The 61,785-nt window shown below is 41.9% G+C and overlaps 1 protein-coding gene and 1 long non-coding RNA gene across 8 annotated transcripts; one reads left to right on the top strand and one right to left on the bottom strand.

The window, feature by feature from the left end:
• Positions 1-455: 455 nt before the first annotated feature.
• LOC129199838 (uncharacterized) lies at positions 456-27,611 on the bottom strand. Of its 2 annotated transcripts, none has more exons than XR_008574748.1 (7): positions 27,021-27,611; positions 25,619-25,745; positions 23,512-23,651; positions 16,058-16,337; positions 13,955-14,109; positions 1,525-1,591; positions 456-781 (listed from the first exon to the last, which is right to left on the bottom strand). It is a non-coding gene; the product is annotated as an uncharacterized LOC129199838 (long non-coding RNA). The 2 variants fall into 2 exon arrangements; XR_008574747.1 differs by lacking the exon at positions 27,021-27,611 and adding an exon at positions 26,267-26,874.
• A 402-nt stretch (positions 27,612-28,013) lies between these two features.
• Positions 28,014-43,521, top strand: ZFAND5 (zinc finger AN1-type containing 5). 6 transcript variants are annotated; one of them, XM_054809107.1, is made up of 6 exons: positions 28,014-28,263; positions 31,869-32,026; positions 32,471-32,582; positions 32,991-33,088; positions 41,480-41,605; positions 41,863-43,521. In XM_054809107.1, the coding sequence occupies exons 2-6, from the start codon at positions 31,876-31,878 to the stop codon at positions 42,009-42,011; spliced, it is 636 nt and encodes a 211-aa protein (XP_054665082.1). In that variant the 5' UTR covers positions 28,014-28,263; positions 31,869-31,875; the 3' UTR covers positions 42,012-43,521. The 6 variants fall into 6 exon arrangements, with proteins under 6 accessions (XP_054665082.1, XP_054665079.1, XP_054665080.1 ...); XM_054809104.1 differs by having other exon boundaries at positions 28,026-28,263; positions 32,456-32,582; XM_054809105.1 differs by lacking the exon at positions 28,014-28,263 and adding an exon at positions 28,289-29,821 and having other exon boundaries at positions 32,456-32,582.
• The last annotated feature ends 18,264 nt before the right edge of the window (positions 43,522-61,785 follow it).

Consider the following 61,785-nt stretch of genomic DNA (forward strand, 5'->3'; position numbering starts at 1 on the left):
AGTTGCTCAGTATGCCAGAAGCCTGGTTTAAAAGACCAGATAGACTCTAGACAGCGTACTTGTATTCACTGCCTTCCTACCTGCACTCCTTTCCTCCCACTACAAAGGACACAATGCCAGAGAAATTAGGAGCGCTTGTGTGGCTTATCATTTGCCCTGAGGTGATTCAGCATTTGATTTAACTGAGACCTTCAGTTGCCTCCATCCTCTTTCTTCATGGAAAATGTTGCCCTACCTGGCACACAGGAAGGTGAGAAAAAGAAAATCTTAACTACTCTAGTAGTTATCTCCTAAATTACATGATGGCCTCAGGGTGAGGCTCAGAATGGTGGTTTATCATCTTCTGACAGTGTCAGATCACAGCACACCCACTGGTGCCAGGCAGCAGTCTGTGCATGAGTAATACACCTCGTTTTGCTGTTACTGGCAGTAAGGCTGGAAATCAGTGGCAAGCACTCAAAGCTTATTTTAATGGGTTAACAACACATAGTACGGGGTCACAGAATCAGAAAAGTGGAAGACAGGAAAGCCATTTTAGCTCTGCAAGTCTTGTGCTAGCTTGTTCCCTAAAACATTTTCTAGATTGTGGCTTTCTACTCTCCACTTTCTTTGAAGTGTTATATCCAATCTATTATCACCACCAAAGCTCTGTCAATACAGCAGTCATCACTAGTACTGAGCAGTGCCAGGAATTAAGTTTTATGAAGGATATTCACTTTTATCCCTTTGTACAGCCAACAACCCAAAATTTCAAAACTCTTCAGGAGGGAAATCCCAGGATCTGGAGAGAGAAAAGGGAAGTGTTGGAATGGTAAAAACATCTTAAAATCATCCTGTATTAATGTCAATTTTTCAACTGTTATATTGCATTATATTTATTATAAGGTATATTGTACACATACTTAATACTTCAAATGAAAAGTCATTCATTAAACACTGTAGATTTTCTGCTTAAATATTGATTGGGAAATCTTCATAGGGTTTAAACATTTCCCTGTTCACTTTTTTTAAGAGAAGTTCCAGCCAGCAAAATAGGCTTGATTTCCTCAGAATTTTGATATTCACATACTTTTACTGTGCATTTTCCAACAGAAAGGTTGTCAGAAATGTAGTCTTGCACATTTTATTATTGCTTTGTTCAGCCATAGTAAGTGCCAGTCTAGATATATGGTAAATATGTTCCTATTTGTGCGTTTTCATTTGTATATCAAAGTAGGTACAGTGTACACACCTGAGTGAACTCCAACATGTTCTGAATGTAAGTATAAATATTTTCCAACTCAGCACATGCATAAACCTGTTGCACACACCTCCTTAAAATAAATTTTATTCAAGAGAGAGAGAAACACATCATGTTCTACTTTAAAAGCAGGGAAGATGTGTGGGAGGGAGTTTTCTAATCAATTCCGAATGGAAGAAAGAGGGATGCTCTGCTGTCATTTAAAAGACATTTGTGCAAAACTGCCTGTAATTTTATAGTTCCACAGAGACTTATCACAGTTCTAAGTATTAAGCAACACTTACATCTTCATAACAATTCCCCAAGGGACTGTGACAACTGCTAGGGTTCACAGAAGAACTGCACTGTCAGCTGTAAGAAAAGTTCAGGATTAGCACGAAGTCAAATGCGCCGATGTGGTAGGTTAGGCTCCACCTTTAATTGTTTATACTTATTATTTTTAAAAGAGTCCAAGCAAATCATATGATCCTGAGAGAACAGAGAGAGGCTATAATAGCCATGAGAAGGAAAATTGCCCAGGGTTCTGTTTTCTCATGTTGTCAGTTCAAGGAAGGACAGTAAAGGGCCCTGAACTTTGAAAATGTGTTCAGATTTCAATAAATGAACAAGTATTTTTAGAATCAATGCTAACGTTGAATATTAACCAGATACTGCAAGTTTCTAATTGCTGTATTTCTCTCCACTCCTTCAGTGGAGCCACTCATTACTGCAAGATCCTAATTGTTATACCTGCTTCCTCCTACCCAGGGAGATACATGGGGAAGATGTCTTTATATTTTGCAAAATTAAATAACAAGGCATCAGCATACAACATAGATTACAGAAAGCTTTGTGTCAAGACACTGCAGAACAAAGCTTTAAAGCTTGGGCTGCTAAGCTGTACCAATATCATACGCATGCACAGTCCATACACATGTAAAATACATAATTGCATATTGCGTTACTGTTATTCACTTGTATTTTGGTAATGATGACAATGTGCTTGGCATGCTTTCACCATACAGAGAGAAAAGACAGTTTGAACACACACATGCACACACACATCGTCTTCTTTCATGCAGTTTGGGAGAGGATTGAAATTGTGGTCTTAAGTAATGTATAGCAAATAAGTAAGCAGCAGCAACTGTAAGACAAACAGCAATTCTACCTCAAAATAGTGAAACTCAGCAATTGTGGCTTCTCTTTATTAAATTTTGGGTTTCATTACAAAGAAAGTTGGAAAATGAAATGAAGACAAGAAAATTGTAAACAGAAGAAGGGACTTTGCTCCCAGTTGTTACTCTTCATCTCAGCATTGGCTCTACCAGTGTTCAGAGTGGCAGCCTGGTTTTATTTCCATGCACTCAAATTATCGATTTCCTCACATTGCTGCTGAGGAAAAAGAATTGTGACATTTGTGCAGCAATCACAGCAGTGAGGTAAATGTTCTGCATTTTCCAGCCATTTGCTGACAGGCTTTCTGAATTAGCTTTAAGGGAATTTTCAGTCTCCTGACCCAGCAGCATCTCTGAGTACTGCGATGGTGGTCAGCAGGACTGGCAGCTCAGCCTCCATACCCTGACATCGCTGTAACTCTGGTCTGTGGCATTCTATGACAATACACATATCTTGCCACTGTATAGTTAGGCCAGAACTTGGAACATAACTGTTATTTAGCATAATTAGTCTGGGATTGGTAGCTAATTCTACGTAGTTTTTTCCCAGATATTGTAGTAATGAAATAATGTTATTAGACTTCACCACCAGCTGATAGCTGGATCCTTGGTGCAAAAAGGCAGGAGTACTCCCAAACTGTTGAATGCCTGTATAATTTTATTTGCTAAAGAGAAGCTAAATTCTAGTGTCGTGGACAGAATTATTCTAGCTTTGGGATCACATCAAACAAGTCAACACATCTTTAAAAAGCAGTCTACAGCAGTTGCAATGAATAAATACAGCTCACTTGTGCAAGCCCATTTATTTCAGTGATATCAACACAAGCCAGCCCAATACAGGAAAAGACTTAGAGCTTGTCTGCTTTCTTCGGGTTATGTTAAGATGATGTACTTCATTTTAAGCATGCCATCTGAGCAGGCATGCAGGGGCAGCACCCTGATAGATTTCATTTTACAGTGAGTTGGTGCTTTCAGACAAGCAAGGTTTCCTTTGATGGCTTCACTTGCTTATAGCAGTGCTGATCTCCATTCAGGGTGGCATTTTTCTAGCAGTTGGATGTGGGCCGTGAAGCAACTACGAACTGCTGTGGCCCACCTCGGGATCACACCTGGGAAGTTCTCCTGCCATCTCGTGCTCTGACTCTTTTGAACAGCCAGCGCCAGCAAACAGCCACAGCCACCACGGAGGCATCTCGCGATTCAATCTGACAGTCAGGCAGACGCGCTACACACACGGCGGGTGTACATTTGACATGATGCTGATCGCTGCAAGCTGGCCACAAGCCAAGCGCTGTGCTAGTCAACAGCTGTGACAGTGGCTTTAGTGGCTGCAATCACAGGTTCCTCTGTCTCATCTGCAGCTGCCCAGGAAAGAGCACAAGCATGAGGCCAAGGAAAGAGAAGAAGCCTGGGTAGCTGCTTCAGCGAGGACAACACAGAATAGCTTCCTTTAGCGCATTGTTGTTCTGGGAACAATAAAGAGGCATTGTCAGGGAGAAGCAGGTGGTGCTGCAGACCCAGAGCAACCCGTGGCTGCAGAAGACAAAGATCTGTGCACTTCAGCAACAAGAACATACACACAGGAGACCTCCTGCAGCCACCTAGAGCACCTGGAATTTTGTGATGCTCCATTAATGCCTGCAGGTGCTAACAAATACAGTGCTGACAGCCTGACAAGCAAACCTGTTGTGATGAAGGTGGGCACATCCCTTGAATTACAGATATTGCCACTGCCTTGCCCACAGCCGTCCTCAAGATTGCTACTGACTGTTTGGATGCACAGATATTACTGTGTGTTCTTCTATCTTCTTCTGAGTCTTCCCGGTTTCTTCCAGCTATCACAGCCAACAAAGACTTGCTTATAGTGGGAATCGTCTACCAGTTACCAAAGCAGCTGCAGGGTAACCACAGAACATGCCTTTGGGAAACAGTGATTCCCGGCGTGCAATATCAACCTCAGCATCCCATTCTGATGTGTTGGTGGCAATATTGTCTGGAGCAGTATAGGAAGCATTGCAGAAAGACACCAGTTTTCCGGGCAGTCTGGGTGCACTAGAAGATGCCACCTCCTAGGGCAGAATTGATGAGAGTACAGTATCGGGGATGTTTCACATAGACACATAGACATTTATTTGGCAAAAGAGGCTTTGACTAACATATTGGGTCACTTGTCCTAGCCTCTGGGGTATGACAGACACCACTCACCAAGGCCCATGCTCTCCTGGGCCCATGCTTTTGCTGCACCTGCAGTGTGCCTTACAGAGGGTACAGTGGTATGAGATACACTTACCGACAAGGTGATAAGTGTATCTTTGCTAGAGAATCTATTTAAGCATTTTAGCCTATTGGCTCAAAGGAACGGTGGCTACTCTCTGTGGAATACCTCCTGAAATGTTTTGTAAAATGGTATTTTCTTAAAAGAATGGAAGAAGAGCTCTCTCTGGCCAGGAGCATTTGGTTTAACGGGCAAAAAGAGAAAATCAAATCAAATTTGAACAAACAATATATGTCTTCCTTAAACTGCAACTGCTTACATGTTGTGAGGACAGTGGGTGCTTGAACTGTAGGATCAGAGAGGTCTGGAAACTTTAATCTTTGGATTCAAGGTACCTTGTTGCCTCTTGGAGCTCCCTCGAGAACCCCAAGGCTGAAGGAGTTCATGAAGTACCAGCCTCACCTCAAAATCAAAGCAACTCAGCTTCCACGGGCCACTGTTTTCCCTACAGAAGGAATCACTAGCTGAAGGGTTATGACACTTCAAGGTATGTTCCTTGCAGGAGGCAGAGTCATTCATGCCGGCCAAAGGGAAATTGTCACCAAAATTCACTGTCCTGCAGCACCAGCCTTTGTACTGATGCTTTGCAGAGCAGCAGGAAATATCTCACCTAAGTTTGCTGAATATTTCCCAGTGTCCAGATCCATGAAGACTACCTGTATACACCTCTGATTTGCTATTTTCTTTGAAGCACTGCACCATATAGCTTCACTCTGATTCACTTTGGTTTTCCACTCTCTCATTGCCTCCATTCTCTCTCTTTTCAAGGTAGAAAGGAAGGTTCATTTAGTGGAACAATGTCAATGTACAAGATAAATACTTCTAATTAACAAAATGCAAATGCAAACCTGATTCATATTTAGCAACAGGAATATTTCTTAGCTGCTTCAGTACTCTTTGCCTATAATCTGTCAGCAGAGCCTGGATGTTACAGTGGGGAGCAGGGTTTGTATATGTTACGACTGTATCATGGGGCCCTGGACCTTTTGCAGGAGCCTAGGTAAACACCCACCTGCATGGCAATGCCATGTGAGGATGAAATACAGCGTCAGGATGAAATCCCCTGCATCCTGCTTTCCGCACAAGGGAAACCCAAGCACAGAGGCCAGAATGAAATCACAGCACTGCCCAAGAGCTCCACTGATCTAGGTGATCAGTGGGTCAGGACCTGGGAGGCAGACCCCAAAGGACATTTGCTCCACAGGTTAAACATAACCTCTGTTATACAGCCTCCTGTGTAGTGTCCTCAGCTCAGAATGGTGCCCCTTCCACCCAGACTGTCCACTCCGTAGTCTCTGCATCTAGATGGGACATCTGATACACTTACCACTGAGCTTGTATGCTCTGGAGCAGTATCAGCTGCCTAAAGTGATCACACATAATATATTATTAATATAGATGAAAGAAACCTGTTGCTTTGCTTGACAATGCCTCTTCTTTTTCCCAGCTATTACTGGAGTTTGAGTCACAGGTTCTTATGGGTATCTGTTCCTCACGCACAGGGTTTTCAGAGCCTGCTGCTGCTGGGACTTCAGGTTAATGTAAAGGCAGTTGGACACCAAAGACAAGGAAGTAGAAGAGCAACAAGAAAGAATGCTTTGTTAGTTCATTTATCTACAAAATCTGCTTCTGCCATGCCTTTCCAGTTCCCTGATTATAGCAATTTTCCTTCTTCAGCTATTCTTAGCTTTTGCCTCCTTGCCCTGCTGCCTTTTTGATTGTCCTCCACACGTAATCCCTCCAAATCCAAGCCTCTCTCCTTCATTTCATTGTGCTCGCATAGGTTACCAAACATTTGTTTGCAGATGTTGTGCAGTGTTTAGCAGCAGTCTTCCAGGGAATCTCTGATGCACTTTGAATGTAAATTTTCTGCTGCTCATCATGCAGATATTATGATAGCAAAGCCAAACACAAAAAGCAGCAATATAGCAACTGGTACTTATGTTAAACTAGGAAAATATGCTGCCTATATGCAAATCTTTTTCTGTCAATGCAGCTTGATTTACTACTAAGTAAATTCAACATGCACAAAAGTCCCCAGGTACCATCAATATTGATCCACAAAGTAAATCTTTCCTTGTTGTGCTGTCCATGCTGCTAGGACCTGGTCGTGCAACACTGAAATCTACTGAAAGTAATTATTAAGAGTTAATGGAGAACAAATTCTATCACAAAAAATTTCTTGTGAAATATAAAAGGAGGTCAAATGTAAATGCAGACCTACAAACCCACTTGAAATTAATCATGACTTTGCACATAAATCAGTCATCACGCTATTTGCACATACTGTCATAGTAACTATCCAGCCTACAGCAACACCACCCGCAGATTTTTGACCAATTTACACCAAATACACATTGCCCATGTCACTGTTAATGTCCCTGGCCTACAGACATCCTTGGAAATTCCACTCCTCTCTTCCAGTCTAAAATTAGCTACAGATGTTTCCCAATTTGTTTTTGCTCAGTGAATGCCATATATTGTGAGGGAAAAATATACTGTATTGGACAATGTATCATAAAGCATCTATATTGTTTCACTGATGAAGAGCCTTCCCAGATTAGGATGATAAGCTTTAATGGTTTAGCAGAGGAAGTGATAGATATGTAGAACAAAAGAGTGAGTAGTTGAGCCACTCTCCAAGACCCAATTGCAGGTAACTCCAAGTCCTGCTGTATATTGTATGTAGGCCTCTGAGGTAGGCATTTATGCTAAGCATTTTATCTACATGGAGAAATTTATGGGTCAAAAAATGTTGGTATAATTATCTCGCTAGAACTATATCAGCATAAATCCTTGCATGAACCCTCTCCTTCCTGACTAAGACTGCTCACATGGGAATTTATTCCAGCATAACTATAGCACTATAATTAGATCAATATAATTCTACTGGTAAAAATTCCCATCTAGAAAGTGCTGTCAAAATTACTAGACGAAACAATACCAATTCACCCTCATTTGTTCAGCCACATTTCTTCACTGCTATTTTTCTATATAGAGAAAGGAAAATAAATTTATTTCCTATATAATGCAGAAGGGAGAAATTTTTATGGTGTCTGGTACTATATATTTTTCTATGTCAACAGTAATTGCTATAAAACTTCATATCAAGCATATGGTAGTATAATGTAACTCAGAACCCAGAGAATCAAAAGGCAATGCAGACCCCCAAAAAGACTCAATAGAGTTCAGTGAGCTACAATTAAGGGGGAAAATGGCAAATTTCCCATTTGCACTAATTAAAAGTAATCACAGCTGACAAGTAACTGTTTCCCCCAGGGCCTTACTGAATCTGTTTGAAAGCTCTAACTCTAGATTAAATCAAAGTACAAACAGTTCCACAAGGCATCAGAGATAGCATGGTCACTACTGGAATATTAAAGTATAACATCAGCCATCTGACACAAATCAACTGATTTCTTATCTGGGCAGTTCTTGTCGTGATGAAAACCCCTGTTCATCCCAGTTCAATACCATTCTTCTCTTCTGCCTGCACTCAGTAATTTGCTCCTTTCTCCACAGCCAGTAACAAACTGTGGAGGTGGAACAATGAACTCTTTCATGGCAAGAAAGAGAAGAAAATAAAACCCCTTTCACTGGACATCTTTTGCTCTTGGTCTCTCTATTTTCCTGAGACAATGGCTGCCTACACATTTTCAAAAAAGACAAGGCTAAAGAAGAGATTATTAAAGTCATAATGGTCAAAGAGGACACCCTTTTCACAGCACATCTCTTACCTATACAGTTTCAACATTCAAAGAGCTAGATTGTTATCAGGTATAAGCAGGCGCACGTATATAAGTGCTGGAGGATCTCTGCAGGCACTCGCGGTGTGACACCATCTCTCCTTGTAGGCTGTGAGGTTTCCCTGCTGCAAGTCGCTGCAGCGGGACGGGCGCGTGTTCCCCCCGTGGGGCCTGTGGACAGGCTGATGCGGGCACAGGACCCTGCCGCGCTGGAGCACGGCTTTGGGGAGTGAAGCCAGTGCTCCTCACCTCCGTGCACACGTGGGAAAGCTGCCGTAGCCCTGTTGCACGGCGTATGTGTTTGGTGGAGTGATGCACCGATGAGATGGTCTGCAGTGGCACAGTGCAGGCAGGGGGCTGGGCAGAGCCCCTCCTCGTGCCGCAGCACGGTCCATTTACTTGGCTTGCCAAGTGCTGTTGCCATCATCATAAAACATCCCCAGCCAACATCAGCCTGTGTTGGTAAAACTATAAAGCAGAGACCAAGCCAAGCACTAAGGTTCCCCCAAAGTGCTGGTTATCTCCCTTTAAGACATTACCCCAATAATTAGTAGAATCAATGGAGTTCATAGTGTGTAAAGGATTTTGCCCATGTGGAGCAACTTGTGACACTGGAGTTTTCTTCTTCCTTTCAGTGGTGCACCACAAGGTCGAATAATTATTTCCAAAAGGATTCCTGGATTTTTTTTTAATGGGATCCTAACAGAAGCATATGGTTTTAATTACAGCTGATGGAGCTGAAATCTGTATTCCATCCTCCCGACCCCAAAGATCTTTTTCCATGAGATTTTGATTTTAAAAATATGTTCTTATTGTTCCTCTGAGTCTTTTCAAATGCCTGCCCTTCTTTAAGAACAGTGTCTTAGGCTGTCTCATGGGCTTTGTTTAAATATTAATTTATTTTCCCTTCCAACATATTCTTTTCATTGGAAAAATACTTTGTCATTTACTGCACGGTCTGGGTCCTCTGAGAAGTTCAGCAGCTCCTGAAAAGTGTGAGTGCTTAGCTCCTCATAGGGGAGGCTCAAGACAGCATCCCTCAGAGAGTACTGAGAGGGGACTGGGAAAAGGCTGAATGCAATTCCCATCTAACTGAAAAGCAGATGAATAGCTGCTGTGAGAACAAAGGCTGCGTTCGCTAGCAGAACGAACTGAAACTAATCCAGCATTATGGGCCTGGAACTTTGATTCTTCTTGGAGCATCTTCACATTTATATTCAGCCTCCTGGACTGGAAAAGGAGAGGAAAAGGGAGAGCATTGTATGCCATCCAGGAAGAGAGGCTGGTAGCTCAGGCTGCTTTACATATCTCTGGTTTTGCTGTTTAGGAACCTGAAGTCTCTTGGGCCTCTACCACTACCAGTCACTCCTTTAGTTCAAATAGATGAGAAAAGTTTTAGGATTCCTTACCTCTGCTAAGGATACATATGAAAGGTGGTCAGGAGAGCTCAAGAAGATGACTTCTTCAGCTTAAGGGGTGACTTCCTTTTTAAAAATCCCAGGAAATTACATCCCCACATTTCCAGCTTCATCCACACCACAAGAAAAGCCCAATGCAAGAGAAAAGTTAACAATGCAAAGTCAAACACTGAAGCATTCATAAATGTTAGCATAACAGTAGGCAAAAATTTGAGTAGCAAAAAAGTGTATGCAACAATATAATTAAAGCTGGTAGCATAATGCAAAACCTCAAGGGGCCTGAATTGAGGCTGCCCCAGTAACTCTGTCTGAATACTAGATTCACAATGTCCCTGTTTCTTTCTCAGAGGTTTCTGGACTGTGATATATCCACTGTCAGCTTTGCTTGTGGCTGCATGGAGAGCATCATTTTTCTAAAAACCTGACTTCAAAGAAAACCTTGAAAAACACAGATTTTTAAAATATTCTAAATAATTTTTGTAGGGAAAAAAGAAACTAGCAACTTACATTAATTTGCAAAGTTTCAAGTTCCATGAAGTCTGCCTGTTCCTAAAGTCAAGCAAAATGCTATGCTTACAGTGACCATGAAAAGGTACGCTGATTAGCACTCACTTTTGAATTTCATAAAATAACCACAAAACCTTCCAGCCAGAAAACATATGTCTCAACTCGTAGTTCTTCTGCTGAAAACCTAGTCTGGTTGCTGATACTTGGGAGCTGCAGCGTTTCCAGTACAAGAACTTCTCTTGTAAGCTCTTATCTTATTTAGCAAAATTCTGCTGAGCTGATGAATGAAGCCACTATTGCTAACACCAGAAACTCCTCACAAATGTACCAGCATCTTCTGTCCTTTCTGCGGAGGCAAGCAGGCACGAGGCTCAGCAATTCAGCAAAGGGAGTCTGCTAAACTAAAGATGGGTGATGCTCTGTGACACGCATCTAACACAGATTTGCAGGCATATCTCCAGCTCCTTGGTTCCTACTACTCTCAAATTCAGGAAGTTTGCTTAACAATCCTTGTTTCCATCTGTGGGATTTCCTAGCCTGGTTTTAGGCCAAACTCTAAAATGCCGAGATCCTATTAATACATAATGACATAATATTTCCCATGAAGTTACTCAGCAAAAAGAAAGAACCAGCTGACTCACAAACCGGACATTGCCACCATTGATGTATCTTAAAAAAACAGGTCATCCTGAAATACTTTGAAAGCTTCCAAAACAAGTGCAAGACCAAGGGTCACAAGGTCAGCATGCCTGAGTGTTACTACAGTATTTTATCATTTGTCACTGTTTTGGAAAGGCTTGTTGTAACAGCTGGGTGATTTCAGGCATGCAATGTGACTTCTTCAGGATAACCTTCTAATCTCATGAACTTGATTTCTTGCAGTATAAACTAGCTTAAAATAAAACAGAAAAACAGACTTTCAATAGTTAGATCAAGCTGCAAGCTTCTCTAATGAGTGACAACTTTTTCCTCTAATGTGCTAGGTTTATACAGAAGACTGAATTTTGTGTTGTTTTAATGACAGCAAAATTAAAAAAAATAACTGCAGAACTTATATATTTTGCATTCAAATACAATCTCAAATCCAAATTTCCCAGTTAGAAAAAAATTAGCATCAGTCACTGGGAACTGAAAAGGCATAAAATTAGGAAGTGTTCATGTAACCTTAGAAAAAGCAGATGAAAATTTTTTTAGTGAAACACTGGAGTTCCTGAGCCAAGGGAAACTAATGAAGATAGTGCACAGATAATTTTCAGAAGAATCAAAATTGTTATTAGTAGATGCTAAAATTCTTCAATGCGTAATAAACACTAACATATAGCTCCTGTCCATTCCCCCAACCAATAAGAGTTCCTCTTATATCAGACATGAATCAATGTGTGGATTAATGGTGTCATGATCCCCAAAGTTAGAATAAGCTGTAAGGCTTCACCAAAGTTTTCAATTTCAGTAATATTAAAAAAATCATTAATATTAAAAAAAAAAAAAGTTGTTGTCTTTGGAGACGTAGGTGAAAATCAACACATTAAAATCTGCAGATTTAGATACTCCAAAATTTAATCTGACCTAGTAATTTGCATTGCATATCAGACATACAATGACTCACAGTAATTAGACATGTAGACAGAAACAGAGACTATTTGCAAATAGGCTGCACATCAAAGATTAATATAAACCTTTGCAGCTGGTTTGTTCTTATCAGTTGACTCTTTGGGGACTCAGTTAAATGCACATTTTAATAATATTGTAGTTTCTAGAAAGATGGTCCACCGGATTATTTCTGCCACCAGCCCCTGTGAGCTGCCAGATAACCCCTTCAATTGCCAGGGTGTGACCAGAGCCTCACACGGTCCTTTTGTCATCCTTGCATTACTGTGCAATAGGTTGGTTTCCCCTGCGCTCCACCTACACACTCTGACACCTCGTTGGTGTGATGTAATTTAACACTATTCTGACCACAAGAAGGCAGAGAGGCATTTTTACACTCCGCAGCTAAAAGCAGGAATAATTAGATATACTACAGTGATATCCAGGGCTAAAAGCAGGAAAAGGGAGCATGACAAACCTTCCCAAAAGGCATTTCAGATGTGAGAGTAATAAGGAGTTGTCTCTTCTCTCCAAAAATAACATCAGGTAAAAGGTAGGGAGGAGAAATCAAGCAATATGTCATAAAAAATCCACTGCCTACACTGTAAGAATTAATTTGAAATTTTGATTAGGGGGGAGAAACTGCGACCAGCCAGCAGTGCATTCATTTCTTTTAACAAAAGCCACGGTTCATGACTGTAACCTCGCCGAAGTCACTAACCCACCAGCTTGGCACAAGCACTTACAAGCATGACTAATTTTACAGCTGAAATGAGCAGAGTCCTTGCACAAAGGGGAAGATGGGAGCCAGAAGTGTGGAAAGCCTTCCACCACTCTCCTGCCCAAATCCAGACACAAGAAAAGGCAGCAGAGTGCAAACAACCCAAGTCTTTGTCTGCTTTTGTTCCTAGAGCACACACCAGCGCTGCTACAAAACAGCTGCAAGCTGGAAAGGGCCTCGGTGCATTCACATTCATCTGCTCGGCCAGGAGTCAGGCCAGAAGCGCTCACTAATTCCTGGCTATTTAATAGCAGCATCAAAGCAATCGGAGAAAACCGAAAATCGGTGGTGGGCTTGAGTGTGTGCTGGCTCCCTCTTTACAAAGGGAATGGTAAAGCAAATCAATTAAGCAGTGGATGTGCCAAGCTGAGTTTCTAAGTCATACAACATTTCTAAGTCATACAACATTTTCATTTGGTGCTGCTGTTTTTTAATTTTACAGTATTTGTGCTAATGGCTATACAGCGCTGCTCTAAAGTCCAAGTAGAAAGCCTTCATACTAGTATGAATGAAAGCAAATACCTTGAATGTGTGGTTAAATGGCAGGGTCGTGATTTCTGTATCACAGGAGGGGGACGCAGGCACATTCATTGTGATCCTCTACTATGGAGGATTGCATCACTTTGAGAAGATGAGAAAAGCAACAGATGGGGAAGTAATGCTCTGGCCACCATGTGCAAGTTGGGCAGGAATCCTGGGCAGGCCATGGCCAACATGCGAAGGCAGAAGACAGAGCCATGCTGGAACTCACCACTGCCTTTCCATGATCCTATTTTCAATACAGATTTGCAGGAGAGACATCTTAGAAAATCTCCCCATGTAGCATCAACAAAAAGCTTCTGGTACACTCCCAAACAGAGAGGTCCCAAGTCACTTGGACCATTCTCAGGATCTCCACAGAAATATAACTGGTATCATATTTGAACCTTTCCCAACTTACCCCATCCCTATTTCCAGTGCACTAGACTCATCAAATCTAGGCCCAGGCTAGAAACCTAAAAAAGGATTTATTTTCCACTCAGTGTCGCTCAGTCAATACAGCTCAGCATCACCAGCTCTAATTGTACTTCTCCGTCAGCTGTCATATTTTATAATTATTTCTCAGTCTCAGTTACATAATTTTAACTACTTTGGGGTCATCATTTTGAGACTGATGACAATCACATTTGTGTTTCTTTTGGTTCTTTGAATGACTCAGCCAATATCCTAAACGCCCCTCTTATCCCCCACCCAGCTTTGGTCTTACCAGTACTTGGCTTCAATTCCACTTTCTTCATTATAGCTCCAATGTTGATGAGTATGCCTAACCGGGCTATGCACTTTGTGCCTCAAGTGAAGTGGGCCCCCAAACTGAACCCTGGATCTCAGCGCATCGTCCTAGTTGGTACCTGATGAGGAGCCCTGAGGGAGAAACAGAAAGTGGCAGATATGACCTGTTAGCTGGCATTTAGGCAAGCAGAGACATGTAATTAGTAAATCTACTGGCAGACTCCCAGTCTGCCTGCACGCACCGCTCCGCCTCAGTAGCGCAGGGGTGCCCAGGCTCCCTGTCTGATCTCCCTTGCCCCTGGTGAGCCCACCCACACTTAACTCCCTTTGGTCGAAGATTGTGCTTTTCCACTGATATTAGGAAAGCACTTCTTTTAATCTCAAATGGTTTCTTTATTTTCAAAGGACATGGGAAGAAGGTTAAGATTGCAAAGTGAATCAAAACAAATTCCAAGATGCCAAGTCTACAAACAGGTTACAATGCAGACATCTCTGTCTTTGCCAGAGAAAGCTTCCCCTTACACAAAGTTTGCTATATTATACTGACAAATCACTCCTGTTCCAGCAAAGTACCTCTGGCACTAGTGCAATAAAACCTCTCCCCTATTCCTCTTACAAATGAAAGAAGCCACATAGATGAAAAGATAGTTTTGTCATTATAAGAGTGCCGGCACCAGGAGAGTCTGTAGCACAGAGTCAGTCTGAGACAACATCGCCAAGACACATCTGTAGCATAATCTTGCCCCACAGTTATCTAATCCCTAACTTGGCTAAGAGGCAGCCAGAACACAGGGTCTCAGTGCTAGCAGTTGTACCTGCAGGCCTTATTAACACGCTATCTACTTAAATATCCACCAGCTGGTTTTATCACTTTCTGTGAACTGGAGCAGTGAAAAATTCCCAAGTATAAAGCTATCAGTTTAAAAAAAGAAAGATGACACAAATATAATTTTAGATGATTAGTTATACTTTAGACCTAACTTTCTTTTTTGCTAGTGAAATCAGACTTCGTGGAGCTCTTCCATACTCTATATTTATCTTTGTTTCATATTTTATGAGCTGTAGTAATCATTTTCTTCAAAACACTGCTCATAGGTGTATTGCCTTTGTCTTGCAAAAGCTGGTTCCTTTCTAGCAATGGAAAGGAAAGAAATGTTTTCAATATCAAACTACACTCTTGGGTGTAATTATGCTCTACTATGCTTTTCAAACATTGAAGTGATAAATCCAGTGAAGTGGAAAGATGTCGGTGAGAGAACGCACCTCCTTGAACAAATAGCTTGACTAGTGGGAGAGAAGGGAAAGAGACCAGGCTAAACAAGATGATATTCAATTACTTGCTGAAAACTGACCACTTAAGAAAGGTACTTGACCACTGTATCTCTTCCCAGGAAAAAAATAAATTATTTTCTCTTATTTGTGCCTAGTTGGAATACACAGAAAAGGCAGCTTTCTTCAATGTTTACAAAAGAACCTTGCACAGCTTCTGTCTGATGGTAAAGAGGAGGTCTTGTGAAAAAGCACTGTGAACGTTCTGGAGATGTCATTACCGTGACCTTGTGGACACAGAATTGGATGGACAAGCAAGGATCTCAATTTCGCAGTTTCCACAGGACTGAGAATCCAAAGAGTTCCATGCAATCTGACAAATTTTCAGTGAACTCCTTGGTGGCTATCTAGCTTTTAAATCTGCTTTATTCATAAACTGTGAGACTTAAAAAATAAAATGTAATGCTAAAACCAGAGGGTAGTAATAGGAAGGTTATCAACAATGGAATCCCAACAGAAGGAACAATGCTAAAAATTCAAAAGTGCATAAAACAAGTAAATTAAGCCCCAGTACTGAAAACCTAACAGGATTAAAAGATACATAGGGTACATAGGATGCTTAGACATACTGAGAAAAGAAGCAAGAAGAGACAATTATAGCCCAGTCTCTGCCAATCAGCACAGTAAAAATAGCGATCCAAGACCCTGAAGAGACTCAATCATATCAGTAAATTTGCTTCTCAGGGTTATACAATGTCTAGAAAGAGATTTAACCAAGTTGCATGAACTAGCACGGACAGGCTGGGCTAACCTTTCACACTGAGTACTGAGGCAGTCTCCCAGGGATCAAACAAATGGCAGGGCACCAAGGCTCCTGCAGTTCTTCTTTGATTCTCCCACTTTCACAATATGTGTCCTTGTCCCAGTCTCTTCGGTCAACATGTTCGACTAAAGTTAGGAACATAAATCCATATTTAGGTATTGGCCTTCTTTCTGGAAGTGTTCGGTGTAATTCCCACTTTGATCCCAGTACAGCAGGGCCTCTTCAGCTGAGGACAGAAATGCATCTTCTCCCTAGCAGCTGAGGCCTTCTGAAAGAAGAAGTAAATGTAATGAGATAATCAGCAGGAAAATGGCTATGCATTTTATGTATCATTATTATAGACCAATGTTGTCATTGCTGGATTTTTTTTATTAGTTCAGATTAAAATGCAGGGAGCATGCAGCATTACTGAAAATGGCAGGACAGTCTGACAAGTGAACCTGGATAGACACTTCTCCCTGCTGCATCTGCATTCCCTTCTATATCATCACTGTCTTATATTCAAGCCCAGGCAAACACTACCTTTATTCTTTTATAAACAAATTCTCTTTATTGTTCTATTTGTAGTAAGACTATCAAAGGGAAAAGCAAAAGTTAGAAACTGATGCCATCAGATACCTAGAAGGGGTCAGGTATGCACAGACAAAGAATCTCCTAGTGCTGAAAAATGAAGAAGCAGGTAACACAAAGTTTTCTCTAGGCTTGTGGTGCCTTTGGAGTGCAATGAAGGAAATCCCTTCTCAGATTTGATAATTTTGCATATTCATTATGTTTCAAATTGCATTCTCAGCAGTGGTTGCATGCTTTTTCCAAAAGTATCTTACTTCTGGAAAGGAAACATGAATGACAAACTGACATCTTAATGAAAATTACCTGCATTTGTTTACACTTACAAGACTGTTAAAGTAGACAGAGTTTTAAGACTTGCCAAAACAAGCAGACAGATACTTATGAAAAGACTCTGAGGCAAGAGGCTTGTGAGTGAAAGATCTTCATGGATATTTTTAAATTCACAACTTAAGTAAACATCTTCTTGTGGCTCCACAGCAAGAACACCGGACTGGCATGCCAACGACTCATTTGCAAAAGCCCAAACTGGCCACTACGTGAAACCGGCAGCTGTGGAAATTAGACTAATACACATCTTGGTTTTCCTGAGTTGCTACAGACCTCTTAAGAGTCACTTAGGATTTTCAAAAGCTTTCAGGAATTTTTGGTTAGATGGATCTCTAGGTGTCATACTTTGGGTACCTTGCAGCACACATTAGGCTCATGTTCAAGGTGTGGCTTACAGAAATTTTGCCAAATCATCTTCTTTAAAGAATATCTCAGTCTAGGTATGCCCCAGATGGCTAGCTTTTCAGGAGAAGTAGCATTTTAACCTCTGTGTAAGTTACAGCAGAAATATTAGTGGATACAATTGAGACATTTTAACTTTCTGGAGTGGTTGCAAATTTAGTGTTACCTATAAATTTGGTGTTATCAGTTAATGAAATTTTACTAATGAGTAACTAAGTGGTTACAGAGAAGTACCTCTTAAGTCACCTTAAAACTGTAATAGGTGCTACCATGCCATTTCACATACATTCATACACTACAGCACATCAAAGTACTATTTCTGCATCTCTCACATGCCCCAGAACATTTTAAAAATCCATAATAATAAGCAGGATCTCAGAACAGTGTTAGTATTTTAGTTAAAAAGGGTGCATGTATGCTTTCAGTTTCACCAAGCAACTCTTATACCAGTGCTTTCTGAAGGTCATATCCTTTATACAATATAGACCAAATTTTCAGTTGGCCCTCACTGTCCCAGAAGAGCATTTTAACATAAAAACCCCTAGACTGGCAGAGAGAAATTACATATGTAATCATCACTTTTCATCCAGTTTTGCAGGCATGCATGTATTTGTGGACATCATTTTTAGACACCCAGGAATTGAATCAAAGCTCAAACAAACTGCTTTTAAGTTCCACATACTGAAGTAGTCTCACCTCAGTGCAAAGATGTAAATTAGAGTAAGGGTGTATCAGAAGAGAAAATCAGCCCCCACTTTGTTACTTCTCTTAAAGCATGTATTGTTTCTATTTAAATGTATACCCATCTAAAATGTCTGAATATTTTTCATGTTTATTTATTTATTTTATTTCAAGAGCACACAAATATTGCCTTTAAACTACTTATTTTGCTTTGAAGTTAAATTGTATTCACTAGTTTACTTTGTGTAACAATTACTATTTTCTTTGATCTACAAATTACATGGATTGTTACTTACTCATATCTAGCTCTGAGATCCAAATAAAATTGCAAATAATACATAATACGCAATGTAAGTAATGCTATAAAAAATAATAAGTAACTCTTAGAATCAGTGGCTATCAATAGGTTATCCCACAAAAGCTATATTTCACTCTCAGCGAAACGTTAGCATAATGCCTATCCCTCAGCTAAGCGCTGTTGAAAACTTAAGCAGGAAGCAAATTTTCAAAGACCAATAACAGAGTAATGCTTTGCATGATCTATAGTCTTCTGAAGTTAGCAGGATTCTGTCTTACTCCTGTTCCTGGGGAACATTTTTTGTCCTGATATGCAAGTTTCAACTATGCCTTTAAAACGCCAGCCTTTTATATGCTCTATATTAGTCATAAAATAAATTTGGTTTCTATACACCAAACACCCTTGGAAACCCGTTCATTACGGCTTTGCTAGTATTGCATGAGTCTCCATATGGCAGCAGATGTAAAACTTCTTCCTTTCTATTTCATTGATCCGGTCTTAGCTCCAGGGCATAAGATTTCACGGAGCTCTTTTGTGTGAAGGATCTAAGCAGCTTAAAAGGGCAAATTTCTTTTATGGTTCCACCAATTCACATTCACAATTTTCATTCTCTGAGGAAATTTACTATAGGCTGGTTTTGACCCAATACTATGGTACTCATGGGGTTCCCACATAACATCACATGAAAGTGTTGGGGTATAGGGAATGAAGATTAGCAGTTATTTTCTGAGCAAATTGATGAATTATCCCTGAGCTCTTCCCAGCACCAGAGAAAACAAAACTAGTATTGTCCAGAAAAATCCTATGAGGAGAGAGTTAAAGTTGTGCGCTTTGGTTTGGGGGGGTTTCATGCTTAAAGTAAATGAGGACATTCATAGACCATTACCAGTGGTGTCCTGCCAAATATTTAGATCTCTGTGGTAAGCAAATTATAAGCCACATATCCAAATTAGCGCAAAAGAATCCCACTCTGAAATGATAGAAATGTGACCTGCTCCAAATGGAGTCCTTCCCTTACTGCAAGAATCTTTTTTATGTCACACAGAAATCTGAATAATTGCTGTGCCCTCAAGAAATTATCTTTCATATCAGTTATGTCCCACTTTTTGTCAAAAAAGATTAGCTTACATTTACATCAAACATAAAGAACTGTATTAAGACAAGGCAAACTTTGTTCACAAGTAGAGCTGGGTAGCCTAGCAGGGGCTGTACAGCTACACAGACACAAAGAATTTGACCACCACCAACTGCATTACACTAATCAGGACGTTACTCTGCTCTGTTGAACAAATAGGTGCTGCAAATCCACCTGCTTTCATAATGCAGCTCCTCTGCCTGCCTCAGCACTCTTACCTCATCATCTGTTAACACTACAGCCACAATGTCTACCTGTAAATACTTTCCTGGTTTGTGAAAAATGAAAACATATTTGTTGATTCTCCAGGACTGAGACCTGGTCCCGTTTCAGGCTTTCTGTATCAGTATGCATGGTCATACCACACCACAAGGACAGTTTGATCTTTGCCCAGGAGATGCCCAAAATACAGAGAAATCTGACATGGAAAATGGAGGCAATGTTTAACTGTCAAGTTAAATAAAATAACAGATTGGGCAGAAGTTCCCTGCAGTCTGAGTGACCATATCTGACTCCTATTTAAATGTAGCAAAAAAACCCTAGAAAATTAAGATTATCAAGAGAAGTGGATGTACACCACCAGTACTGCAGTTTTCTCAGGAAAATCATTGTGAGGAAGATACATGGCTGAACAAAGCCAACAGCCTGTCCTCCTGCTGCATTTAAAAAAAAAAATCAAACAAACCCAAACCAAAACCAAAACAACCAAAAAAACCCATCAACCGACAGATGCTTTGGTATAATTTGCTAACACTTCAGAATGACATCTTCAACAGTGCTCAGCATTGCCGCAATTCTGTTCTCACCCCAGTTCACAGTAAGAGTACATAAAAGTCACTGGAATTTGCACTTTTGACTGTGAAGCAATGAGAATTAAAACCATGGAGAGACTTTCTACATTTCAAATGTAGTTTTCAAAAGTGTTTCTTAAGCACTTTTTACCAGTCATTGTTCAGCTGTTCCGAATCTCCACTGATGTAACCAAGACCAGAATTGGGTCCGAGAAAATGAAAAATTGAAAGTCTTTAAGATTTGTGTATTTATCTATGTCATTTTTCAACCCAGCTAAAATGAAGGTCTGTTACAAAAAAAAAAAAATTAAAAAAAATCACCAAAACCCAAACCTAAGACATCAGAAAATTTACTGAGAATCTGATTTATCTCCCATATACAATTTTGATACAACATAAGGGCTTTTCATTTTTATTTTATTGATGTACATATTTAAGTGTAACATGCTCCTTTTTCAAAGAACTCATAGACAGTCAAGACTGGAACAGAGAACATGAAAGAACATGATGCAAAATATGAAGCAACTAGGGAAAACTAAAAAGAGATCTCAAGGGCTTTACACACATCACTAGTAGAAAAAAAAATTAAGATCATGAAAAAAATTGAAGTTGTTTACAGGATTTGAAATGAATCTATTTATTATTTATATTCATTATCAAAAATGCCATAAAACTCATTTACCAGCAACAAAGATTTCAGTAAATGAACAATGCACATATCCATTTCAGGACACGTGGCTGATAATGTTGTTAGTGAAATTATGTAACCTTTATTGTTTGTCAGGCAACAGCTTATGATGAATAATTTGGAATGTAGTATATTTTATGAAAATGCTCATCTATCTCTACTCACACTACATTCTACAAATTGCATACTTTACATATGTAAAACATAACTATGTTCATAAAACCAAGACTTAGTCTACGCCACAGATTTTAGACAAACTGGGATACAAACAGCATATCCCCAACTCATACTGTATACTCATATTCCAGCACATACCCTGTCCCCTTGGACTGGCAGCAGAAGATTCAGGAAAAAGAGAAAGGTCTCCAATTTGATATGCTTAAAGCTAAACAATCAATGCTTAATACAATATGATCAATGTTTGCAATATATTTGAGTCTTGGTTAAAAAGCTTTAGTAATTTCTTCATGAAAGAATAAATGTATTTTTTCAAACACAACTAAATACATATGAGATCTGAGGTGGTTTTTGGTGCACAACACAGTGCTGACACTGTGAACGCTGTGAAATTCTTTTGTTACAACGAGCAGGTTTGGTGGATGTGATTGACATCATTTAGATCAGTGGTCTCCAAACTTTTTTGATCATGCACCCCTATTACAATACTTTTGAGCAGGCACACCCAGTATACAGATATTTATTTATAAGTTATACACATGTGTTACTGACATTCTAATATTTTCTTTCTGCACCCCAGTGGATTATCTCGTGCACCCCACTTTGGATATCACTGATTTAGATGATCTAAGTAACTTAAACAACTGCAGTGCTTTAAATGACACAAACACTTGGGCTTCTTCCTTGCCGTGTTGCACAAAACAGCTGGATGCAGAAATCTGTAGTCCCTATGATCAGATACAGCTTGCCAGTCACAAGTACAGGCTATCAAACTAAGGATTATATTCTGCATATCAGTTTTGGTTATAAAATAATCCAGCAATTACATAAACTAAACTAGTAGCCAAGCCAGCCACCAAGTAATCCATTGATGCAAAACTATCTAAAGCACCATCAGAAAACAAAATACGAAAGTATTACAATATCAAAATATTAAAAAGAGCTCTTAAAGGGGTGAAAATGAGACATACGAGGGCAGGATGTGAAGACTTGTACAAATTGTGGGCATACTATACAGAGTAGCCCACGAACCGACGCGTCTTTGGGAGCCCATTAAGTTCTGAAGGTTAAAATGAGTCTGGACAAGACCGAGGTGCCATTAGCACAACAAGGAAAGGAAGCAACAGCACTGGCTAGGATCAACACAGACAACCCAGCTGAGGCACTCATCCACCACACTCACAGAGGTTCACAACTCGGCATGCCTTAAATCAAGGCATCCTCTGGGCTGTACAGGTCACGTAGATTACTTTTATCAGTTTAAGAACGTGGACATTTCAGTCACGTAAATGCCTTGGTATACCTAATTATGTATTTTCTTCATTATAACTAGATTAACGTAACGTTGTCCATGTTCGAACAACTTGGGATTTCAGATTAATACAAAATATATAGAAGATTTTCCTGCCAGGCCCATTACCACTGTTCTACAGCTCAGCCTTGCATCTTACCAAGCAGCAAATAGAATTGAATGTGTTCAATTTGATAATTAAAGCCCAAAAATTACTTAGGACCTGACTGTCTAGGAGATGATGGCTTTTGCCATGTGGCATTCCACTGGTCAGAGTTTAATAAAGACAATTTAGATGTTCAAAGAGAGTGCATGCAACAAGGTATTTTCCATGCAAGCACCTTGTGGTGGGACAGCTTACACAACTGGAGTGCTGCGATGGATGGAGATGAGCCCTTCAGGAGAGACAGGCAGAGAAGAGGAGGAAAGGGGGCTGTCTTCCATGTGAATGAGCAGCTCAGATGTGTGGGGCTCAGGTCTGGGTACAGCTTGTGGGTCAGGGTAGGAGAAGAGGTCGCTAAGCATGACACTGTGATGGGATGTGCTACAGACCACTCACCAAGGTAAGGAAGCAGATGGAACTTTCTCTGAACAGCCTGAGGAAGTCTCTATGTCACAGACCCCCAACCTCATCAGGAAATTTAGCACATTGGGGTGCCAGCCATCAGGGAGATTGCCAGAGGGTGTCAGGGATAACTTCTTGTTACACAGGTATTAAACAGGACAAGCAGGGCCAATGGACAGTGGGTGATGCTGTAGTGACCATGAAATAGTGGAGTCAAGTTCCTGAGGGAGACGAGGAAGGTGAGTAGCAGAGCACAGACCCTGGGCTTCAGGAGAGCAGACTTTGGGTCATTCAGGGAATTGGTAGGTAGAATACCAGGGGAGTCAGATCTAAAGTAAAACGATCCCAGTAAAGTTGGTTGGCCTTTGAGGAGAGTACCCCCAAGCACAAGAACGGTCCACCTCTACATGCAGGAAACCAGTAGACAAATTAGGAAGCCAGCCTGGCAGAACAGGAAACCCATGATAGAGCTTCAACACAAAAAAGGCAGCATACAGAGAATGGAAGCAGAAATCACCTGCAAAGGCAGAATCCAGAAACACTGCCTGGGCATGTAGGGACTCTATCAGGGACGCCAAAGCTTAGCTGGAGTTGAGACTCACAAGGAACATCAAGAGCAACAAGAAGAACTTCCACTAATACATCAGAAGTAAAAGACTGGAAAGAGAAAATATGTTAAGTGCTGCTGAATGGAGTGGATGACTTAGTCACAGAAGACACAGAAAAGGTTGAGGTACTCAGTGCAATAATTTCAAGTGCAATAATTTCAAGTAGTATGTGTATAAATTTCATTTCAGTAAAGCTGTACAAAGTGCAATTAAAGCAGAACTTTTCCAAATTAAATTAGGAAAGTTCATTACACTTAGTATTTGTAAATATATCCTTGCAAACATCTTACATAAAGATTTGCCAGCAGACCTTCCTATTCTGTAATCATGCAAATAATGATTGCCTTTCAAACCCTCCACTGTAATAATAATAATTACTGTTATTATCTAGTTGTACCTAGACACAGGAGCTGTATCCAGGATCACAATACATTAAGCAGTATACAAATACAGAAAAAGAGAGCCACTGCTCAAATAGCCTGTACTCCAGTCTCCCTCTCTACATCTCTTCTACTGCCTACAGTGAAGATGAGACCATCAGAGTATGTATCATTACTTTAATGTTAGCATTACAGAATAAAGTAGGGGGGAGAAAGTACTGGCAGCCTTTTACTAGCCTTCTTAGATAAAAGCTTACAGTTATATACCAGGAGGTAAACTAATACATTTTAGAGAAAAAGAATCTGTGGGAAAGATGGGCACTCGTCCCTTTGTGTCAAACTGCTCACCATCTATCTCTAAAAGCAACACATCTCCACCAAAACATTTCAGGGATGCTACATTTCACCTCAAGGCTCTCCAGAGGGCAGCTGCCCTCCACCAGCAGGTAAGCTTGCTCTTACAGAGGACTGCCCAGAACCCTGCTCCATACCCTGTCACCTTCGGATTCCTAAACTAGGTATTTCCCACCTCTCCTACTTGCCAAGGTCCAGGTGCCTACACCCTTGAACAATTCACAAAATACAACCAGGGACAACAGCTGTCAGACAGTGGAAGGTGTATGTTTCTACCTATTGACTTACAATGAAGATGTTCACCTTAGAAGACTTGTTTAAACTCCGTTCTCTCTAACCAAAGTCACCTGCTTCCTCAGAAGCGCAGCTTACCTGTGATGCCACTGAGCGGACCAACATGAGGTCCAAAATCATCTCCTTCTGAAGCTGTGGTTTCTAAGGATGCGAGTACCCTTCTGCTCTCTAGGTAAAATGTTGAGTCTACCCTGCGAGTGGTCTCCCCTTATAGGTCCCTGATATTCCAACCATCCCAAGTTAGAAAATGTCTCCAAAGCAGCTTGTGTGAACCTCAGAGTATTCTTGAAGGTACTGAGCTCTTAAAGGATAACGTAATTTCCAGATAGGAGGTAGGATTAGATCTTTAGCATTGAATTAAGTAAAATGTGTGGCTACTTCTTTATTCCTTCAATTTTTTTCAATTATGCAAGCGTTTGCTCTGAAGGAGAAGGAGAGTATGATCAGCCAACTGGCAATGAAATTCATAATCAGCAATTTAAATTGAAAGTTCTCTTCTTGTTTTGGGGCAATGCTGCATTTTTGCTTTTGATCTCACAAGACACCTCCATCTTGTAGGTAAGTTTAGGTCAAATAAAAAGAAAAAAAAAAAGAAAAAAAGAAGAAAATTATATTTTAAGGGCCACCTACTTTCTCTAAGATACTGTGTAGTGGGAGTGTCTCCCAATGACTCCAAGGCAAACAAACTGTCCCAGTAGTCTAAGCCTTGAAGTTAGAAATCTTTGATAAATATGCATAGGGTCATAGAAGGAATTTTTCTGTACCTTGGGAAACTGGGAGGGCCTCACAGCTCTGCAGGACACCATAAAAAATGTGATACTCTTACATACTCATGCACTCTCCAGGTTTCTAGGCCTGAGACTTGAAGGAAAAATACTGTCTTTCTATGACAGCTTATATACAGAAGTTAATAACCATGAGAAGAGCATGTTGGTGAAGACCTTAGTATGGAATTCTGCCCATTTCCCATTCTTCTGGGGCCTCTTACCTTTGAGACAAACTTCGTCTGTTGATGCACCTCTTGAAAAATCACTCTGCTCTTCGAGATTTACCTTGGGAAAAGCTGGAAAAGTTAATGGCTTTCCATTGAAACTGTTCTGCCTTCATCCTCTGCCCTGCCATTGTAAAAGAGGTCAAAATTACTCTCCAGGGCTACTACTAGACCAACTTTTCCTTTTACAATGAGATGTACTGTCATCCTCAGTTTTGGTTCTGCCCATAAAATCTCTCCAAAGGGAAATAATATCTGAATTTCTTTTTCCAGTTTTCCCCTCAAAGTGATAAAGTTACCTAACTCTCAAGAGTCTTGAGAGCAGTGATCTCAGAAGACTTCTTTTCTACATCATGAATCAGGAAGCTGTGCTTAAATGTTTTCTTGTAATAGTTGTAACTATTTTGTACTACCAAGCAGGAACTATGAGCCCAAGCACTGCAGATAACAGGGGTGTTACTCCAAACACTGGTTACCAAGTAGGAACTACCAGCCCAAGCACTGCAGATAACAGGGGTGTTACTCCAAACTCGGGTTAGAGAGCAGCTGCGGTTCCATAGCACAACAGCAGCCTTCTGCAGCAAGCAGAGTGCCCTATACTTCTGCGGAGCATGCTATAGTGCAGCGCTCTGCAATTCCATTTACCTGAAGCCTTTGGGTCTCGGGAGACGTCGCTCTGACAAACAAGAAAAAGATGAGCTCCAGAAGACACATCAGGCAAAAAGAAAAGACTTTCTAACGATTTCTGTGGTGTATTTCCCATAGAGCCATACCTTCCAATTCTAGCGGCTTTCTTCAAATTAAGTGGTTTACAGGCCCGTAAATATATGCCCCAATATAGCCTTAGAATTGCCTTAGAATACCACTAGAACACAGCAGAAACTCTGTTTAAGCTGAATTACACAGAACACCTATCTAAAGCAACTTTGAATTTTACAGCTGAAGATGTTCCATCCTTAAGAAAAAGATACCAGGCTTGTACGAATCCATGCATTTTCCACTTCCCAGGAACACTGCCTTAAAAAATAATTATTGCTCTTAGTTTAAAATGACAAAGCAAGTAATCATCATTCTACACCTGCTGTTTTGAAGCCATCTGGTACCCTGTGTTGCTCTCAAAGTGAGCAGGAAGTCTCAAATAACAAGCTTTATTCTCGTCCCACGCTACCCAGGCTAGCATGACCTTCTAATTCCATCTCTCCACAGTTATGCAACCTTTCCTTCTCTCTTACCCACCTGTGGGTCAGTGCCACGTCCGCTGAACACAATAGCTTTCACCAACACCCAATGGACATGAAGTCCCTTTATTGTACCTATACCATCCTCGAAACACAGTTTGGGCACGAGGAAGTACAGAAATATTTAATCTTGATGTTCAACGACCCAAAAAGTTGCAAACCTGAAGGTCTGGTCCTCAGGTCCTTCTTGGTGACAGCCAACAGCTAGCAGCAAGCCCTCAAAACGCAAGGGTGTTCAGCCAGAAGATGCTGGGGCCCGTGAAAATCACGGCAAACCCCCAGCAGGCCAGGGCACGAGGGGGAACGGGTCTGTCGGATACGGGCCGCAGCTTTCATGGGGGCCTGAAACATACGTGTTTCCAGCTGACACCTTTGCGTACCGCAGAGATTATTTTGCTTTTAGCCGAGTGCCTTTTACAAACACGAAAAATCAGGAATTTTAAGTCAGCATAGCTCACGACAAGCAGGATCAGCTTCCGTGCACCGTCATCTAGCAGAGGGAAACCACCACCCCGCCTCCCAGGCTGCTCTGTCACCACAGCCCGCTCGTGGGTCTGACGGTCCCTGAAAAGTTGCCCAACGCTTATTTGCTGTACACTTCGCATCGCTTTACACTTAAGAAACTGCAGGCAGGCAGGAGCCAAGGGATCCAGCCAGGGCGCTCACAAAGAGCACGCCAGCGGCCGAAGTAAGCGCCCCGACTCTCCGAAACGCCGCGGTGCGCCGGCGCTGAGGCGCTCGGCACGGCTCCCGGCGCGGATGTGAAACCCGCACGGCAAGCAGCCGCTCCCCGCCGGGAAACCCTGCCCTGCCCTGCAGCCCCCGGCCGCTTCCCGGGCCGCCTCCCGCCGCCGCCATGGCCACGGCCACGGCCACGCCCCCCGGCGGGACGGGACGGGACGGCCGCTCTGCACACGGCCCCTTCCCTCCCGGGGCAGACGTATCTCTGTGACGTCACCCGGAGCGGCCTGCTCCCCCCGCGGGCGGCGGCGGCACCGCGGACAGGCGGCGTGCGCGCCCTTTCCCCGCAGCTCCTCTCCGCCCCTGGGCGGCAGCGCGCATGCCCCGGCGGCCTGCGGCGGCCGGGAGGAGGCGGAGGCGGAGCCGGCGGGCGGGCACGGCTCCCTCCTCCTCCTCCTCCTCCCCTCCTTCCCCCTCCCCGCCTCCCTCCCTCCTGCGTCTTCCCGCCGCCCGCCCACCGCGCACGGCGCGTCTCGCTTCGCGCCGCCGCCGAAACGGCCGCCGCTACTGCTGCGGGAACAAAGGAGGGAAGCGGCGGCGGCGGTGCCGCCAGCTCCGCGCCCCGCGCTCCCCCGCCCTCCGCTCTTCCGACAGCCGTTCGGAGTCACCCGCGGCGCCTTCTGCGACACCGGCCGCGGGGTTTCTGGCCCCCGCCGGGAACAGGTAGGTGGGGGGCCACGGGCTGGGCTGGCCTCCCTAGGGCCCTCACGGCGGCGGGAGGTGTCCGGACGTCCCCCGCGGGCGGCCCCTCCGCCTCTCCCGGCGGCCTCCTCCCGCCCGGCACGGTGGGGAGGCCCCGGGCCAGGCTGGTGCGGAGCAGCGCCGGCGGCCAGACAATAAGGTTTCCCTGGCCGCCGCCGGCGGGGCCCTGGGGGCCGGCAGCGGCGCGGGGCCTGGCCTGGCGGTGTCCGGGCTGGGAGTGACTCAGGGGTTTGCGAGCAGCGGCCCGGCCCCGCCGCTTGGCTGCGCACCCCCGCCCGCCGGCGCTGCTCCTCAGCCCGGCAGCCTCCGGGTCTTTTGTGTTCCGGTGTCCTCGGCGGAGGAGGCGGGGGGACAATTAAGACGTACCGCGCTGCGGGCGCTTGGCAGCGGCTCCCCTTTTGTCTGACTCACCCGGCCGGGTTTCACCCTCCTCGGGAAGCGCCCGGTGTCGGTCCGCCTTCTCCGTATCGACCCCTCCGCCCCGCTGCCCCCGAGCGCGGCCGTGCAGGGGCGAGCGCCCCGAGCAGCCTCGGTGAACCCCCCTTCTGTTTTGTTTCTGTGTGTCTCTTGTTTAATTGTGGTCCCTCTTCGAGAGGAGGATGTTGAAGTAAATAAGTATTTAGGTCAGCAAGCCCATCGCTGACGCAGTTCCCGGGTTTTATGGTTGATTTCGGTGCATATTGGAGCCTTTATTTCCGTCGTTACGCTAAAATGTGGAAACGCCCGGCGGGAGCGGCGGGGCCTGCGGCAGGGAGCCGGGCTGTGCCCGCTGCTGCCGGGATGGCCCGGCCGTCGCCTCGGGGGCGGCTTAGGTGCGCGGCCTGGGTCGCTGACGGGATTGACGTTCCCCTCAGAGTTTGGCTGGTAACCGCGAGGATGAGCGGCGTGAATTGCTGTTGGGAGTTAACACGTTGAATAAAAGGTCTCCTGTTTGTGTCGGGGGGTCCCAAGGCTAAGCTGGAGCATCCCTGACGTTAAGACCTCCCCTGATGGTGGTAGAACAAGACCTTTTTTTAATTGTCTTTTTTTTTTTTCTGCCCCCGAAGGGGAACAGCTGGGTTTAACCACCCACCCTCAAGGTCGCGGGGCGCACTTGAGAAGCGGTGGCCGCCCGCTAGGCCCCCGATCACACCCAGCCGTCCTCCGTGCGCGCCGCGAACTGGCGGCGAAAATGGCTGTTGGGAGATGACGGGTTGGTGATGCTGCATTTTCTGGATTGAGTTTCAGCATCCGCACTCCCCGCTCCCCCCTGGAAGGAACGGATAATCGGATTTCGCCGCCGCCTCCTCCCGCCGCAGGCGTGCCGGGGCCCGGTGGATCGCGCAGGAGCCGGCAGCCTGCGGTAGATATAAATAGGAGCTGATTTCAGAGGGCCGGTGGCGGCGGCGGAGCGCCCCGGCCCCCTGCGCCCGTCACGTCGCAGCCGTCTGACAGGCGGAAGCGCAAGCCCTTGCCCATGTGACGGGCGGGCCCGGCCGGCGGCGGGCAGCCGCTTCTCTGGGGAAGCGGGACCGAGCTGGTAAGGAAGGGTTTAGCTGCCTGCCGGTACGCCCGGGGGGAAGGCTGCGGTAGCAGGGCCAGCCGGCGTGAGGGCACGGCAGCCGGTTTACAACGGGCGGTAGGCGCTTCTAGGAGGGACGGAGGTGACACCCGGGGCGCTTTCCAGAGCCTGGAAAGGCACGGCTGCTTAAGCGTTGGATAACAACGACTTGACCTTTCAATCGGGGGCATGAATTTCAAGTAGTGGAAGAATGTGCTGACAAAGGAGCTGCGGAGATTGGTTTGTAGTACGCTAATACTGTCGTTAGCACCTAAAGCTAGATTTAGTAAGTGGAGAAACGTGTTCGCAGCACGCTGATTTGGAAGTGGAGCAAGTCAGTTGAGAGGTTGGTGGTGGCAGCGTGTTTGATAGCACTTTGAGCTTACCTGCTTAATAAAAGGACAGAAATACAATCTTTATTTGTATTATATAGACATAAGCCTACATTACAGGTGACAAGACTTTTTAGGTTTCTCTAGGTGCGTGGTGGTTTCTTCTGACTCACTTGACTGTGTATGGTTGTAAAACGTCATCAGGGCAAGCGTGAAGCTGTTTGGTAGTCCTGAAAGGAAGCTATTTATTCCTGGAAGGTATTATCAGGGCATAAACAATGCAACTATTTATACCTGGAAAATGAGGTCCCGTGACCACCAGCAGGCAAGTAGATGCATTTTGCTTGTTTACTTTCTCCTGCTCTTGGTTTACTTTGATCACAGAAATGTAGTTTTACTAGCCAAAGGTAGCTGTCAGTTGCAGTTGTCGTACTAGTGGAATGTAAGTTTGCTACTTGCAATGTGGGATTTCTTCATTAAAAGCGATATTTCTCTGTACACTGTACTGAATTTGCTTTCTGTATTTTTGACTTCTCACAGGCATCAGCAGCCAAGTATCTCTTACTGTGACTCTTCCTGAATAGGACAACAGCAATCTAGATATTACATTAAAATCTCTCCAGGTGCCATGCACAGTGCTTCTACTAAATTTAAATTTGGAGAGGACAAATGCAATATTCTTATGTGTCCTCAATTTGTAGCAGATTGCTTGATTACTGTGTTCTAGTTTTATTGCCCTTGGGAGTCAAGGATTTGGTTGCTGTTCAATTTTTCTACTAACCTTGCTTTGCCAGAGGTTAACCAGCAGTGAAGGTGAAGTATTTTTATTCCTAACTTCTGCAGTTCTTGGAAGAGAGTTAGCAGTGTCTGCCTTTGGGAGGCTCAGAAGTCTTCCCATAAATTTAGTGAGATAAAGCATTTAACTGGCTCCTTCTAAAAAAATAAAAATGTGTAGGCTGTGTAATAGAAGATATTCAGCAGGTCAAAGTTGTTAATTGTGTTTCTCTTTGAAGATTCTCGGTTGAAGGGCTCGTTGTACACATGTTGTTGCCAGTTAGTACTCAGTATCAGGTTTCATGCAAGATTTAAGCAGTGTTCACGGCTTTGTTTTGGAAACTCCTAAAGATAGGAATACAGAGTCTAAATGGCTGCTGCCAATACTTAAGGGATTTTTATTGTTCTGTTTGACAAATGTATTGTGAGAGCAGGAACTGCTAATAGTGGAATTAGCATCAGAATGATGCAAGATCAACGTTGCTGAAAAAGTGGGGCTCTTCTGCTGGAGCAGGGGAAAAAATAAGCTATGTTATTTGTCAGAACTATTTAGTAAATGTGAACTTGGTCTTGCTTATTCTGCATGTCTCTGTTAGTGCTCAGAGGTTGGTAATAAAGGGCTTTTTTGGCTGTCAAATTGAATTTGTTCATAAGCTGCCCATGCAACTCGGTGGCCAACAAGTACATCATTTCTCAGTATTAGTAAGATGACGCTTTTTCTTCTCTTAAAGGTTCATAATGATGTTACTTAGCAATACAATTGCAGTATTAAATGGTATATGAACATCCATATAGCCCTCTTTAAGAATGCTGATATCACTTTTGAGGGGCGGGGTGAGCAGACGTACTTTAATTCGATAACTCAGTAATTGATTTGGTGACGTGCCAGCTCCTAATGCAGTTCTTGGTTTTATTTACAGCATCGAGATGACTCAGGAGACAAACCAGACCCCAGGGCCCATGCTTTGTAGTACAGGATGTGGATTTTATGGAAATCCTAGGACAAATGGGATGTGTTCTGTTTGCTACAAAGAGCATCTTCAGCGACAGCAGAATAGTGGTAGAATCAGCCCAATGGGTAAGAGTGTGTGATGGGTTTGGGTTTTTTCTGTGTTTTGTTTGTGGTTTGTTTTTTTTTTTAAATAAAACATGTAAAAGATAAGGAGGAATCCCAGAACGTTTTTCAGGAGATCTTCTGAAAGCTGTGTACTATATCAGTGACTATCAAAGAGAATACTACTTTAAATTGTAGTAAAGATAAAAGTACATTTCTGTGTAATGTGTTCTGGTCTGCTTGGCATTCAGCCATAATTTGCTTTCCCACTTAGCCTCCTCTTTTAGCATGTTCTTATACAAATCTGTGTTTTGGTAGTTAACAGTATAGCTTGTCTTTTAGTAAGAAGTAATATGCAGTAGCAGTGAAGATTGTGTACAGCTGTGAACTGTCTGCATACAAGACTATTTGACTAACATGTATTCCACAATCTGTTCATAACTAACTTGTCAGATTCTTGTTATATAGGAACAGCCAGTGGTTCAAACAGTCCTACCTCAGACTCTGCATCTGTACAGAGAGCAGACACTAACTTAAACAACTGTGAAGGTGCTGCTGGCAGCACATCTGAAAAATCAAGGTAAGATGAAGGTATTACTTTAAAGTTTGAGTGAGCTGTGAGTGTGCAGCAAGTTGGACTGCAGCAATCCTGCACTATTGCAGTGAGTTTCTGTGGAGGAAAAAGGGTCAGTCTACCTGGCAGTGCTTTATGAATCTGTGTAAATAAGAACTGATTAAAATATTTGGCATTGGACTGCTACATTTAAAAGTATGTTTTTGATTTTTCTGGAGAAATATTTTCTACAGATTTGCCGGTTTTCTTCTAGGGAAACTAAAATAGAGTAAAACGTGTTTCGAAGATAGTAGAGGTCAGGAATGTGTATCAGTAGTAATTGAATGGGTAGCTTATTAATGGGTCTAGAGAGTTTAAGCTTTTATTATGCATGCACAACTAATGTAAATTACATGTTTCACTGTACTTAAACAGAAATGTGCCTGTTGCCGCTTTGCCTGTAACACAGCAAATGACAGAAATGAGCATTTCAAGAGACGAAAAAGTAACGCCGAAAAAAGAGGCTGAGCCAGGTATGTTCACAGAGTAAAACAGTACAAGTGGTGACTTAATGGAAGCTGTCGGTTTGTTTACTTTATGAGTAGGCATCCTCTGTTGTGGTGATGATCTTGAAGAACTGTTAAGATGATTGTTAAGGCCGCTTTTTGAGTACTCTCTCTTCAGAATCAAGAAGGACTAGTACCACAATAGAGTTAAGATGCTTATTCAATGTTGGTAAAAAAAAAATGAAAAAAATGACACCTGTGAGAGTGGTTTTGGCTCCCAAACCTTTATTTTTAAAAGTAAGGCACTCTAAAATTGCATTTGGACAAGGTGTCAGTTTTGAAGTAAAAATGTTGAGATTTCTTTATATTATCTAGCAGTACAATTCCAGCTGACTCATGGCAATTGAAATGGCCATGAGTGTGTTTGGAGAATGGAGCTCTTAAATTCCATTCTACAGAGGAGTGAGGCTTTTAGGGAGGGAATACTTGGTTTAAAAGTACTAAAAAAAGCTGTTTAGGGTTTCTGAACTAATTGAGTAATTGGTAGATATAACCAAAGCATTGTTCCACACGTGTAGGATACTTGCAACCTGAATTTTGCTGGGTGTGAATTGTGAATTAAAAATTTTATTCTTGTACTGGAAGGTTGTAGCTGTAGTAGATAAACTGTTTCTTGGAGGGAGGCAGAGAGGGACATCTTTCTCAACTACAACTAGTGAGTGACTGAATTCATATAAATTTGTTCCAATGGATATCTTAACACATTTGTTCCATACTTAAACATATCCACACTTTTTTAATTTAACAATTCTGGAACAGTCTTAAACCACTGAAAGCTGATGTTTAGTAGGAAGTCTGTTCACTCAAGCTGAAGATAAATTTCATTTTTTCAGTTTTGGAGTCAGTGAGATGAAAATTAGAGAAGATACTACTCAGCACTGTATAAAAGTGATTTTTATCTAGATATATCTTTGCCAGCAAAGACTACTCTAACAGCTGGTATTCAATTGCTGAGTATTTGTACAGAGGATTTTATTATTGCATAACTCATGCTAAGTCAAGATTCTGTGACATGAACTAAAGTACAGTTATACAATATGTTGGGTTTTTCATTATGTATAGACTGAGAAGAGATTTGTGCAAGTATTAATTTCCTGTAACTGATGCAATCTGAAGAGGCTTTCCGTATGTAACTGAGAAATAGTTTAGACTTTGCTACAATAGTAATTATAAACCCATCTTGCCTTGTTATGAATTCTTACCTGAAATGTGGCAGGCAGGAAAGAGGAATATATAAAATGGTGGCAGTGGTAGAGTAATACTCTTATTAGAAGTGCCAGTAGGAGTTTGTGACTTTGCCAAGTGTAAAGGACAATCTTCAGTTATTGCTGACATATTAGCTGTTTTTCAGGTACTGTGGGTGAACTGTATGATAGTGTCACACAGCACTCCAGTGATGAACATAGGGGAAAAAATCCAAAAGCAGCTCAAGATACTTATGTATTGTTGTAAATAATCTCACTGGTTGAAACCAGTAAAAGCTGTCAAAAGCTTGTGTAGAGAACACTGGAAAAACTACCACAGAAATTGTGTCTGGAAAAAACTTGTGGCAACAAAACTGCCTTCCTGAGTACATACCTGTAGATTTGTGAGACAGCCTCAGCTACTCTAGACCCTGAGTTCCCTTTTAAGTGTTATAGTTGTAGACAGCATAGGATAGTGTCCTTAACATACAATTCTTAGGGTTTGTTGGACATCTGAAATAAACAGTGTTGGCTGTATTCAGTAGTATGTTGATCTCTGTTGCAGGCAAGAGAAGCTGGCCTAGACTTTTTATAAAAATCCTTGTTGTGTCTGGACTGGTTGCATTTTTTTCCTCTTTCTTTTTCCAGCAGTATCCAATATGTGTTGGTCTCCCCTCTCAGTGAGGAACTGAAACAAAGGTACATAAATCAGATTGTGCCTCATAACAACAAAGCTCATACTTTCTATGAGGTGTAATTATCTAAGATAATGCCACAGTCATGGAGTTGCTAATAAAAACCCAGTCCAGTTGTAAGCACAGTTTGACCCTAGCAACTGCATTTCATAACCATAGTAACAAATTACAAATAAACAATGTAGCTGTTAAGCAAAGCATCTTGCTCTCCTTTTTTAATGTCTTCAACAGTATGAAGTCGCATTTTCTTCTGCCAGATTTTCATTAGTAAATGAAGTTTTGGATATTCCCCTTACAAGCCAGGAAGTTAAAAATAGAATTGCATCAGGTCAACTGATTGGTTTATTTTTTAGCAGTCTGTAGCATAAAGTTATACTTGTTTGCTGTTGAAATTGAAGCAACTGACTGGAGAAAGTGGTGATGTTGAGAACAATGAAACAATGAAGCTTAACAGTCTTATTTTTCTTGATTTTTTTGTTTGCTTTTTTTTCCTTTGCAAAGTTTGAGGTTGCAATGTAGATTCTCATCCAAAACAAATCCAGTGCTAAGAAAATTGTATCTTAACGTTTGAAGGAAGAAAGACATGATGGATGTAACTAACCTAGTTGGTTGTAATTCATATGTCTAATGTGCTATGTTTTCTTGTGACTTGTAATTCTGTAGTTCAACTTACTTGTTCATTGCAATTTTATAATTGAAAAGTGGCATGTGTTCAGTGCAGTTGTATGGTCTGAAATGCTCGTAAGTCAGAGAAATCTAAAGGCTAGAAATCTAAATCTAATCTAAATCTAAAGAAATCTAAATGTCCAAACTGATGAGGGGGGGACTATTTACAAAACACTTTTTAGAGGATTTTGATAAGCTTTTACACTTCTTAAGGACTGAATTCTATGCAGTCTTGACCAAAACCAGACTATACCCAAAGCATTGTAGAAATATTCGTAATTGCTTTTTTTCCTGTGCAGAGTTGCAGGAATTAAATGCAAAAGCCAGCAAACTCTTTTCCTTTCCTTGTGTTACACTATGAGAGCAATATATCTAGCAAGTTGGTGAGGCATAGTGGAGCCTTTCCTGAAGGGTTTTTTTAGCAGGTATTCAAAGGGAAATAAAAGATCTATACAAGAAAGAATTGAGTTACATAGTAACCACCAAAAATAAACTGTTTTGAAAAACAAGTATGTTTAAACAATAATATTGTTTCAAGTGACAACATGTTTTTAGCATTTTCTTGAGGTTTTGTAGGTCATTACCTTGCTGAATGATGAGCCTCCAGTCAGGTCTGTCATTGTTTCCAGATGTAATTAGTCTCAGCATGAATATCAGAGGCAGGGGGGGTGGGGGGGATGTTACTGGTTGGTTTTGTTTGGTGTTTTTTTTTTAAACCCAGTAATAGCTCTGTTTTAGGGAGTAGTGTGAAGTGTGATTAGCTATCATTTTGTGAAGCCACACCTGCAGAGTAGCACTGCTTTTAAAGAAAGTGAACCAGAAATTGAACTGATTATGGTCTTGTGTAAATTACATGTTAAAATACCCAAATACTGTTAACTTACTGTATAATTCCGTCCACATTGTAGCTTACTCTTCTTGTTCCTGAATTAATCAGCTTCAGAAGACAGCAGGCAGTGATGGTGGTCTCCTGGCGTTCTACCAGGCCAATATGATAGTTATTTTACAGCTGTCCTGCATTCAGGTTGAGACCCTGTTATGGGTTACCTTCAGTTATACTGTAGATGGAACCAGTGTGTTTTACCTGTGATGCGTACGTTGTGTCCCAGGTAATACTGTGAGTAACATGCCAAGTAGATAGCTAGCTTATGAGATATGGTAGGCTCAAGATGGTAACTACATGATATTCCTTAGATCTTGTTGCAATGAGTGCCTTGTTAATTCTGATTTGTTTTCACACATGGCTATAGTATTTAAACTATGTTGCTCTCTGTAGACAGTTCCTTTGTGGCTGTTGGTAAAATTGTCTAACAACGCTGTCTTGTGTTGAAAATAATTGGCTCGTCTTCATGTTTCCCATGTCAAGTCTTCATGGTGACCAAACTAAACCATATTTCTGTGTGATAGTGAAACTGGGGTATCTTTACATTGTATTAATGTAACAGTAATAGATACTCAATATGCTGAGTTGCGCATGTGGGAGATGAGTTGCATGCTGCAGAACATTTCTATTCCTTTTCTTTGGCATGAAATTAAACATGATGGAAGTTTATTCTGCAGCCTTTCATCATGAGCACTTTGGCATAGCAGTTGTACCTCCTGAAAAGTGAAGTATTTATACTCAGGAAGCTTGATAAAGCATAATGAGTACTGTCCATCTTTTCAGACTAAAATTTTATAGAAAAGTCCATTGTGTTAATATGCAATATAAGGATTGCACAATCTCTAGTACGGCTTTCTGCTCCAGTACTGCAGAAGTGCAGTCTAATGTCTTTCTGATGACTTCTGACTTAACATTTTTTCTCTTTCTATTTTAATTTTACCCATTCTTCCATGGTGGGAGTTGGGGATTAACTACACCAAGCCAGAATGCTTAAATAATTTTTTTTTAATGCTTTCAAGACTTCGCTCCACTGGTATGCTTGCCATTTAATAGTACCTTGAAAGTAAGGCAGTTTAAGCTGTGGGGATCTTGATAATTTTTGTTTAGACAGAGAAGCTTTTGAAAACTTGGTGTTACTGCGGTAGACCTTTCTTGTCATTTTATATGATATAGGACAAGTTAAAAGTAATACTGCTTTACTTTCATCAGGTTTTGTTCAGCTGAAACATTGGATTCATTCCTCTCCAGTGTGAAATTTCAGTAGAAAAATACCTACAGTAGGCATGCTCTTTTGCAGCTGCCACACTGGTTTGTATAAGGAAAACTACTGTCAGTTTTGAAAATCCTGTAAGTCCCACGTAGTCACTGTGGCTTAATACTTTGGGGTCTGGGAGGAGTTTTGTGCATTTTGTAGGACCTTTCTGTGTATAGGTTGAGTAACTGTTATGCTGTGGCATGTGACTAACTTCTTTCACCAGTGGCCTTCCTGTTCCCACATGCCTTCTGTAAAGATGCATCTTCAGACTACGTGTGAAGGAAATTTTCCCAAAGTCATGATGCAATGCCTGTATTTGTGTGGGGTTTTTTTCAGGCATATCTCCAATACTAGGATTATGTTAGTCTTTTTCCTAGCAGAGCAGTGGTGGTCTTCCTTGTTGTGCCTGATAGTAATGCATCTTACAGCACCTACACTTAAGACCAAAATAATAGTAAAGGCTTGCCCAGTTATGAAAATCTGTTGCTCCGAAGCTTTTTGGCCTTGTAATAGGAGAACTGGAAAGTAAACCTGATCAGGGTAACCTCTTCAGCCAAAGGTTGGGAAGGGAAGTTACCAAGGTGATAGAGAAGGGTACATGCCAACAGGAACTCTGTTAAGGTGCTAAAACCTTTGGTTTAGTGGTAGGGGATTTGCTTCGCCTGAACACTGTTACTGAAGAAGCAGGTTTACAGGTACCAGTAACCACTGTTTTCTGACTTTCAGCATTTGTTCAGTTATTCATTCCATGGTGATCACACAGCAATCAGAGCACTTTGATGATTAACACCGTGTGACTTCTGGCATAAAATTAATTTAATATATTAAAGGCTGGAATTGTACTTGCCTGGTTGGATTTGGCTTCTGTGCTAAAAGAAGCCTTTTGTGACAAGCAGTTGTCAAGATAGTATCTGATGAATTTATATTGGTGCCTGATGTCATGGCAGAACAACTACTAACTTAGGGTATTTTTCATCTAAGCCACGAGTTGATGAAAAAGGGGTTTTGTTGTGAGCTTAAGTAAGGGGCAGGGTAGACAGCTTTGCCTCCATCCTAGCCATTGCTCAGAAGCACATTTATGAAGGTTTAACGTGATAAAAAGTCATCATCAGACTTAACTCTGGTGTAAAATAGGAGGAGAATCCTTTATTCATGGAGAGTAATAAATTGAACATTTTAATTTGGATTTAGGGCCCTATGTCCTATCTTGTCTTGGGACCTTTTAGTGCCTATTACTGCATGTTGTGGACTGCTTTTCCTTCTTGGAACATGTTTTAGTTGTGGGGAAAGGATCCTGTTCAGCAGCTCTTTCAGGAAATGTGCCTCTACAGTTTCTTAAGATCACTTTCCAGTTCCATTTTCCCTTAGATTAATTTGTTCTCAGTGCCTTCATTTTGTGGTAGAGTTATCTACTAGATTATCTCTTTGCCTTGGTGGTTCCTGGGAAGTTGCTGTTTCCACTTTTGCTTCCTTGTCGGCATGTTAGGCAGTGATAAAGGTTGCTCCTCTTCTTGTTTTCATGTTCTCTTAGTGCATGTTGTGAGTGACTTCAATTTCAGGTTACTGATTTACCCCTTCTTCTGCATTTTCTTTTCCATCTGATTGAAACAGCATGCATGCTCTCAGGGTTTGTCTTTATAGGTTGGTTCTGATGCAGATGAAGCTTCCCCCTGGCTAGCTATACACCAAACTGCAAAGTCTGAGCATTTCTGATTCCTCTTTTTCATCTGCCATGGCTTATGATTAGCATTTCATTCTTAAACAAATTAGCAATATAACAAACCCAAAAGGAGTTTGACCATGCTTTTTGGGAGGTGTTTGGCCTTTGTTTTTTTTAAGGCTGATGGCTGTTAGCCAAGGTGTGTGGTATCCAACAGGTTTACACTGTGATATCGCTGGGTTTTAACCTGATTTTTGGTCACAACCTCTCAAATAGATTAACTGATACCGAACACTGCTTTCCTTGGGACTTAAAGACATTCACAGGATCATATCTGTTCATCTAGAAAACATTAATCAAGATAAAGAACTTTGTTTTCTCAAAAAAACAAAAGCAGCAGAAATTACTCCAAAGAGTTCCAATAGCAGTAGTGATTGTAGTGTTAGCGTCGTAGTAGTTTTCTTATCCCCTCAGACTTTGCAGAATAGCACTGAGACTGAACTTCCCAAATTTTTTGAAAAAGATCTATGCAAGGTGACAAAAAATAAAGGTAGTAAATGGCCTTAGTCGTTCATTAGGACTGTTGCTATAATGTGTAAGTAAAGTAAAAGAAAATATTAGGAACCATTGTTTTACTGCACAAAATTTTTTTGTGATGAGCACTGAAGATTCCTTGCTACCTCTGAGAGCTTGTCACTTTTAAATCTTGTGTAGATTATGAAGTTCTGACTAGGGGCTGTCTTGTACGGTGAGGCTTTCTAGCTGTTAGTGGTAAAAGTGAGCTTGTTTTTGGAATACCTATGAACATGGTAATGCAAACACAATTTTAAAAAAACAAGTCTGAAGAGTAAAGATAGAAAAGCAGTCAACTTTTTTTCATGTCTGGAAAAAACCCACCCCACTTTTCACAGGATGCACTAATTACTGATCCAGAAGAATCTTAACCAACAAATCCTATTTGTGTGCATAAAGTTGATTACAAATAAGTCCTTAAAGCTTATATACTCCATTTATTCTGGAATGTGTTTTGTAGTTTGTTCTATTTTAGAACAATAGATGACATCATACAGCTGGGAGTGTACAAGAAGCAGGTGTTAGTTGTGTACAAACACACCTCTCAGCTTTCCTTTGTTTCAGTTTGGATATAAAGAATATATTTTGTAAAAAAAAAAAAAATTGATCGAAAAAATACATTTTTTGACAAAATTAACAGATTCAGAAGTTCACAGAAGGACACATTTTTATCCTTCAGAGAACTTAAGTGAAAGGTGGCTCAAGTTTGTGTGAAGGTGTTCATGACAGAGGCAATTGAAAAATGACTCATTTTGACTATACCTGCCTGAACATTAAAGCTGAATACAGTACAAAAATACTGATACTCAATGTAAATCTGCACTTCGTTGTTTAAATTACTGAAAGTGTCAAAAACATGAGGGCTGTCTTGAACTGTGTGTGTTTTGTAGCTCTGTTCTGGATCTGTCACAGAATCAGTAGCTTGCTACCTGCTGTCGTGGTGGACTGGTTTAGGCATCTGACTTCGCAAGTGTGGTGGCAAAGTAACCCAGTACTATGATAGTAACATATAATTGAATTTTTTTGTTTCAAAAATATGTTCCTATTAATTATTCTCTACAGCTGTGGCAATATTACTGTTTTAGATTAAATGTTACTTGATCATATTATTTTTTTAAAATACTAAATGTGTACATGGAACTTCTGGGGTTGCTTTCCAAGCCCTTAACATCTGTATAGGTGTAACGAATAAGTGCCTTGTATTTTCTAGCTGGTGGAACTGTGGGGCAAATCTGATTATCTTGTGTAGAGCCAAAAGGGAAGACTAGAGTACCTAAAAATCCTTATTTCTGATTTACATTTTTGTAGACTAGTCTATGTAGTACTTCCAGCAACAAAGATCAGGGTCTTAGTAGGGGGAATTAATCCTTAAGAAATACATGCATGCTAGTGAAGTCAAGAAAAGGAAATTTAACCTTTATTTCCTTTGCTTGCTTTAACAGTTGTTACTCAACCAAGCCCATCGGTTTCTCAGCCTAGTACTTCACAGAGTGAAGAGAGAGCTCCTGAACTGCCCAAACCAAAGAAGAACAGATGTTTCATGTGCAGAAAGAAGGTTGGCCTTACAGGTGCGAGAATACTTTGTCAATTTTGAACAGATCTGTATGATTACTTGCCTCTTGCCAGATTAAACTTGATGAAATATCTGTACCATTAAAGTTGTTTGCTTCTTCAGAATCCAAACAACTTAGTACAGTTGCTCATTGTTCTTACTCTGTATGTCAGAGTAGACAAACATATCCCCTTTGTACTGACTAAGACCTTAACTTGCACCTTAATTAAATATGAAGCTTCCTAGTGATGTTGCTTCTTTTTCTATGTACAGGATTTGACTGCCGATGTGGAAACTTATTTTGTGGACTTCACCGTTACTCTGACAAGCATAACTGCCCTTACGATTACAAAGCAGAAGCTGCAGCAAAAATCAGGAAAGAGAATCCAGTTGTGGTGGCTGAAAAAATCCAGAGAATATAAATTAAGCTGCTTGCAAAAAGACTGACTGACTTTTTGTTTTGTTTTTAATATAACATAGGAAAACATGAAAGAGCAGGTGCATGGCCATTTTCCTTTGTTCTCCAAAGTTTTACTTTTAGTCTTGTCTGTCTTAATGATATTTCAGAAAGTTTGAGTGTTTGTTACAGGCAGGATTGGATTGATACAGCCCTTGAAAATATATATGCCCTCCCCAGAATATAATTGGATGATCAGAAACCTGCACAGGAATGCATATGCACAAAGGAGAGACTTTCTAGTTCACATGTGCCAAACAGATGTATGCTATCTGCATGTTTGCAGCAGATCTGCCTTTTGAAAAGTGTTTGAGGTATATAATCTTCGGCTAGTGTTACGTGCCTGTTATGGAGAAGGATACATCAAAAATGTTGGCAGTCTACTTTTATCACTTAAAATCTCATTCTAAGTTTAGTTTCCACACTCCCATTGTTTTCCAGCAGAATGTAAGCTATGTAGAAAGGTCCACCATCCCAGTAAGATGAGTGTTGGTGCCGTATTTAGGAAAGTCACTTACCAGTTGCATTGAGGAACAGGAAAAAATCAGATACGTATGAGAACAACACTGCTTCAGAAACAATTACATTAACTTTAAAATAATGAAAATAGGTTCCCAAAGGAAATGTCCTGCTAGGAACTTATGAACTGGCCTGCAACAGAGTTGTCTGCTTTTCCTTGCATAGCTAAAAATGTTGTGTAGCACAATACTGTACGATTGGTTTACAGAAAAAGTTAACATTTGTTTTCATACATACCACAGCAGCTCTATCAAGCAACATGTCTGAATAAGTTGCTGAAGTATTAGAGCAGTTTATTATTCATACACTACTTATGTTCTATGTGTTCTGAGTTCAAAAAGAATATTAGGAGTTAATTTTTTCTAATTTTAAATGTAACAGTTTCACCGTTCTGCATGGAAAACCATACCCAACGTGGCTACTATAGACTTAAGTGGTAGCTGGAACCACTCTTGGAGGGCTGCTTTATCATTTTTAATTGTACTTGGGTGTAGGACTGTAGTGTTCTTGGGTGTATTGCATGGGCTGCATTATCTACAGCATTGTACAATAACAACTCTAGAAAAGGCAGTATACTTCACTGATGCTTGTCTGGTAATATCACTTCTGTGTTATAATGGAAGGGGTTTTTGTGATGTATGAAACTTGTGTTTTTTTATATAAAACAAGTACAGTTTAGACTAGTGTTGTGGTAATGCCTGTTCTCATCTGTAAATAGTTACGTATGTACACAAGGCGCTACTCCTGACCTTTCGATTTTTATTGCAGTGTTCAGTCTTAGTTTTTACTTCACTATTAAAAGCATCAGGTTTTTGCTTCTAACTTTGTTCTCCTGAGTTATTAGATATGCAAACATGTACAGATAGTTCATATTTATGTATTGCACATAATCATGCTACCCAGCATCTATGCTATATTGTATTATGTAAATAATAAAAATCATGTACAGAAGGAAATACTTCCTTTTGTGATAGTTCATTGATTTTAGTTATTTCTGTAATCAGAAGGGGACCTTGCAGAGGTTGACCTATGAAGTTAGTACTAAGTTCTTCTGGATGTTTAGGTCTGCCTACGTCCTTATTTCTTACGTGGATATACCTACTTCTTTTAAGATAACTTTCCTGAGCAGCTGGAATACGGATAACTACTTGATGCTGTCAAACAACAGTGTGCATAAGGGGAGCAAAGGAAAGTATTAGCAATGAACTCCAAAGGCCTTTTCTTCTGCCCACAAAACTTAATTCTAGTGCATCTGTTATAACAGAGCAAATACACTGACTACACCATTCTGTCCACATCTTCACCAGCAGACCTGGGCAGACTTATTGTCAAGATCTGTATTCAAATACGGATGTTAAATATGCCACATTTATCCTTTCCAGTGAGAAGGACAGAGCACACAGCACATGTTGCCTTGGAGGAAGACTTCTTCACTGCTGGATAGCACATAAAAATTGCTTATATCAGAAATGGGTAATGTGCATCCCACCAGTCAGCTGATACATGCTAAGTTACTGCTACAGCCTCTGTATATGCCTCCAGTACGGGAACACAGGCATGCTTTGGGACTTTATTGTCCAGGATGAATTTTATGACTTAATCATGGAACTGCTTTAAAGCACCAAAATTACAATTTCTCTACCTTTTGTATTAAAGCAAAATCAGCTACTCCACTGCAGCATAAAGTGCTTTTCTCTTTTGTTTGTTGGTTGGTTTTTGTTTTTTTTTTTTTTTCCTTTTGAACCTGAGAGTGCTCTGCAACTGGATATTTGAGGAGAATGGATCTGGTTTTGATACTGTCGTGGGCAGAGAAGTGTTTTAGGACAGGTAATAGTTCTGATAGTGGTAGTTAATGATTATGATGGGCTCAATCTCTGCTTTTTCATCTGAACAAAGGCTGTACTTGAAGACTTGTTGAAATAATTGATCTCCATAGGTCTGTGGAGGAGAGCATGAAAAGAAAAATCTTTGTGTCCTGTAAAATCATGAACTGTATCATGTCTAAATTGCCCACAAGTGGGATATGAGCCTGTACTCAAAAGTAGGTATGCAAGCTCCACTGAGCTTTGTTCTTTTAGTAATTTGTATAGTGTCCTATAATCATTTAGGAGCCCTATTTCTGTTGAGGCTCACTGACCACTCAAAGAAGGGGAAGGTTGTTTACAAAGAGCAGATATTGAGGAGGTCTGAGGGGAGGAGGGGATGAGGTATTTAAATTAAGGTGCAAAGACTAAGAATGCAGGTGCAGAGTCTTTCAGATCCTGCTGCCCAACTTGGAGACTGGTACATATTCCTAAAATAAAGGGCTAACTCCCATAGCGCTGCCACTCAGTTTTAATACAGTGGTGTTAATTAAAATGCTTTGAGAAAGAATCCATTTTCTATAATGTCTAAATACGAGCCATTCATAAAGCTGCTGTTACTTGCTCTTTCAGTTTAATGTGACAAACAGCTACAAATAGTATATGCCTCTTCTAAGAAAGAAATATGACCGCTTCGCATGACGCTGATCCTCATTTGATGTTTGGCTGTTAGACTGAGATGATCTTTAACTTGTACATAAACACACTGTTCCGGGAAGAGTCTTCCTCTGTCCTGAACAAGTTTACCAAATGATGGGGACTTTTTTTAGTTAGGGAACAAAAAGGAACATACAAACAAATGAGTAAATCAAAGCAGCTAGGTGATTAAAAACTGTTTGGTAATCTTCAGTTTGTGAAATACTTAACTAGTGAAATACTAGCTAGTGTTACAGCTGTGCACTACAGTGACAGCTGTTAGCGTTAAACCCAAAATTTGGAGTATAATAATGAGCTTCCTGTGGTGTTCGCAATCTGTTGCCGTAAAGCTGATGAGCTGCCAGATGCCTTGGTTGTGGTTCATGAGGATGCCATGGGTTCAAGAAGCCCTGACTATCTTCCTGGTACTTAGCCCTTTGAGAATGTGCTTCTGATAAAGTTTCTCTGCCACATGTTTAGGAAGGAAGGTCATTATTCACAAGTGTAAGGGCATGTCTTAAGACACTTGTATTTGTCATGTCTTGGTCTCAGTCACTCCAAGGATATTTCATAAGGATTTGACTTTTGTCTGGTGTCTATAATGAGTCAAAATGCATGTCAGTTTCTTGGTGTTCCTAAGCAGCTCTACAGTATCACCTGGTGCCTGTGCTTGAAGGAGGAAATGCGCAGCAAATAAGGAAATTAATTTGTTTTGGGTATTCAGGTGTGTTAAGTAGCAATCATTCAGTAAGAAAAGGAACTTTCCTCTCTCTATAGATGTGTAATTTTTATGTTTGTTTTATTAGTTGCTCAGCCAGCCAAACAATGAAAATGCATTTTCTCACAAATGACCTATTACTGACTCCTTTGATCTTTTTTGTAATTAAATACCCAGGAAATTTGATGGACTGCGCTCTGATTCAGGAGACACAAAGGGCTCTAGCAGTACACCTGAAGGTACCTGGATGCCATTGGAATTAATAAATGACAAAAGTTAACTGAGGGGAACAATTGTAAAACTTGAGCTGGAAAAATAATGAATGACTACCTGTGGAAACGTTAAAACATAATCTAGGAGCAAAGTTCTCTCTGTGAGGGTTAGTTATCAACACAGCGAGATCAACATCTAACAGTAGGGAGCATTAAAGGTCATTTCACAGCCCTGAGTTACCACTTAATCTACTGTAAACACTTGAGCAGAATGTGCTTCAGGCTTTAAATTGCCCATTTAAGTACTAATTCAGTGATTGCCAAAGAAGAAACAGGGTTGGGGATGGGTTTTTTTGCTAGACTGAAGAAAGTACAGAGACCCTTTCTGTCTGAAAGGGCACATCAGCACAACGAAACAGAACCAAGGACCAGATTTCTGACTCGTAGAAAGAATTGAATTCAGTGGAAGAAGCAAGTCTTGGCATGTGGGATGCAAAATAGCAGAGTATCAGCAGCCTGTGATTTAAATGAAATGAAAATAGAGGTGTAAAACTGTTAAAGATGTCAGTACTTAAATAAATGCAAGAATTGACACCTACAGTGGCAACTCAAAACACTGGCTCGAATGCTTACTTGTGTAGATACAAATCTGTACCATTAAATTTAAAAAAAAGTGTTGATTATTGAAACGACTACAGTCACAGCTTCCTGAAGATGCTGTGTCTCACTCTTGCCTTTTGTACTACATGGTAAGATGTAGGTGACAGATTTATTTTTTTTAATGCCAATTTAATTTCGGTGAGTGTTTCTTTCCTGTAAGCTTGTGGCTTACAGTATTGTAGCGATGTTGGAAGTTGGGTTTCTCATGTGAATGTTATTTTGACTCAAGCCCCCTAAGTGTACGATATCTGTATCTTGTAGTCCTAGCTTTTTTCTCCCTGTATCTACTGCCAGCTCACAGCATTTATTCCCAAGTAGCAATAAGCCTGCTTATCACAAACTGAGGTTTATTTATTATGGAGAGAAAACAAAAAATAAATAGGATAATTATATCTACTCTTGCATCTGAGTAAAAGCATGCAGGGTGGACTATATTCTGTAATTAGCCCTGACCCAAGGCAGGTTAAGTCTTGCACTTAACTGACCGTATGGGCACCTGAGAGGGTTGTAGGGTGATGTCCCTCCCTCTCTACAGGTGTTTCACGGTGAGGTTACTCATGGTCCGTGACAAGCAAAGGCATTTCCAGAGCCCCCTTCCTTCTGAGTTCCCATCAGGGTGTCTCTAATACTAAACAACTACCATTGCAGCGTGATGCTATTTTTAATCTGTACACAGGTGACAACATTTCTCAATTACTTTACTGTGACTGTGGAGCAAGTTCTTAGTTTGTTTTGTTTGCTTTTTTAATAGTTGTGCATGTTTGGGGTTTTTTTAGATATGTATAGGTGGTTGTGTATGTATCAAGGAATTTTATATATGAAATATAAAATGACTTCATATTTTTCACTTTTCTTCCAGTTAATATTCCATATCTCAAAGGATTCACCTGAATGCAAGCCTGATGTTCACAATGTCATATATTGTAGTTATAAAGTGACCGTCTCTGTGTAAGACCAGCCCGAATATCGGCATAAGATAACCTTCCCTAATGATACATCAGGGCCTTGTTTGCTAAATGAACCACCAAGGCTGCTGTTGCTCATGAAAAATGTTGAAATGCAAGGAAAGAGTTAGAGTTACTGACTGGTGATAGCCAGATGTACTTACCTAACTGAACTCAGGACACCTTAGCTGCCCACTGCTTCTCTTGCTAAGCTACTTTAAAATGCAGCTGCATCTGAATTGTTTTTACTCTTCTCCATACCCACAGCCAGTCAGCCTCACCATGATTTGGTTTGCTGTTAGGGAAAAAACAGTTTTAAAATGCTTTGCTTGAGGGTTTTTTTAGGTTTTTGAGGTTGTTTTGATAGGCCTGTGAGCACTGTTGATGGTAAGTCACTTTTAACCTGCTCTTTCTGGTTCATGTGTTTTCAGGTTCTTCCTCTAGCTCCTGCTGATGGTACAATAGTGAAATCAATATAAATGGAGACAACATGACCTAAAGGATAAACTGAAGCCACAATTCAGTATGGGGCCCCACTCACAGCAGAACCTTTCTCTTTCAGCTTTGTTTTCCCACTGTAGCCATAGGTATCAGTCCCTTCATCCAGTCTCTGAAAGGTGTCATGAAATGTCAGCTGGGCATATTTAGAGATATGGTTTTAGACTTCTCTATATTGGGTGATTTTATTTTCAGATTTCATTGACAGTGGTCTTTACATGTAGTTAATGTATTTTGTTTTCTGAAAGCATTTCGGTGATGATGTTTATCAGCTTGTTGGTGTACTCTTCTGTGAGAGAGGTGTTAGAAGCACATGATGTTTGCTGAGCTACTGCATGGCAAACATATAGGTGGAGAAATGCTCCCTGCAGCTCAGACCTTTCATCTTCAAAGACATACAGTGCCTCTCTCTAATATTTTTGTCTGATTGGTGATTTTGCAATATACTGAGACAGGATGAAGTCCCACTGTGAATCTTCACATGTAGTATTACCAAGATTGTAGCACAGATCTGAGAAAAAGAAAAGCAATTTAAGTCACTGTTTCTCGTTCCTGTTTATCTACTTTTTACCATAGTGTACATTTATATTGCTTAAAACCAACCCAACCTGCCTTATTTGCTGATGAGGGTTTTCTTTGAGCAGACAGCATTTTTACTGTAGATTTTTTTTACTTTAGTAGGTCAGCAAGAAGTTGGGCACATGATGAATATGCCCCAAGTTCCCAAGGGAGCCTGTGAAATGGGTTGTGCACAGGACCATTTGACTTTGATAATGCTTCTGGGAGACCAGGTCAGACTAGGTTTAAACAGGATTAGGCTAAAGCAGATTTTCCTTAGTTATATTTTAAGTAGCATGGGATTTATGAAGGGAAAGTAGGTTTATGACCCTGGAAAAATCTTGATCCCTTTCAGTCTGGTTACAGTCTTCAGAGGGAGACTGAGCTGGTTCTTTTGATTGCTAGACTGGACTCATCTGATGGATAATATCCATACAGATTTGTATATTTCTACTAGAAGCTCACCTGACTGACCTTGTAGGACCAAAGACTTGGATGTTTTGCTACCAGTTCAGTCACCACAACAGCTCATGGAAAGTTCACCGAGTACCAGATTTAGTGGAAGGAGAAGACAGGTGAGACCACCACACACAGATTTGCACGGGCTGCTGAGGAATTGCAGTTTCGGCCTCGATGCTGAGATGATTTGGTTGGTAGTTTCAAGCATGTAGTAGTGATGCAAAGGTTGGCATTTGCCATCATGGCTTCGAGGTTTGCTAGCTGAGTCCAAGCCCTTAACCTGCAGGTTGCAGAAATGAGTTTACATTTGATTTAAGGTGATATTTTTGCTGATATTAGTAATTTAGTCTCTTGCATGTAAGCACCTGGCAATAAATAAAGGACCAACAATGGGAATAGTTCACTGGCTCCTCAGCAAGATTTTCTAAGCCAGAGTTTGGAAATCATATTATGTTAGGAAATGGCCTCAAGGTACAAGTTAATTTACTCAGTGTTTCACGTAAGCAGAGTTTGTTGTGTTTAACGGTTTGTCATCTGGTGAGGGTGAATCACAGGTCAGCACAGAGTCATTTCTCAGTGCCAACCAGCCTCTAGTAAATAGAGGCATTTAACACTCATCTGGAAATAGCTGCTGAAGACCAAAGGTTATATCAGTGAATAATAACATTAGGACTTTTACAGCCCTCTTCTTTGTTTCCTAGAGCCCTTCAGGATGGTGGCTAAGGGTTGCTGTCCCAAATGCACAGAGGCGAGTACGAAGCACGGAAGGGGTCAGCGAGGACACAGCCCTGTGGTCCTCGCTCCAGCTGAGCCGTATTACCAGGCTACTGCCAACAGCTGCTTGACTCACCTACAGCCCTAGCTTTTCACCCTCTCCCGCCTAACATACGCAATTGCTCCCTGACTTGTTTTTGTCCACGTGATCCAAGTTACAAAGTCACATTTTAAAGAGCAATACCACAGATAACAGAGAAGGTGGGTGAGTTATGCTACCAGGAGCAGAGGTACAACATCTGGGGATGCCCCAAGTGTGGATCAAGCCCATCTTGCACTGGATGAGCACACCATCCTTGTCCTAAACTGCCTGTGGCTGCACAAAGCAGCAGTAACAGTACCAGGTTCCAGACCCAGCTCTCCTTGCCTCTTCAAGGGTGCTTCTGCCGCATCCCAGCTTCCCCCAAGTTCTAAGGTGGCAACAGCTTTTCCCCCTCCCCAAGTGCAGGGAGGGCCGGGGAAGGTGCAGCAGCCCTTTGGTTGGGGCCTGAGCAGGCACCACATCTCCATCGCATTGTACTAGCGGATAAAACCAGATGAAGCCTAGAGGTAACTGTTTCTGGTTTTACCTTACAGAAAACACTGCCCCAAAATATCTATGTACTCCAGTATGCTTCTATGGAGGTTAAAATCCACCCACCACCACACATGGTCCTTGCTCAGGCTATTAAAAATCTTCAATTGCTGACACTTCAGCTCAGGAAACAACTGTGTCACACCCATGCCAAACAATGAAAGCAGCAATAGGCAAGAATACCCTTACTCTGTAACACTTCTGCTCTGAGACCTCAGAAAACCCTTACTCCATAACTAACTCCTGCAGCAGCTCCAGCTGGCCTTTGCTTTCCTCTTTCATTTCATCCCCCTCTCCTCCTGGGAGCACTTTTTAGCAGTTTGAGGCAAACTTCTCTGTGATTTTCTTAAAGCTGTTCACATAATTTGAAAAGTTGCTGGGGAGAGCGTTATTTTTTAACTAACCATGGTAAAAGATTATGCCAAGAACATATTTGTGTGGAGCTTATTAGTACTAGAGAAAGTAAGTTAATATATGCACAGCCTGCTTCTGAGTATAAGTAGGATGCTGGTTTGGGCTACAAATAGAGCCCTATTTTTAAAAAAGCTGATACAAGAATGTCACTATTGACTGCAAGTCCTAAGCAGTCAGGGTAACTTCCACTTTTTTTTCTGCTAACTATGCCTTTTTTAAGGGCATGTTTTACTAGCATCTGTTAAGTTCCTGACTTCTGTTTATTTTTTTAACCAAATACAATTTAGTTAGGTGGCATACAGGCAAAGGAACTGTATGAAATCCCTGTGTTTTCCCAAACCTGGTCATTGTGGGTTTTTTTTTTTAAAGTCTGTTGTTCAAACACACCTCATTGGCACGCAGCTCTGTTCTAGATAAGGGCTGAATGTGAAAATCCCTGACCCCGAGTCTCCCACGTGAGTTATCTGAGCGCTGCATGTAGAGAAGCGAAGTCTTGTGGGTTTTTTAGATAACAGGTGCACACTTTTGCTTTTTTAAAACCTTTTGTGCACACAGGGTTACAGCCACGAGCATAGCGTATAGCTTTTTTGTTTCTTATTTCAAGGAGAGAGCCGTTCGCAGCCCACAAAGGTAGTAACGCAACCAGCTCGGGAGTCTGATTCAGCTTAAAACAACCTGTGGCTAACCACAGCCTTCCCCGTGCCTCCGCTCCCCGCTGACACATCCGAAGGTGATGCCCGGTAGGTCCCGGCACTTCACAAAACCTGCGGGTGGCCAGGACAGCTCAGCAGCGTCACCCTGCTGCGGGTTGAGCCCTGACACCGCCGTCGCCGTGCGAGCGGCAGTCCCAGCTGCCGACCCTCTCAACAGCCTGGTTTGGGTTGCCCGTGCCCCTCCAGCAGTCCCGGGCTGGCTAGCAGGGCTGTGGGAGTATTAGCCACCCCCAGCCCATCCCGTCCCCTCCCGGCAATGCCTCCTCCAGCCGCGGCAAGCCTCTCCCTCCAGTGACTCAGCATCTGAGTAACGGATTTTTTTTTTTTCTTTTTTTCTTCCCCTTGTGTATTTACAAGGAATTTCAGTATGAGGAAACTGCATTTAGAAGGAAGTGAAAATAAAAGAAACTAACTGGTATTTTGAGGTTCCTCTTTCCCAAAGCTGCAAACTAAGGACAAAGCTAGCCCATTTGTTTAGTTACAGAAATCATCAGGCACATCAGTTAGTACCAGAACAAGGTTTCAGGGTCAAGTAAATATTTTGGGCAGGTGTGTTTATTTTATCTGCACTGATAGTGCCAAGCTCCAGCACCATGAAATTGGACCACTTTGACTGTATCCTGCTGAACACCAGAGCTCAGAGGGACTCCGAGTAGCCCAGAAGGCTATCCAAAGGGCAGGGTTATTCACGGCACCCCAGGGGCTGCTGGTGCCACACCATATGATGTGATGCTGGATGCAGAGTTTCAGCAGTGGGTGGATGTGGGCAGCTGCCAGACCCTGCCTAGACCAACCCAGCCCCTGCCAGGTTGCACTGCAAAGGGGTGAGCATTTGTGCCCATCGCACTGCTTCTGCTGGTCCCCGGGGTGCTGGGCAAGTGACCAAAAGATGGAGAAAATGCTTGAGGTTGGCCAGGCAGAGCTGACCCTGCACAAGGGCAGGACAGCATCCCCTCCACTAGCATTGCTCCAGCACAAACAGTCTTATACCCCCCACGCTCGCTGCAAGTGCCAGGGAAGATTGAATTTCTCCAAGGGATGCTGACCTCGCTTTTATCTGTACTCAGAGGCAAGGCACAAACGTGCCGCCAAAGCCCACACAAAGCCTTGCAAGCTGCCAGTGAGGGAGCATTGTGTCTCAGGTTCCTCTTTTGATTTTCAAAGTGATGTTCTTCCTTTAAAGCAATGAAGATAGAATTTCTGCAATATGTGATTGTCCTTTACAGTGCCTCCACATGCATCTTGCCCATATCTGACGTGACTTGTGAGATTTTACAGCTAAGGTTCTCCTGGCTGTCCATGCAAACTGCAAGGGGAACATGACCAAAAAAAAAAAGGGGGCGGGGGAAGGCAAAGGAAATTATTTCTTGTCAGGGAAAGGAGGGAGTACTTTTCTGTCCTGTTTTGTGATTTTATAGAGAATTTTACATCATGTTTAGGTGATCTGACATGCAAATAGCAATAAATAAGAGCATTTGTTCTATTTTTATAATGATATGATAAAATGTTAAAATAGCAGTCTCAAAGTCCAGTGTACAAATATTTTAACCTCTGGTGTCATGTTTGACTGTTATTTTAGTATTGAAAAAGCCACAGTTCCCTAAAGGTGATCACCCTCTGTACACTAAATGGACCAAGGAAAATGCAGAGGGGAGTGCAGGAGCTATTTATGCCAGTGAGAGACACCACGCAAATCATGCTCATATTTAATTTTGTCTGATTATTAGTATGCATTTCTGGGGGCAGTGGAGGAATCTGCTTATTAAATATGTCTTTGCAATCCATTAGCTCAGCCCCCATACTTTGGAGTTAAACATGTAGAGATTTAGTGAACTCAATGAGTCACCATCTCAGCAAATGCAAAAGACAGTTCAGTGCATTTAGAACTAATATCACACATACAATTAACACTTTAGAAGCCTGGCTAAATAACAGAAACACCCAAAGCAATTATTTAGGTGATATTAGTAACTAGGGTGCAGCGTTCTTTGCTAAACAGGCAAGAGTCCCCTTTATAAGCATCTTCTCATGTTGTTGAGGCTGGAAGTGGTTGTAAAATTATGCCTGCAGAAAAGTTTAACTCTCCCAAAGCAGCATGAACATTACAGAGGGGATCAATATGATGCAATCTTTCACTGCCTATCGGAGCAGGTTGCATAGACCTTTGCAAGCAGTCAGTGGTGGCTTTCTTTTCTCCAGAGAGGGGCAGAGCTTGCAGCTTGTCATGGTTTTACACCAGCTGGCAGCTGAGCCCCACGCAGTCGCTCGCTCACTCCCCCCAGCTGGATGAGGGAGACAGTCGGAAAAGTGGAAGTGAAAACTTGTGGGTTGACATAAAAACAGTATAATAATAATAATAATAATAATAATAATAATAATAATAATCAACACTACCACCACCACAAGTGATGAACAGCACAATTTCTCACCACCCGAAGTCGATGCCGTGCAAGACCCACAGCTGTTGCACAAGGCCCCCAGCTGCCCAGCCTCTCAGCCCACCCCTCAGTTTTAAATGGAACATGACATCATATGGTACGGAATATCCCTTTGGCCAGTTTGGGTCAGCTGCCCTGGCTGTGTCCCCTCCCAGCTTCTTGCATGCCTCCCACCTTCTCATTGGCAGGGCAGTGTGAGAAGCTGAAAAGTCTTTGACTGCTGGGCAACAGCTAAAAACATCAGTGTGTTATCAGCGTTATTCTCATCCTAAATCCAAAACACAGCACTGCACCAGCTGTCAGAAAGAAAATTATCTCTGCCGAGACCAGGACACAGGTGAATCCTCAAGGCCAAGAGACATGCATATCATTATATCCCCTCTCTTGGCAGAGAAGCAGCAGTGTCCAGCTGGTATTTCCTGGGCTCTATCAAAGACAGAAAAAGCAATGGAGCTGTACTAATTTTCTTGCACTCTAGTGTACAAGTCTTATTAAAGGACTGCCATGGTTATTACAAAGTATTTCTTAGCAGTGTCTAGGACCTTGGTTTTGTAACTTTCTTCCACAAAAGAAGGCCAGCTGAAATTTTCATGGTCTTTGCAACTATGAGAGTGTCGGGGTTGCATGGTAATCTTAGGTTTAGAAAACAAGTTACAAATGCTTATCCTTGCTATATACTAATATCATGCAGTTCATCCATCCATCCATCCATCCATCCATGCATGCATCCATTCCACATTTGTCACTATGGTATTAGTTATTACCTAATTGTACTTGGAGGACAATTTAGAAAAAAAAATGCAATTGTTCTGAGCGCTCATGTGAATAACAGAAGTGAGTATGAATAATGATCCAAAGGGATGTTTTGCACTTTGTGCATCTATTTGCAGTCAAGTTATTTTAACTTTGAATTTGCTGGAGTCGGAGCTCAAGTATGTCCATAGTTTGATGCAGATTTCTAAATTTGTCCCAGAACATAAAGTTTTGGTAGTGCTCACAGACAGCACATCATCTTTGAGCAAGAACTCTCAAAACATCTCTGGAAGGAGTTGTGACAGCGCTGCCAGCTATGGTGCCTGTTCCTCTCCTTATTAGGAGGGTAAAATAACCATGTTCTTTCTTATTGTACTCCTTTTCTGTCAGAAAGGATATCTTTTAATAATTAGGTTTTATGTAAGGGCCAGTGGAGATGAAGGAAATATCCTCCTCTTGCCTCTTTCCCCTCTTTCTATGGCCTGGCATAAATTACTGCTCTCTTCTTCATTGGGACTCTCATCCCACGCACCACATTTGTACAGGGTGGAAGAAACCATGGACACTTGATACTGCTGGTCAATCTTGGATTAAGACAAGGAAGTTAGCTGTACAACATTTTTTCTAAAGTCTGGCCAGCCCTGCATCTGACGCCATCCTTCAGAAATGCCCAACTCAACCTGCCTGTCAGCCTTGTAGAATCACAGAATGGTTTGGGTTGGAAGGGACCTCAAAGATCATCTAGTTCCTTGGCACAGAGAGATCAGACATTTCCATGGCAGCAGGCAAATCCTAAGCTGTTTGGCCCTTGCACAACATGTACAAAATGTTCTGCTGCTTCCAGGTCTGTGAAATGGTCTGTTTTGTTCTGGGGAATAGGTAGAGCTGGCTGTTACTTCATGCTTTCTGTGAAACCAGCCCAGCCTACTTGATATGTAATTTGCTGTCCAGCTCCAAGCCTTCTCTGTCAAACCAAATTGCAAAATAAATAGATGAAAACACCCTTTTGATAAATCCAAGCCAAAATGATAAGAAGCACAAAACATTCCTACTTTTCCTTGAAACCAATTTTAAAGACAGTGGAGGAAGAGGTATCACTATATTATTCACTGTAGCTTGCAGTCTGGGAAGCAGGGATGTGTTTAGGCAATCAGTTTAAAACAAATAGAAGAAATGATTGTGCAACCCAACACATAATGAACAGGTACAACACTGGATGTTATAGAAAGCAGAAAAGTAAATATTTCAGAAAGGCATTAGACAAGCTAAGTAGCTAAACCAAACTTCCCTGCTGCAGTGTTGGCTTTAAACTTTTTTGACTTCTTGGCTGAAAGCAGGGGAGGCTATGAGGGAAGGCTCATGCTGTGTCCAGCTGTCCTCCTTCATGTCCGTGTTTATTAACCTTACTAGAAATAGGACAGTTGTGCTAGATAAACCTTTGGTCTGACCCAGCTCAGTCCCTTTTACAACCTTGCATGAGGAAGAGGACAGTTATCCCTGCAGGAGGATGGATGGATGCGGCGAGCAGTGGCCAGTGTGCCATTAAGGACATACCCGCTCTTCACATGAAGAACGTAGCACTATCAAAAGCTCTGGGGTTCCACATCCCACTCCCCTTTGCTGTAGTTTTTCCCAGATCAATTATTTTAAATAAATGAGAATGGGGTAGGGGTTTTTTGGTCTGAAGATGGAAGGGTGTCCTGATTTCAGCAGGGATAGAGCTAATTTTCTTCCTAGCAACCGGTATAGTGCCGTGTTTTGGATTTAGGCTAAGAATAATGTTGATAACACACTGATGGTTTTAGTTGTTGCCCAGCAGTCAAGGGCTTTTCAGCTTCTCATACTGCCCTGCCAATGAGAAGGTGGGGGGTGCCCAAGAAGCTGGGAGGGGACACAGCCGGGGCAGGTGACCCAAACTGGCCAAAGGGATATTCCATACCATACAACTTCATGTTCTGTATATAACTGGGGGAGTTGGCCAGGGGGCAGTGCACCTCAGGAGCTAGCTGAGCATCAGCTTCAGGTGGTAAGCAATTGCGCTGTTCATCACTTGTTTTGCATGTTCTATTATTATTATTATTATCATCATCATCATCATCATCATCATCATCATCATCATCTAATTTTATGTCATATTAAATTGTCTTTATCTCAGCCCACAAGTTTTATCTTTTTCTTCTTAATTCTCTCCCCCATCCTACTGGGTGGGTGGGTGAGCAAAGGCTGTGTGGTTGTTTTAGCTGCCGGCGGGGTTAAACCGTAACAAAGGGCCAGGGTCATCAGTGTGATGGCTGAAGTCCTCTGTGGATTCACAGAAGAGGCATTGTGTAGGAGCTAGGGTTGTTAAGTCACCTTGATGCTTAGTTAGTCCCACAACAGCCTAATAAAACCAGCAGGATTTACAGATAACATTTGCCAGGAGAAATTCTATTTGCAATGGGTGAAATTTTATTTTCATTCTTTTTTTCTTTTTTTTTTTTTTTGCTATATTTTTTTCTATTCATTCAGTTGCATTTCAGTTAGCAGAGGACACTAAACAACCATTAGCTTGCAGCAACTTTCTGCTGCTAACAGCCTAAGCTAGATTTAGTGGATAGCCTAGAAGTGACACTTCATGAACTAATTATAGGAGCAGCTGGTTTTCAGCATCTCAGAAAAATTATTCCAGACTGATGCAGGGATACAGAAAACCACTGCTCCTGTGATGTCTCAGCTGAGTAGTTACCTCACTTGGTTGCTCAGAGATACGAACTATTTCACTTGAACCTCATGCTGGAAACATCTTGCCAGATGCAAAAATGCCTGCCAAAGAACATTTTTACTTAAATGATGGTTAAATTCCACTGGAATTGATGAAATATTGGAAATAACACTTTTGTCAAAAGACATTTTTCCACCAGAAAATGTTTCACATCATTGAATTTTACAAGCAGCTTTATGCTGAATGTTGCAAGCAGGGCAATCGCCTTGCTCTTTTTGCAGGGAAAAGCTGAGCTGATGTTGCTGACTGTGAGGAAGAATAATTTCCCGTGTCCGCTGTTTGTATTTAGGGTAACCAGGGGTAGGTGGCCACGTGTTTGGTGAGGAACTGATCAAATTCTACAGTGCCATCTCCCCAGAGGGCACTCCTTCTGAAAATCCCCGCCATCATTTTGGGTGACCCCAAGCCCGGTCAGTGCCCAGGCAAGGAGTGGGAAGGGTGCCCTGGACCTCACTGTCCCAGTGGTTTACTTGCTGCCTTCATGGACTCCACACCTGAAACCACCCTCTCGGAAATTCACCACATTAACTTTTCTGAAAGGGACTAATCTGGGAGGGAGTTATCGCTATATCGGCCTGGTGCTGCTGTGACCCTGTAAAGGACTTCCCTGAGCTCACAGGCCATCATTGAGCAGTCTTTCAAGGGAAAAATAATCTAGAATAAAATTCCATGAGTCTGCATTAAAGGTGAGCTGCAATTGTGATGTGTTCAGATGGGGAACAGGAGGCTGCAGAAAGGTAGAAACGGGCTTTACCATTCCTTCTCCCATCCCGCAGCTCTTACTGTGTGCTTCCTTTTTCATCACTTTAAAATTGCATCTACTTTCTTCTCACCCAGCAGCATCTCTCTGTGCAGGAAAAGGTTACCAAACCAATTCCAGGCACTTTAAATTAAATCACTTTTTTGCAGGAAAGACCTAGAAAGTCCTAAAGAGGGTCAGCTCCAAGCACAAACACACTGGAGCCTACCGCTACGTGTCCTGCAGGGCAGCTCAACCACAAAGCCTGGCACAGATCCTGCAGCCACATGTATGATGGTGCCAGTGGCTCACACACTCATGAGTTCAGCACGTGTTTTGTGCTTTCACAGGCCGTAGCTTTCAGCATTGCAGCCCGTGTAGCATCTGCTCTTTGGACAATAACCAGCAGGTAACTCAACAGATTCTAGAGGGTCCACATTACTGTTTTTTTGTTGGTGGTGGTGTGGTGATTTTAATTTAAATGCAATTTTCATGACCTAAGCACCAAGTAAATGAGTGTTCCTTTGGGCAGGTTGTGTCCTCTTCTGCAATGTAGATCTCAACACTGCAAGGAGGCTGGAGGACTGTTCAAAGAAGTACTACAACTGTCAGTGTAGCACCGAAGACTCTCATACTTACTGTGGATTTCAGTTATTACTCCAACTCTCTGTATGACTCAGATGTTTTAATGGAAGGTTTATATGTCACTGGAGTCAAAAGTGTGAAATGGTAGTAAGTGTGTAGGGCAGTGGCTGCATGTTGCTTGCAAGCACCTGCTTCTTTAGGTGATGCAATGTACGTTGAAGGTGTGGACATGCTGACGAAAGGTGATGGCACGTGATACTGTGAGGGGGCATTATCAGAGGGGAGTGGCTCACCAGGGGGCTAGGAAGACTGTATATGCCCTGGCAGCCCAGCCTTGAGGAGACATGCTGCAGTGACACGAGGGGCTGTGCAGGGATGGGGTATTGCAGCGCAGGCAGGTACCGCCCTCCGCTCACAGCCTGCTCCCCATTGCCCATACCCCTGGGCTGCTCCCACTGGTCCAAAGCACCTCTGTAAGATACAGCCTTGGAAATTCAGTAGGAAAAACCAAGAGGTTTGTTTTTTCCACATTTTCCCCTCCCACTCTTCCTTTCATTATATCTTTTGTTCTTGCTTTCCTTTCTCTCCCTTACTTTCTTCCTTTTCCCTTTCCCCTGCAACTCCTCAAAGGGTTTTACAAACCAGGGGTAATATTACCAACCACTGTTCTTTTTAAAGAGAGAAAAAACCTGAAGTGCATGTGTTTATGAAGGTTACTCATGCCATGTCCCACCTCACGCTTCCTCACTTGTCACAGTCCCACATCAGCACCTACAGCCAGATGTGGCAGCTGCTACAGGGCAGCAGCAGCTCCCAAATCAAGTAGAGGTGCAGCCAAGAGCTGTCTCTGCACGTGAACTGCTTTGAGATGGCTTTTGTTTCAGAAAAAAGTGCAAGTACAGCAATTTGAATTTCATTTTATTCTTGACAGTTTGAGATGGCATTGAGGTAAGGGTGCCCTAGGGATGTGGGCACCAGCCCGGGAGTGCAGGAAACTGTACCCAGCTCCCTGTTCTCCAGCAAGTCTCGGGTGAGAGTTTGGGCTGCTCGTGTAGGCTGGCTGAGCAATGGGCTGTCGAAGCAACCTCCCAAACTGTTAGCACAGAGTTCAGCACAGCACCGCACTCAAGGGAACAAGCTTATTATGAGGGAACAAGCCCCCGTAATAAGTAAAGACAACAAGCATTCAGCATGTGCATGGTGTCAAGCTGCTCTTACCTACTGTGCCTGGAATATCTCTAGTGCTGGTCACTCCAACTCACTCTGTGCATGTCCTGGCTTTCACTGAGACTTTCAGCCCCACAGGTGTGTATGGGATGAAGTCATGGCCTCATGGGATGCCTCAGTCACCCCTCTGTTAGGGCCTGGAAAGGTCAGAGCAGAGGATTGCAATAGCTGATTTCTTTATAGGTCTAGGCTTAAAAAGCTGTGAATCTCTCTTTCTGTAATGGCATCTTCTTCACACAAACTCTTCTCTTTTCCCTCAATTATCCCTCGGACCGTGTGAATCTTCGTATAACAATGCTGGAAATGCCCCCAACATATGCAGCCCCTCAGCTGGGGTAGGGAGGATTGCTGAGCACCGGCTGGCGTGTGCTGCAAGGCAGCGCTGTTCTCATTTGGCACATCTGTTTGCTGTTTCACAAGCCATAAAAATACAACAATGGTGACTCCTCCTCAAAAATAAAAGCTCAGGGAACAATTTTTACAGCACCGAGTTAGTGCAACGAGCTGCCCACAGCTAGATGGAATTGATATTCTGTATGAATTGTCAGGGGAGTTTGGTTTCTTACAACTATGAACCTTCGCCAGTGTGCTGGGAGGTTGAGATTTGTTTAAATGGGGGCTGAGATTAAACTTTAGCTACTGTTTTAATAGTTCCAGGTTCTAAGAATCAAAATACCTTTTATATTTTGAGATGGCACCTCTAGGTCAAAATATGAAAGGAAGAGGTACCACTCATATTTCATGTGGATTTCATGGCATTTCTGGCCATATTTTTAGGTTAATTCCTAAAGGACAGTTTTAATCAGAATTAATACAAGAATGCAGTCACAAACTCATCGCTTTGGAAGGAAGACAGCTAATTATGGAGTCCAAGCATAGGGCAAGCAACCTTCAGTTCACATTTTAACTATGCTCTTAACTCATGAACTATAAACCTATTAAGCTCAGTTATAAATGATTTGGTATCTGATCCCAAGCCAAGAAGAATTATTGTATTCTTCTTAATAGCCATGAGAGAAGACTGATGAAAATCACACTGGTAACATGTTCGTGATTATTCAATGACTTTTTTCTAAGCTTGCAAATTCTGTGTTCGCTTGCGCACCCTGTGCCTGCATCAACTCATTGTAGTGAAACAGGTAATTGTGGCTTCAGACTTACCGACAACATGCCCAAAGGCTCTCAAATTTTCAAACTGGCTCACAAACCCTCTATATCATGAAAGTTGTGCTCACATCTGGGGTTTATACTGCTTTAAATAGGTAAGTCTCAATATAGTACTCCAGCAAAATGTCATAAAGGCATTTCTTACTGCTATTTTCCAAAATAAAATGGTAAGTAGCAGAATTCCTATGCTGAAAGCCTAAATGGGCACTTCTGTTAAGAACAGTAGTCTATAACAAAGTTTTCTTTCCCTTGTCTTTTCTCTGTAGTTTACATGACTTCTGCTGGTAAGTTGGTTGATAAAAATACAGAACAGCTTTATTTCTTGTGCACATAACTTTGTATAAATTGGTAACAATTTGCACATAATTCTCAAAATTTCAGCATATAATTGCTTGGTGTGTAATTAGTGGTTCTCCTGTGGTAGTTTTTATTTTAAGGAAATCCACTTCTGGTGAGTTTCAGAGCTGTTTAGATTGGGGACATTTTTATGCCTAAGCTTTGAAAAGTAAGCAAGTGAAGAAAAACACA

Source organism: Grus americana, chromosome Z, assembly GCF_028858705.1.
Source record: "Grus americana isolate bGruAme1 chromosome Z, bGruAme1.mat, whole genome shotgun sequence".
In the NCBI taxonomy this organism is placed as follows: Eukaryota; Metazoa; Chordata; class Aves; order Gruiformes; family Gruidae; genus Grus; species Grus americana.

Coding starts and splice junctions, on each gene's coding strand:
- ZFAND5 (XM_054809104.1), top strand. CDS start 31,876: ATGACTCAGGAGACAAACCAGACCCCAGGGCCCATGCTTTGTAGTACA. Junction 32,027..32,455: donor TGGTAGAATCAGCCCAATGG/GTAAGAGTGTGT, acceptor CTAACTTGTCAG/ATTCTTGTTATATAGGAACA. Junction 33,089..41,479: donor GAAAAAAGAGGCTGAGCCAG/GTATGTTCACAG, acceptor TTGCTTTAACAG/TTGTTACTCAACCAAGCCCA.